The sequence below is a fragment of the Podarcis bocagei genome (genome assembly GCF_964188305.1).
Source record: "Podarcis bocagei genome assembly, chromosome: 13".
NCBI lineage: Eukaryota > Metazoa > Chordata > Lepidosauria > Squamata > Lacertidae > Podarcis > Podarcis bocagei.
Window position 1 is genome coordinate 11,739,678 of NC_138138.1, and position 71,430 is coordinate 11,811,107.

The 71,430-nt window shown below is 47.1% G+C and overlaps 2 protein-coding genes across 2 annotated transcripts in view; both read left to right on the plus strand.

Moving 5' to 3' along the window:
• The first annotated feature begins 9,367 nt into the window (after nt 1-9,367).
• Nucleotides 9,368-29,789, plus strand: EREG (epiregulin). The gene is made up of 5 exons (XM_081166895.1): nt 9,368-9,638; nt 23,061-23,147; nt 23,877-24,000; nt 25,686-25,835; nt 29,310-29,789. The coding sequence occupies exons 1-5, from the start codon at nt 9,383-9,385 to the stop codon at nt 29,401-29,403; spliced, it is 711 nt and encodes a 236-aa protein (XP_081023021.1). The 5' UTR covers nt 9,368-9,382; the 3' UTR covers nt 29,404-29,789.
• Nucleotides 29,790-56,398: 26,609 nt separating this feature from the next.
• LOC308571301 (amphiregulin-like) overlaps nt 56,399-71,430 on the plus strand; it is an 18,161-nt gene continuing 3,129 nt past the window's right edge. The window contains exons 1-5 of the mRNA XM_081166927.1: nt 56,399-56,642; nt 58,955-59,134; nt 64,361-64,538; nt 67,372-67,521; nt 69,909-70,008. Of these exons, the coding sequence (XP_081023053.1) occupies nt 56,597-56,642; nt 58,955-59,134; nt 64,361-64,538; nt 67,372-67,521; nt 69,909-69,996 (642 nt within the window). The 5' untranslated portion in view covers nt 56,399-56,596 and the 3' untranslated portion in view covers nt 69,997-70,008. The remainder of the gene's footprint in view (nt 56,643-58,954; nt 59,135-64,360; nt 64,539-67,371; nt 67,522-69,908; nt 70,009-71,430) is intronic.

The window sequence follows — 71,430 nt, forward strand, 5'->3', positions numbered from 1 at the left end:
GCAACCCATACACCCCGAGCCAGCCGATTGGCTGGCTCAGGGGATGACGCGGCCCGAGGATTCCCCTGATCACGCGGTGGCTGGAAGCCAGCCTCCGCGCATGTGTTGGGGGCGTGAAGCCCACAAGAACACCACCACCTCTTGATGTCGGAAGTGGCTTTGTAGTCAACCACAATCTTTGTGTACATAGTGGTACCTCAGGTTACAGACACTTCAGGTTACAGGCGCTTCAGGTTACAGACTCCGCTAACTCAGAAATATTACCTCGGGTTAAGAACTTTTCTTCAGGATAAGAACAGAAATCTCACGGCGGAGGCGCGGCAGCAGCGGGAGGCCCCATTAGCTAAAGACTTACTTCAGGTTAAGAACAGTTAAGAAATTGTAATTGAGTAGATTGGAAGTCAAACACAAAGGTGGGGTGAGGGGTGGTGGATGGTGATGGGGAAAGCAATTATTTGTGGGATTGAATGTAAATATGTTTGATCACTTTTAAGGATTGTATGAAATGTATGTTTGTATGCTTGTATATGTGTATTAATAATGAACTATTTTAACAATAAAAACTCATTTTTTAAAAAAAGAGAACAGTTTCAGGTTAAGAACGGACCTCTGGAACGAATTAAGTTCTTAACCTGAGGTACCACTGTATTTACTTTCCATATATATGGTATATACATTTCACTGATTTTACAGTCATTTTGACATTTTAAAATTTTACTTCCTTCCCCCTCTTTCTGCGGTTCCTTAAATTTACTTTTAATATCTCCTCCATATCCAAATTAACTTAACTTACTCATTTATTTATCTTCTTTAAATATATACAGTACTCTTACGTAGCTGCAAGTTATTACAGTAATCCTCCCAGTGTTTTTATCTGTTTACAATTTGTCTGTAAATATTCAATAAACCATTTCCGTTCTTTTATAAAAAGTTTGCTATCTTGATTTCTTACTCTTCAGGTAAGTTTCTGCATACATTATTTTAAACATCCTTTTCATTTCATTGTATATCATTTTTCTAATTATTGTTTTTTTCTGTGTTCTTAGCTGTTCTTGTTTTTATCTGTAAGCCACTTTGAGTGCCTGTCAGAAAAAAGGGCAGTGTATGTATGTATGTATGTATGTATGTATGTATGTATGTATGTACAGTGGTACCTTGGTTCTCAAACGTACAGTGGTACCTCGGGTTACATACACTTCAGGTTACATACGCTTCAGGTTACACATTCCACTAACCCAGAAATAGTGCTTCAGGTTAAGAACTTTGCTTCAGGATGAGAACAGAAATCGTGCTGCAGCGGCGCGGCGCCAGCAGGAGGCCCCATTAGCTAATGTGGTGCTTCAGGTTAAGAACATTTTCAGGTTAAGCGCGGACCTCCGGAACGAATTAAGTACTTAACCCGAGGTACCACTGTAATCCATTCTGGATGTCCGTTCAACTTCCGAAGCGTTTGAAAACCAAGGTGCGGCTTCTGATTGGTGCAGGCACCCCAGAAACAACAGCTGACAACTGCATCAGACATTCAGCTTCTGAAAAACATTCAAAAACCGGAACACTTACTTCCAGGTTTTTAGTGTTCGGGAGCCGAAATGTTCGAGTACCAAGGCGTTTGAGAACCAAGGTGCCACTGAATGTAGGTATGTAGGGCTGGATTGAAGTTTGATGAGGCCCTAAGCTCCTGAAGGTAATGGGGCCCTTTATATGTCCAGCTGCCCTTTGTCAACAACAAATTGCCGCTGTTTTTGTGTTGAATATATGCTATATGGTAATTTATGGACCCAGTAGGTATCTAAAGCCATTTGCACATAACAAAATATGTATTTTATCAAAGGTATTGTTGAACTGAAATACAATAAAGAAGAAGTACGGTATATTAATGTTGTTGTTGTTTAGTCGTTTAGTCGTGTCCGACTTCTCGTGACCCCCTGGACCAGAGCACGCCAGGCACGCCTGTCTTCTACTGCCTCCCGCAGTTTGGTCAAACTCATGCTGGTAGCTTCGAGAACACTGTCCAACCATCTCGTCCTCCGTCGTCCCCTTCTCCTTGCGCCCTCCATCTTTCCCAACATCAGGGTCTTTCCCAAGAAATCTTCTCTTCTCATGAGGTATTAGAGCCTCAGCTTTTATTTAATAGTGAAATACAATTAAGAAGAAGTATATTTGGGAGGCAGGCCAAGAGAGTGGGGCCCCAAGCTATAGCTTGTTTAGCTTATACGTAAATCCAGCACTGTACATACATACATACATACATACATACATACATACATACATACAGTGGTACCTCTGGTTACGTACTTAATTCGTTCTGGAGGTCCGTTCTTAACCTGAAACTGTTCTTAACCTGAAGCACCACTTTAGCTAATGGGGCCTCCTGCTGCTGCTGGAGCACGATTTCTGTTCTCATCCTGAAGCAAAGTTCTTAACTCGAGGTACTATTTCTGGGTTAGCGGAGTCTGTAACCTGAAGCATATGTAACCTGAAGCGTATGTAACCTGAGGTACCACTGTACATACATACATAAAGGTAAAGGGACCCCTGACCATTAGGTCCAGTCGTGGCCAACTCTGGGGTTGCGGCGCTCATCTCGCTTTATTGGCCAAGGGAGCCGGCGTACAGCTTCCGGGTCATGTGGCCAGCATGACTAAGCCGCTTCTGGCCAACCAGAGCAGCGCACAGAAATGCCGTTTACCTTCCCGCTGGAGTTGTACCTATTTATCTACTTGCACTGTGTGCTTTCGAACTGCTAGGTTGGCAGGAGCAGGGACCGAGCAACGGGAGCTCACCCCGTAATGGGGATTCGAACCACCGACCTTCTGATCGGCAAGTCCTAGGCTCTGTGGTTTAACCCACACCGCCACCCGCATCCCACATACATACATACATACAGTACATACATACAAGTCCTCTCTCAGGGTCAAAGAAATACTCCTGTCTCAGCCAAGCTACGGTTTGAGCACTCCTGCATCTCTGGAATCCATTTTCTCCCATTCTGTTGCTGCTGCTTAGATAAGAGCAGTACACCTGTCCTTGTGACCTCAGCACAATGCCTGCCGTGAGATACGACCCATTTGGCAACAAACTTGGCATTCTTTTCCGTACATGCAAGGTATTTCGCAGAAGGGTCTTGGAAAGGAACCCGTGTAATGCCACCTCCTACGCCCGGCTCCACGATAGGCCCTTTCAGCTGGGACAGGTGCTCGTGCCGTTCATTTCACAGCGGGTAAATTTAGCACAAATAAAAAGGGAGCCCTTTGCCCAGCCTGCAGTCACCCATCGAGATCTGCGGTTGGCGGAACAGCCCAAAGGCTGTGACCAAATTCCTTCCAACGGATGGCTGGTTTTGTGACCGAGAACAATGTTTGAAATTACTCTTGCCAGAAACTCCTGGCTTTGGGCAGCAGACCAGCCACTACTAAGGGCAGCCAAGCCGCACACAGTCTAGCGAGAAATCTGGCTTCACTGCTGATTTCTAAGGATAAGATGGAAGGATTGCAACTCCTGAGGATATTATTGATAGTAATTTTATTATTTAAACCCCACCCATCTGGCTGGCTTGCCCCAGCCACTCTGGGCAGCTTCCAACACATATAGAAACAGTGCTTTTTTCTTTTAAAAAAATTGTTTGGGGTACAGTGGTACCTCAGGTTAAGTACTTAATTCGTTCCGGAGATCCGTACTTAACCTGAAACTGTTCTTAACCTGAAGCACCACTTTAGCTAATGGGGCCTCCTGCTGCCGCCACACCGCTGGAGCCCGATTTCTGTTCTCATCCTGAAGCAAACTTCATAGAATCATAGAATCATAGAGTTGGAAGAGACCACAAGGGCCATCGAGTCCAACCCCCTGCCAAGCAGGAAACGTTCTTAACCTGAAGCACTATTTCTGGGTTAGCGGAGTCTGTAACCTGAAGCTTTTGTAACCTTAATCGTATGTAACCTGAGGTACCACTGTACTCTCATTTTCCTACTGATATTGAAATACTGCCCCTCAATGAGGCCAAACTTAGATTCACTAAATGTTTAGGGCAGCGATTCTCAACCTGTGGGTCCCCAGATGTTGTTGGACTACAACTCCCATCACCACTAGCTAGCAAGGCCAGAGCTCAGAGATGATGGGAGTTGTAGTCCAACAACATCTGGGCACCCAAAGGTTGAGAACCGCTGGTTTAGGGGTATGCGTACCCCTGCGTCGCCCCCAGAAAAAAACCCTGTATAGAAACATAATCAAACTTTTAAAACTTCCCTGAACAGGACTGTCTTCAGATATCTTCTAAAAGTCAGATAGTTGTTTATTTCTTTGACATCTGATGGGAGGGTGTTCCACAGGGCGGGTGCCACTACTGAGAAGGCCCTTTGCCTGGTTCCCTGTTACCTCACTTCTCGCAGTAAGGGAACCGCTAGAAGGCCCTCAGAGCTGGACCTCAGGGCTGAACGATGGGGGTGGAGACGCTCCTTCAGGTCGTTTCGGGATTTAAAGGTCAGCCCCAACACTTTGAATTGTTGGCTCGGAAACGTACTGGGATGCAGCGTAGATCTTTCAGGACCGGTGCGATATGGTGTTGAATACTCACAGTCACGCTGTGTGCCTCTGGCAGAGCTTGAACTTTAGAGCTTTTCTTCTAGAAAGCAAATGCAATTGCCTGAGCTACAAGCTCTTGGAAAGGGTCAAAGGCCAGTCAGTCTCCTGGAAGGGGAGGTAGTCAAGATCTTCTGCACCTGAAATAGAAGACCAACCAGCAGTGAACGGAATATTCCATGACTGCCTTGTTTCCACTTTACACTACCTGCGAAGCGTCCAGGAAAGGCTCAAAGCTATATGGACCATTCATTGCCTTGACCCAGAAGCATGGCTTTTTTAAGGCACATGACAAAGAGACAGAAACTGCACTGCCTTTTTTCCAATTTTTAAAATTAATTTTCACAAAAATATAAACAAACAAAACAAACAAAAATCATAACCTTATTAAAAATTACACTTATTAACATTGTTAAGTGACTTCCTCGCTTCCCCTTGGTTGAATTTCAATGTATATCCTTTGAACGGTTTTCCAAATCACAGTTCTTATAAAATTTAACTTGAACATTAACATCCTTAAGTCTTTTCATTTTGGAATTAAACATATTAATTCACCACTTAACTTATATATAATCCTTTGCCAATTAAGTATCTACAAGCTGTTTCCAATTAATTTAACTTAACATGTTTAACTAAATAGCCATTAATTTTTTTCCATTCTTCCTGATACTCCTCCTCCTTCTAGTCGCGGACTCTTCCGGTTAGGTCGGCTAGCTCCAAAAAATCCATCATCTTCATCTGCCATTCTTCCAACGTTGGTAATTCTTGCGTTTTCCACTTTTCAGCTAGTAAATTTGAGCAGCAGTTGTGGCATACAAAAATAATTTAACATCTTTCTTGGGCAATTCCAAACCTGTTATTCCAAGAAGAAAGGCCTCTGGTTTCTTTATAAATGTATATTTCAACATTTCTTTCAGTTCATTATAAATCTTTTCCCAGAAGTCTTTCACCTTGGGGCAGGTCCACCACATGTGGTAAAAAGTTCCTTCCTTTTCTTTGCATTTCCAGCATAGATTAACACTATTATGATATATCTTTGCTAATTTAACAGGAGTTAAATACCATCTGTACATCATTTTCCTTATATTTTCCTTTAACACAGTACATGCAGTGAACTTTACCCCTTTCTTCCACAGTCTTTCACAACCCTCAAACATTATATTATGTCCTACATCTCTTGCCCAATCTATCATCACAGATTTAACTTGTTCATCATTTAACTTGTTCACTGCCATTTTTTGCCATCTGATTATTAGGAGACTGCTTTCCCCCCAATATACCTTTTTATTAGTTTTTCATTCCATTTGTACAAATAAAATACAATGATATTTCATATCCATCCGCTACTATCTTTCTTCCCGCTCTCTCTTCAGCAGGTTTTCTTATTTCAGTCTCCATTCCACAGTTCCTTGATAATATCTAGTCCTAAGATTTAGTTCAACCCTGCTAACGTCTTCAAACTTCTACAGTTATCACTTATATAGTCCATAAATTTACTCCATTCTCTCTGGAACTTTGTTTCCTCTTGATTATGGATCCCGTAAGTCAGTTTTGCTAGTTCCGCATAGTCAACCATCTTTGTTTGCCACTCCTCCACGGGTGGTAGTTGCTCTTCGAGGTCCCCAAGCCACACACACCCCCAAATAACTCACAACAGACACATAATTTTTGTTTAAGGTTTTTGGCCACAACTTTATTGAAATACATAAATGTGAGTGGTTGTTTAGGCATTGGTTAAGGCTATCTGTCCCCCCGCCTGGGGACAGAACTGACTTCCGAGCACCACCAAAGGCCAGTAAGGGAAAACAATATCAGGGAGAAATGGAGCTGAGTCACAGGCCCTCACCTCTCCCCACATACTCCCCGAGGCTTGCCGGCCCTAGGCCCATTCCAAGGATTCAGACGAAAAGATGGCAAGCCCCTGGATTCCTTTAACGGAATTCCCTTTCCGCAGCAACCATGGAGGGGCAGACCCAGCCTATCCTAACCCCTCCTCCAACCAATTTATAACCAATGCCTAACCGCAACCTTACAAGTTGTGACGATTTGCTGCGCAGTAGGCAAAAACCAAATGGCCCAGCCAATCAGCCAGATGGACAAAATTCCTACCAGGCCCCCGCTCCAAGGCGGACGACCCCATGACACGCATAGCAAGGTCAGCGCAAAAAAACCCTTAATTTAGGGTGGGTGGGTGGGTGATCCGTTGCATGCAGCAAAGAGAAAGCTCCAGGCTGCGTGCAGAGTATTTAAAACATTTTACCCCTCCCACCCAAATTGCAACATAACTTTTACCCCAGCGACCCAGCCATCCAATCGTTGCCCTAGGCCCGCTTTAGAAACCCTGCCTGGCAACAGAGGGGTGGCTCGGCAGACCCCACCGCAACACGCGCTCTCCATGAGGGAGAACACGCTTTCCTGTATTTTCCATTTTGGGGGCTATCAAAATTCTGGCAGCAGTCATAGCATACATGAATAATCTTTGGTCTGCTTTCTCAATTTCTTCTCCCATCAAGCCTAGCAAAAAAGCGTCTGGCTTTTTCTGAGAAAGTATATTTGAATAGAAGACTGCTCTTTTAAAAGGATGCCCACACGAAAGATGTGGGACATAACATACTAATGACGGATTGGGAAAGGCTTTGGAAGTCAGATATGAAATTTACTGCATGCACTTTGTTGAAAGAGAATTACATGAAAATGATGTATCGGTGGTATTTTACCCCTGTTAAATTAGGAAAATGTATAGAACAAGTTCTAATAAGTGTTGGAAATGTAAAGAAACAGACGGTACTTTTTTCATATGTGGTGGGAACGTAGGAAGGTTAAAAACTTTTGGGAAATGATTTATAATGAAATGAAAAAAATGTTTCGAGTAACCTTTGTTAAAAAACCAGAAGCCCAATAAAAAGGCTTCTGGTTTTTTAACAAAGGTTACTCGAAACATTTTTTTCATTTCATTATAAATCATTTCCTGAAAGGAGTGGAAATTCCAAAAGACCAGGAAAAAATTGTTTATGTATGCTTCGAAGGCCTCCCGGATACTATTAGCCCAAAGATGGAAAGAGGAAGCAGTCACAACCAAAGAAGATTGGCAACTGGAAACTGGAAACAGAGCCTAGGACTTGTTGATCAGAAAGTCGGCAGTTCGAATCCCCGCAATGGGGTGAGCTCCCGTTGCTCGGTCCCAGCTCCTGCCAACCTAGCAGTTCGAAAGCACGTCAGAGTGCAAGTAGATAAATAGGTACCGCTTCGGCCGGAAGGTAAAAGGCGTTTCCGTGCACTGCTCTGATTTGCCAGAAGTGGCTTAGTCATGCTGGCCACATGACCCGGAAGCTGTACGCCGGCTCCTTTGGCCAATAAAGCGAGATGAGTGCCACAATCCCAGAGTCAGTCACGACTGGACCTAATGGACAGGGGTCCCTTTACCTTTAAATTAGCAAAAATGTATAAAACAAGTACAAATATCTGCTGGAAATGTAAAGGAAAAGAAGGTACCTTTTCTTCCCAATGTCTCAATAAATGAAACTCACTTGTAAAAATGTTACAGGGGGGGGGAATACAAGAGAGAGACATTGCACACACTTTTGTAAATCAAGAAAATCTTTAATAAAAAATAAAATAAAATAAACTTTTGTGGAAAAACCCCACCAGAAGCCTTTCTATTGGGACTTATAGGTACCAACATCCCAAATGAACAGAAAAGACTCTTCATGTATCTGGCAACAGCAGCAAGGATGCTACTAGCCCAGAGATGGAAAGAATGAAGAGTTCCCACCAGAGAGGAATGGCAAACTAAGCTGTTAGACAATGCTGAAATGGCAAAACTGACAGGAAAACTCAAGAGACCAAGAAGACAAGAAATTCAAGAAAGAATGGGAAAAGTTTATAATTTATTTAGAAGACCACTGTAAGCAGATGAGAACATTTGTTGTTGTTTAGTCGTTTAGTGGTGTCCGACTTCGTGACCCCATGGACCAGAGCGCGCCAAGCACTTCTGTCTTCCACTGCCTCCTGCAGTTTGGTCAAACTCATGCTGGTAGCTTCGAGAAGACTGTCCCACCATCTCGTCTTCTATTGTCCCCTTCTCCTTGTGCCCTCCATCTGTCCCAACACCTGGGTCTTTTCCAGGGAGTCTTCTCTTCTCATGAGGTGGCCAAAGTATTGGAGCCTCAGCTTCAGGATCTATCCTTCCAGTGAGCACTCAGGGCTGATTTCCTTCAGAATGGAGAGGTTTGATCTTCTTGCAGTCCATGGGACTCTCAAGAGTCTCCTCCAGCACCGTAATTCAAAAGCATCCATTCTTCGGAGATCAGCCTTCTTTATGGTCCAATGAGAACATTAGCAGGATTTTAATCTCACTTGCAATGTAACAAATACTATGGACAATATGGAGAGACATAAAATATAGATTACGAAATAATATGCAGTTGGAAATGTTGACAACAGGACCCATGGAGGAGATGGGAGGAAGTCCCGAGATTCAGAGTAATCTCTCTACATGGATATAATTGGTATGTTTATTAATTCATATTTGTAAAATCAAATTTCTGAGAGGGAAAAAGAAGGGTAGTTCTGCGGAACGGGAGCGACTTCCGTCCAGCAAGCTTTACCGCGGAGGTTCTTGCTTCCTTCTCGCGGCTCCCCGCGCGCCTAAGAACCTCCCTCTGGAAGCAAACGCGCCCTGCGCCGCGCGTAATTCTCTGTCCGCTGCGCCCTGGCAGGTGGCGAGAAAGACGCGGCAGGCAGGTAGGCGACGGAGGCTCCCCCACCTCCGGCCTCCGATTTCATCACCGGGGAAATTTCAGAGGCAATGAGCCTGGGGCCAGCTTCCGCTGCGCGTCCGCACCCACTGGGGAAAGGTATAAAAACCCGAGGGAACGCCTGCCGGGAAGAAAGGAGGCGAGGTCTCTCTTCGGACTGTCGCAGCAGCTCCGCGCCACCTGCCTGTACGACCCAGCCGCCCGCGCATCCTTCACCTTCCGACGGCAACCCGCTACACACAGGCTCCAGCAGGATGGCAAGCAGCTGCAGCTCCCAAACCGTCGAAGGCGCCCTTCTGCTTTTGGGTAAGTCTGTGCGCTCCCGACCTGGTTTGGCTCCAAAACTGCGCCGTCCAGCAGACAGAGAGGGGGAGAATGCGGGGTGGTGGCGCTTTCCTTCCCAAAGGGACGCGCCGTCGAAGGAGATCTGGCTCTGCCGTCGGGCCGTCCGGTTTTCTCCCAGTTTCCCCGACGGGCCCGGCGTGGAAGGGAGCTCAGCCGGAGAGCTGCGCGTCTCTGCTGGCTTTCTCGACGACTTGCAGGAGGAAGCCCTCGCTTTTCCGCGTCGGGGTTTGACAGCTGGGGTGGGGTGAGGGCTGTCATTCCGCAGGTGAAGCTTCCCTTCTCTCATCGCGGCGAAAGAGCGCAGTGGAGGGCGGGCGGGATGGGAGTTGGGGAGAGAGAGAGACGTTTTTGCTGATGAATTTCTACCCGCGCTCCTTTTTTCTCTCGACATGGCTCACAAGTCCCGACAAAAGAAAATTGGCAAGCTGTGTTGCTTCTTGGACCGGAATTATTGGGGTGTGCGTCTGACAGGTTGCTTATCTTACAAATCCAAGAGTGGTTGGCTCAAGGAAAATACAGATACTTCTCAATGGAAATCTGTCTGGCGGCTGTGAAAGCAGGATGCGCCCCCGGCCTGATCCTGCAGGGCTCATGTTTTAATTCTGTAGCAGGTAGCATGGGAAACTCACACCTTGGCATGGGAGCGAACTCCTAGGGGCCAAGGCATAGCTGTCAACGTTTCCCTTTTTTTAAGGGAAATTCCCTTATTCCGAATAGGATTCCTCGCAAGAAAAGGGAAAAGTTGACAGCTATGGGCCAAGGTCCCTTCACACACACCCCTAAAATATTTGAGGGAGTCCCTGCCCTTCCCCTCAGTTGATGGGCATTCCCATTCAAATGGTGTGTGTGTGCGTGCTGTGTCTTGTGATCAATTATGTGGGTTGGAGCTTACCTGGGCGCCTTGAATATTTTATTCAAGTTGGTATCCCTGCAGCCCCAACAGAACGATTGCAATCCGCTGTAGGACTCCCCCCTCCCCCATGGGAATAAAGGGTGAGGTGGATGAGGACACAGTAGAATCTGACAGGTCAGAATTACAAGACAGAATTAACGCGGCCCTCAGTGCCTTTCTGTTTGGCCCTTGAAACTCCCCAGGTCACACACACCCCCTCACTGGCCTCAGCTTCACACCGCCAAACATTTTTGCCTGACTGGAATATGTCCTTGAACTTTGGTGGTGCCTCTAGCTCATCCGGAGAACAGAGAGGATTGTGTGTGTGTCGAAGTTTGCCTACAATTCCCAAGGGGAAACTTACCGTGACTGCTCAACTCGCTTTTGCCCGCCACTGGCGAGTGGCCCTCGGGAGATTGTTCTGAAGGGATTGCCGCCCTCCAGACAGAAAAGGTCTCCCCCTTGTGCTTTATCACGACAGTGGTGTAGCGTGGGGGTGCAGGGGGGCTGGCCGCACCGGGCGCAACACCTGGGGGGGGCGCTCGCATTCGCAGCTCTCTGCCCCTACCTGGCTCACTCACTCTCTCTCACTGCAGTGCTGGCTGTGCGAATCCGATCCAAGCAGCTGGGTCGCCGCCCACTGTGGAGGGGGTGGGTGCCAGGCGTGCGGTGCGGAGAGAGAGCGAGGGATTATCTGGGGGAGGGACAGTGTAGCGACCACGCAGCGCAGCGCTGAGCGCGGGAGAGAATCACACCAGACCAGACCAGGCAGCAGCAAGAAGAAGCTGGCAGCGGCGGCAGGTTAGGGGTTAGGGGGCACAAATTACTTGCCTTGCCCCAGGTGCTGACAACCCACGCTACGCCACTGTATCACGATGACTGTTGTGTTATGGCGCAGCGATTTTCTCCTGCAGCTGCTCTCCGTTTCCATGGGGGGTTTTGAGGGGAATGTTTTCAAAGGCAGCCCCACATACAATGCGCGGCAGGAATCCAACCTGGAGATGGCAGGTTGTGTCAGCCACAGCTCCAAGTGGCAATATGCTTGGGCCAAAGAGCACCTGCTAGCTGCAAACCTCATCCTTGAGTCGTGACACCATCCAAGGTGGGGCGAACATGGCTTAACTGGACAAACAACCCACTCGCTAACAGTACTAAAGACTGTTAAGAGAAATCCCTAACGCTTTAAGTGTGCTTACTCCAAAATCCCACTGCCTTCAACAAGACTAATCTCCCAAAGTGTGGACAGGGATTTCAGCCTGTTGCTAGAATATTCCCAGTGGGTCTGCCCCAGAGGTGAGGAAGAGGTAGCTGGTTTAAAGAGGACGGCAAGGACAGAACCTTGCTGCCAGGCCACCCAGGAGAGAGAAATCCAGGGTGCCAGTTGATCAGGGGTCAAGTCACTGGTTCCTTACAGTTGGACAAAGGTGACATTCCTGTCCCAACAAATGTTCTTTGCTGTACGGCTTCTACTCTAAATATCTCACTTGCTGAGATCGCACCGATTTCATAGGCTCGATCATTTTGGTCCAAAGGTAGAAGACCTTTGGTTGCTTTGTCACGATTGCTGTGGTGTTAATCTTTGACAGCGGCGTTAATCTTTGTGAGCGGAAAGACACAGGTTAGCATGTTTAATTGGTTAGATTTAGTTACAGGTAGGTAGCCATGTTGGTCTGCCTTAGTCGAAACAAAATAAAATAAAATAATTCCTTCCAACTAAGGAGACCAACTAAGTTAGTTATTGGTATGAGCTTTCGTGTGCATGCACACTTTAGGGAAATAGGAGTTTACAGAACGTTAAAACGTACTTTGAAAGCCACGCATTTGCAAAAAGAAGAACAGAAAACCCAAAAGTTCATTTGACAGCAACGTTTGGTCGGTTTGGTTTTTATTATGTATTTTGGTTTGTGTTTTTCCCTTGTATTTTTTATGCTGTGAACAGCTCTGAGATCTTTGGGTGAAGGGCTGCAAATGCATTTAATAGATAAAATAAGAAATAAAACAAAAACCAACTCCACAGATGTAAGGAAAAAAGGCTAAATAACAATGCAAAAGAAAATCAAACTTAAGCACTAATATGCATACACACAGACAACTCCTGTTTTACGGGCGGGCGATATGTGCGCACATGCGCACAGTGAACGCAGAACATGTAAGTGACCTGGAAACAACATAAAGATGTCACTGAAACATCACTACAAGGACAGAACGATGGCTGGGGGTGGACAGAGGTGTCTGCAGGTTTTTTCAATGGGTTTCTGATTTCACACAAGCCTGCAATGACCCAGATCGCAACCCCTGCGCAAACGGGGAGCTGCCTGCATATATGACCCAGTCTTAAATTACACCCAGCAAGTTGTGAGGCTGAACTGACTCCCGAACTTTATTATTCCAGTAATAAATAAAGCAAAGGGGGAGGGCAAAGGGGTGGGGGTTTGGAGTCCGCCTCATATATCTGAATTCTGCAATGCAATTCACGTTCTCTGAAAGTTTGGTGTTCTGCTCTTGGGGAAGTTTGACGGAGTGTAGAAGATCGAATTCTCTCTCGGCTGAATGTTCATGCATTCCAATTCCCAGATCTGTCCTTACTTGCAGGAACCGCTGTATGGCCTACCTGTTTGGCGAAACAGTGATGCACGTGAATTCCTATTAAATACATGCAATTCCTTGGTCGGTGCCCATTCATTTCAAAGGGGTGTGTGCAAGAGAACTTTCTGCCGGATCGTGCCCATAGTCGTTAGCTCTGATTAGCAATGTGCCTGTACTTATGAGGGGTGGTGCAAGCCGGAAAGTGGGACTTATCTGTAGTAAGGACTCATGGGAGATGCAGAAACTGCCTGTGCTCTTGGTTTCTGGACAGGTACCCCTACCTTAGGGGGATTTCTCTAAGCGGGGACCAGTAAGACACATTGCGACCTGCTTATGGCGCTAGGCGGGTTTTCCATCACCGTGGCAAATGGCACTGATCCTCCCTCATTCCCCTTTTCTCCATAGGGGTGAATGTCAACCATTACAGTGGTACCTCGGGTTAAGTACTTAATTCATTCCGGAGGTCCATTCTTAACCTGAAACTGTTCTTAACCTGAAGCACCACTTTAGCTAATGGGGCCTCCTGCTGCTGCCACATCGCCGGAGCATGGTTCCTGTTCTCATCCTGAAGCAAAGTTCTTAACCCGAGGTAATATTTCAGGGTTAGCGGAGTCTGTAACCCGAAGCATATGTAACCCGAGGTACCACTGTATCTCATATGGGAGAAAAGGAAGCGATGCGCTCAGGGTTCCCATCGCGGCGTGGTTCAAACCTGCCTGCTCCCTGCCCTTTAACGTCCATCGATAACCAAGCCAGCCTCAGGAAGACCAAAATGTTAATAAGGAATGGGGGAAATTTATAACTTAGCTTAAAGACCATTGTAAACAGTGAAAACGGTGAGTAGGATTGGAATATCGCTTTAAGAGTGAATTCTGGGTGCAATGGAGATGTAAAAGATTTGGACTATCATAAAAGATGCAGAAGGAAATGATAAATAACAGGACCCACAAAGGGGAAGATGGAAATCCAAGAGACTCCTTGGAACCTTGTTTTTACGATTTATGTTTGATATCTCTCTGTAAAATTGCAATTTGAAAAACCCAATAAAGATATTAAAAATATATAAATAACCGAGCCAGCCTCTCCTTGAGCCTCTCCTCTCTTCTTGGCCGTGCTAGAATGCTGCGAACAAGCCGTGGCATGAAGGTGTTTCTGACATTTGCCGGGAGCACCTGCAAAGCTAACAGATTTATCATGCCCTGGGATTGCGCGGTCTGTCACTAGAGAAGCTCAGAGCCAATTTTGCAACCTGGCTGCAGTTCGGTGTCACCTCAGCCGGGGAAGTTGCGGTTCTGCTGGATGTTGTGGTGATGTGTCAGGAACAGACATTTCATAGGTAGGCCTACACCTCTTCCCTCTTTGGTTTTTTTGTTGTCGTTTTGTTTTTGGCAGGGGATTTGTTAATTGAGTTGTTTCGTGGCTCAGGTGTTGCCCAGAGTTGCACTGCCAGCCACCCTCTGCCTAGTGATTCTGAGCTTTTCTCAAGGAAACTCAGCCACTGGGTTGCGCCTCCTAATTACAGGGCAGGTGTTTCTTCATCTGCCAAGTCCATTTCAACAGGAGCTGCTCAGTTTTTGTTTGTTTTTTCTTCCCTTTTTTGTTTTTTTAAAATGCCAGTTAATTCTCAGCTGCCTTGCGTTTCAGCCATTGCGCAGCAGATCTCTGAGCCGAAATATATACAGGAAGGACGGAAATACAAGGGTGTCCCCATGAAACTTCCCAGGTGACCTCTCTGGGCCAGTCAAGGCCTCTCAGCCTAACCTACCTCATAGGGTTGTTGTGAAGAGAAAATGGGGAGAGGGAGAAGCAAGTATGCCATCTCAAGCTCCTTGAAGGAAAGCCAGGATATAAACAAGTACCGTATTTTTTGCTCTATAAGACTCACTTTTTCCCTCCTAAAAAGTAAAGGGAAATGTGTGTGCATCTTATGGAGCGAATGCAGGCTGCGCAGCTATCACAGACGCCATAACAGCTAGAGGGATTGCTGCTTTTACTGTGCAGCGATCCCTCTTGCTGTTCTGGCTTCTGAGATTCAGAATATATTTTTTCTTGTTTTCCTCCTCCAAAAACTAGGTGCGTCTTATGTCTGGTGCGTCTTATAGAGTGGAAAATATGGTAAATAGATAAAATGTGGGCTGCCACGCTTGGTTATCATTCTCCTCATGCAACAAGCTCTCTTGGCAAAGAGTGGGTGAGCCTCTGGCCTATTAAATCCTATTTCCTGGCGTCTGTTGCCAAACAACTTCAGCTGCCATGCTTTTTCTTAACCCATTCAGAAGCTTCAGCCAAGGAGAGGGATGCGGGGGTCTCCAACCTTTGCGAACTAGAGAAACTCGCTAACACATCCCACAATCACGCACCACAGTCTATTCGATTGGTTATGAGACAATGCTTTCTTCAAGCCTAAAACTTAAAGAAGTGGTGGGGATGCGGATCCAGTGGAAGTCCTCTGTGGGCACCTGTGTGCCCATGGGCACCACATTGGCCAACCCTGGACCAATTCTTTGCAAGTGTAAGCATGACGGCGTCAGTTGTTGGAGACATAGCTGTCAGCTTACAGATTTGAAAATAAGGGACCAGCAGCCTTGAAAATAAGGGATCAGCAGCCAAAATAAGGGATTTTCCAAGCACAGGTATGTTCAACTTCTGAGCCCCTCCGAGCCAAAGGCAGAAAGCCCAGCCAGCAGCCAAACGAAGCCTCAGGCGGTGGTTCCCACAGTGCAGCAACCCAGCAAAGGGGATGCAGCAAGGAAAACCACCGTCACCTCTCCGCTGGGAAGCGCTGAGCAAAGGCTAGTCCCCAGACAACACAGCCAATTTGATCAGCACAAGGCATGCAAGCTCCACCCCCAGTCGTTCTTAGACTCCTTATTGGGTGAGCAGCACAGCCAAGCAACACAGCTGGAGCCTCCCTCTTCCCTGACCAGCAGGGAGGGGGGGAGAGGAGCTGCTTCCTTTGAAACTTGGGAAATTTAAGGGACATCATCAATAAGGAACAGCAGCGGGACACGACGCTGGGATAAGGGACTTTCCCACCAAATAAGGGACGGTTGACAGCTATGTTGGGAGCAGAAAGGAAAGAAGGAGCAATGCACCGCTTACGTTCTTTTCTAAGGCTATGTACACATTTGTGGGTTGAAATGCGGCAAGGTCCGTTTCCCCTGCTGTGCATCGTCACACCACAGAAGGCCACAGGTGTCTTCGCCCAATGCACGTTCCCCTGCGTCAAACTCAAATTCAACAAGGCTGCCATGCGTGCAATGGCTCTCTGAAATGGCCACACTTCAGCTTCCATTTTCGAATTGGATGGAAGTTGGTTTCGGCGTGGATACGCATCGAACAGCAGTATTTCTCAAGACATTATAGGCTACCTAAGGATCATGGCTAATGTCCTGCGTGCTCAGCCTCAAGCGCAGTCTCCGTTGTTTGAAGAACGTCCTCTTTCAACAAGCCTTTTGGGTAGATAATCTTTCCCAGTCTGCACCCCTATTGGAACTGTTTTTCAGGTGTTTTTTTTTTACTGTTTTATTGCTTCCTGAACTGGGCTGCTTTAGGAGGAGGGGAAGGACGTGGATGGAACAAATAAATGGAACGATTATGTGATAGCAGCTACAGTTCGACAGCCACTTGCCCCAGAGTAGTTTTACCAATTTGATTCAAATGTTTATGAGTAAAATTTGCATCACAAATATTGCTCGTGCACACATGACTAAATAGTAATAAGCAGTGCTTTTTTCTGGGGGGTACACAGGGGTACACATACCCCTAAGCATTTTGTGAATCTTTGTACTTTTGTCCATTTACTACATTTATTTCCCCCGATTTGAACTATAAAATGGTGATTTTCTTGAGTCAAAATGAGAGTACCCCTAAACTTCTCCAATTCACCTATCCCCAGTGGTAGTTAATAAGGCTTGGTCATCACCCCTTGTAAACCACTGAAAGCAGTATATAAATGTTGTTAAAATGAAACCGGTCACAGATCCAGCCCATTATGGGCTTCTGTGGTCACAATTACTACTTGAAAACGTACCTGGTGCTTAGTCACAAGGGAACACTCTCTCACGCTGTCCAAAGAAAGTTGTGTATGGGAGGCTGTTAGCATAAGAGTCTCTGTTCTTTCATTAGCCTTGTGACACACTGCAGCCTTGTTTGCTGAGTATTTGAGCTGGTGTGTTGCCCGCAAACACCCCAACTTCTCAACGAACAAAAGCGATTGGAGAGCCGTCGTCTTTGTGCAACTTCACTGAGGGAAGGAAAAGTCATTCGTTGAGATTAAAACCTGACCCAGGTCTCTCAGAAGGAGGAACTTTTTGTGGCAAGTTAAGGAGAGAAATCTGCTTGAGAAGGAGCTCTCAAAAGCTATAATAATAATAATAATAATAATAATAATAATAATAATAATAATAATTTATTTATTATTTATACCCCACCCTTCTGGCTGGGCTTCCTCAGCCACTCTGGACGGCTTCCAACAAAATATTAAAATATTAAAATACATCTAAAAGCTTCCCTAAACAGGGCTGCCTTCAGATGTCTTCTAAAAGTCTGGTAGTTGTTTTTCACTTTGACATCTGGTGGGAGGGCGTTCCACAGGGCGGGCGCCACTACCGAGAAGGCCCTCTGCCTGGTTCCCTGAAACTTGGCTTCTCGCAGTGAGGGAAGCGCCAGAAGGCCCTCAGCGCTGGACCTCAGTGTCTGGGTAGAACGATGGGGGTGGAGACGCTCCTTCAGGTGTAAAGGAATAAAAAACGGAGAGATGAGGGCTGAACAAAAGGGAGAGAGAAAGCAATGGGGTAAGATGAAGCAGACAAAGAGATAGAGTCCCAAGAAAAAAATGGGGGGGGCCTATGAACAAAGGCAACAGAGTGACATTGCACGCCAGGTCTAGATATTGTGAAAGCTCCAGTTTATTTAGGACAGGGGGAGAGAACCAACGTTGCTGGACTCCCATGATCCCTGACTATTGGGGACGCTGGCTAGGGCTGATGGGAATTCAAGAGTCCAACAACAAATGGAGAGCCATATGTTTCCCCATCTCTGATTTAAGAGTAGCGTAGAGAGGTGATTGCTGTCATCTAGCGATCCTGAAGAGAGCAGGCAGTGTGATGGGATGAGGCCCAATTTCACACCATAGCTGTCAACCGTCCCTTATTTGGCGGGAAAGTCCCTTATCCCAGCGCCGTGTCCCGCTGCTGTCCCTTATTGATGATGTCCCTTAAATTTCCCGGGTATCAAAGGAAGCAGTTCCTCCCCCTCCCTCCCTGCCGGCCAGGGAGGAGGGAGGCTCCAACTGTGTTGCTTGGCTGCGTTGCTCACCCAATAAGGAGTCTAAGAACGACTGGGGGGTGGAGTTTGCATACCTTGTGCCGATCAAATCAGCCGCATTGCCTGGGGACTCGCCTTTGCTCAGCGCTTCCCAGTGGAGAGGTGACGGTGGTTTTCCTTGCTGCATCCCCTTTGCCGGGTTGCTGCGCTGTGGGAACCACCGCTTGAGGCTTTGTTTGGCTGCTGGTTGACTGAAATCCCTTATTTTGGCTGCTGATTCCTTATTTTCGAGGCTGCTGGTCCCTTATTTTCAAATCTGTAAGTTGACAGCTATGTCTCACACTGGTTTGAACTAAGCCGGCCAGCGCATAGGCCCTTTCCGTGCAACCTCTGTCCAAAGACTTGGCTTTGAGTGTCACCGGATCTTGACAAGAGTGGAAAATCCATCCCATTTGAGGTGCATATTTTCCCTTTCATCAGGCCACCTGTGAGGAACCAGGCTTGCATTCTGGGGCAGGCGGCTTGCGACGCAGAGCAATGCTAACTTTCCTGTAAAGCAGGAATGTGCATTGCGCACTAACATTCCACCAGCCCGGCAATGACAATAACCATAGCATTCCAGTAAGGCAATATGAACTAGGCAGCATCTCGCCTGTGAAGGAGAAGATAACAGTATTTGTTTAATGACCCAGGCAGCCGTATTAATGCAAACATTGCCCCACCTTCTTCGGTTCTTGGGCTAATCTGTTTGAGAGGCACTCGGGAGCATGTGAAACTCCCCGATGGGTAATTGATTAAAGGAACAGCTTGTCTGCTCTGCAATGAATATAACTTTATCCGTACAGGGGAAGGAGTTGGCAATTAGGAAGATGGCTCTGTTATGGAGGGCACGGCAAAGTCTTGGAGTTGGGCGTTTTTATTTATTGCTTGCTTGCTTGGTTGCAATTGCCCAAGGAAGGAACTTGTCATTCGAGCAGGATGAGCTTCAGTTTCTGTGGCCACATTTGCACCATGCTGTGCGTTTAAAGCACTATGACACCACTTTAGGCCGTCATGGCTTCCCCCCAAAGAATTCTGGGAGTTCTAGTTTGTCAAGGATGCTGAGAAATGTTAGGAGGCCCCTATTCCTCTCTGAAAGCTACAATTCCCAGAGTTCCACATGGAAAGGAATTGATTGTTAAACTACTCTGAGAATTGTAGCAATGTGAGGGAAATAGGAACCCTTGAAATTTAAGCACTCTTAAATGTATGAATGTGTGACTCCTTGGCTTGGTTTCTCTCAGAAGCATTATTAGGCCTTGATTCTTTCTTTCTTTCTTTCTTTCTTTCTTTCTTTCTTTCTTTCTTTCTTTCTTTCTTTTTTAAAAAAAAAATTATTGGGAGGTATGGGGGAGTCCGAGAAGTGAGGGATATGAAAAAAAGGTTATGAAATTATACATGTTTGTATGTCTTTTTATTTGTTTGTATTGTTTTAAAAAAATTGTAAAACCAATCTATCTTTCTTTCTTTCTTTCTTTCTTTCTTTCTTTCTTTCTTTCTTTCTTTTCTCTGAGGTACCACAAGGTGTGGTATCGGTGATACGCCAGCCACCTACCCTGAGGCAAATTATGAAAATGTATGGTTTTATCCTATACATTAGGAGAGCTCCGAGGCAGATTAAGGCCTAAGAACAAATTTAAGCCCTGACAGCAAGAACCAGAATTTGTTTTCCCACCTCTGAAAATCAGCCTAAAAAAAACTTGCATTTTTTTTTAAAAAAATAGAAATTAATGTTTATTACATGTATTTATCATATTTGTTAGTTGCTTTTCTCACAGAGTAGCCCAAAGCTTGAGGGGAGAGGAAAAGGTCTTTATTTATTAATTTATTATTTGGAAATTAGCATATGCAAATCTGCCCCAGGGGACTGTTTTCCACATACGGTACCCAGCAGTGCCCTGGATTTCCCTTCTACCCTAAAACATTTCCACCAGGACATCTGTCTGCAACACCAGCGTCCCTGAACGTCCCTTATGTCCCCTAGGGATTACTCCATGCAGCACTCATTTGTAACCCTGTAATGAATTGCCTCCCACACAAGCCACTGTTGGTATTGTGTGGTGTCTGTATCTCATTCAATTGCAGGGTGGCGGCTCACATTGAGTCAGCAAAAAAGCATTCCAGCTGCTGAGTCACTGTTTCCAGCGATTACACGGATTCCCTCGGAAGATCCCTGTCCATTTAACAGCTGCCTCTGCTTCGCTTTTCAGCCTCCGTGTAATCTCCCTGCTACATCTTGCATGGTTTTTGAACCATGCCAGCGTTGACTCACAGTTTAAAATAATAATTACTGTGCAGCTCATATAATCTTTAAGAATGCAAACAAAACTTTTCTTTCATAAAAGTAAACTGGCAGGTCTTCTTTCACATGGCTAAAGTATCCTGTAGGACATCTATCTATCTATCTATCTATCTATCTATCATCTATCTATCTATCTATCTATCTATCTATCTATCATCTATCTAGGTCCCTAAGTACCTAGGTCCCTCGTACCTATGGGACCGCCTCTTCCGGTATGTCCCACGGAGAGCCTCAAGGTCCATAAATAGCAACACCCTAGTGGTCCCGGGCCCTAAGGAAGTCAGATTAGCCTCAACCAGAGCCAGGGCCTTTTCAACACTGGCTCTGGCCTGGTGGAACGCTCTGTCTCATGAGACCAGGGCCCTGCAGAATCTGATTTCTTTCCGCGGGGCCTGTAAGACAGAGTTGTTCCTCCTAGCCTTTGGCTTGGAGCCAATTTGATTCCCTCCTCCTCCCCCTCTTTCTTTTTTCTTTTTTCTTTCTTTTCTCCTCCTGTGATCCCGTCCATCCACCATCTATATCTATCTATCTATCTATCTATCTATATCTATCTATCTATCTATCCATCATCTATCCATCTATCCATCCATCCATCCAGTTATCAATATACAGTGGTGCCTCGCAAGACGAAATTAATCCGTTCCGCGAGTCTCTTCGTCTTGCGGTTTTTTTGTCTTGCGAAGCACGGCTATTAGCGGCTTAGCGGCTATTAACGGCTTAGCGGCTATTAACGGCTTAGCGGCTTAGTGGCTTTAAGAAAAAGGAAACAAACTCGCAAGAACTCGCAAGACGTTTCGTCTTGCGAAGCAAGCCCATAGGGAAATTCGTCTTGCGGAATGACTCAAAAAACGGAAAACTCTTTCGTCTTGCGCGTTTTTCGTCTTGCGAGGCATTCGTCTTGCGAGGTACCACTGTAAATTATGTGAAAAACAAGAAGTGTATTCCCAACCTAGGAATGATGGCGATCAAAAATATTCTGCTACACAAAGTCCCATTATATAATCAGCATTAATGATGATACATGTCAAGTATGTTTTTCAATGGCGGGTCCCACTTTACGTGACAGGGATGCCCAAGCAACTTGGGTGCAGCAAACAAGTCTGAAATGGAAATGCACGTTTGCAAGCCGCTGGGGAGGTGTAACGGACACACACCAGGTAATCCTGATGGCAGGGTGATAGCTCGGTAATAGCACTTCCACCTTTCACACAGAAGGTCCCAGGCATCTTCAGGTTGGGCTGGAAATGGTCCCCTGCCCATAGCTGTCAACCGTCCCTTATTTGGCGGGAAAATCCCTTATCCCAGCGCCATTTCCCGCTGCTATCCCAGATTGATGATGTCCCTTAAATTTCCCGGGTATCAAAGGAAGCAGCTCCTCTCCCTCCCTCCCTGCCGGCCAGGGAGGAGGGAGGCTCCAACTGTGTTGCTTGGCTGTGTTGCTCACCCAATAGGGAGTCTAAGAACGACTGGGGGGGTGGCGCTTGCATGCCTTGTGCCGATCAAATCGGCTGCGTTGCCTGGGGACTCGCCTTTGCTCAGCGCTTCCCAGCGGAGAGGTGATGGTGGTTTTCCTTGCTGCATCCCCTTTGCCGGGTTGCTGCGCTGTGGGAACCACCGCTTGAGGCTTCGTTTGGCTGCTGGTTGACTGAAATCCCTTGATAAAGCGGGATATCAAATCCAAACTCCTCCTCTTCTTCTTCTTCTTCTTCTTCTTCTTCTTCTTCTTCTTCACCACTGAGCTAGATGGACCAATAGCTTTCTGGGTTCCTGAGTGCTGACTCAAAAAAGATGGAGCCGGCCCTACCATTAGGATGAAACAGTCACCTCGGGCAGCTGATTGGGCAGCAAATAGCTACTTTTGAATTTAGTTTTATGCTATTTTTACTCTTATCTTTAAGCTCTTGTGGCATTTTAACTGGGCCAGCCATGGGTATTTTGCACCATGGGTGGTGGAGCGCATTTGCCGTGCTGCCTCGGGCAGCAAAATGTTTTCAGCCGGACTTGGAACGGGCTGGGGGATGTTTCTGTTTTGCACTTCCACTACACGCACGCCCTGCAAGCAACACAAGGAGTGAATCGGCTCTCAGTCAGGGTTGGGTATAGTGGTGGCATTTTAAAGGCAGGTTGAAGGAAGATCTAGTTACCGTATGCCACCTTTTTCGGCTGAAGCCGGATGGCATAAGCACTTGCAAGGTAAAATGATGGCTGTTGTTGTTCTTGTTTTAATGCGGGGGGACATTCAAGAAACCCCTCTCCTGGTGTCTCTGTTTCAACCCGACACATTCTTTCTCTTCAGGCTTCCACCTATTTCAAGCCGTTCTTGGGACAACTGTGACACCGTTATGCGGGAGGAATGAAACAGGCAACTGCACAACAGTTCTGAGTGAGTTGGATTCTTTGACACTTAATGAAATATCAAACTTTTTCAGAATGCCTGCAGGCTTCTATACCCACTGGGTTGGCTAAAATGAATGTTTGGAATAGGGACATCCTATTCCATACCTTCCAACATTTTCCTGATGGAAATAGGAACGTCCTAGGGAAAGCGAGGGACACGGGTGGCGCTGTGGTCTAATCCACAGAGTCTAGGGCTTGCTGATCAGACGGTCGGCGGTTTGAATCCCCGCAACAGGGTGAGCTCCCATTGCTCGGTCCCTGCTCCTGCCAACCTAGCAGTTCAAAAGCACCTCAAAGTGCAAGTAGATAAATAGGTACCGTTACGGTGGGAAGGTAAACGGCGTGTCCGTGCACTGCTCTGGTTCGCCAGAAGCGGCTTAGTCATGCTGGCCACATGACCCAGAAGCTGTACGCTAGTTCCGTCAGCCAATAAAGCGAGATGAGCACCGCAACCCCAGAGTCGCCCACAACTGGACCTAATGGTCAGGGGTCCCTTTATCTTTACCTTTTAAGGAAAAGCGGGACATTCTGGAATCAAATCAAGAATCAGGATGGCTTCTGTAAATCTGGGACTGTCCCTGGAAAATAGGGACACTTGCAGGGTCTTTGCAATGCAGATGTGTTACCACTGACCCCTCTTCATCAAATAAAATGACACCTTTCTTTCTCTTTCTTTCTTTCTTTCTTTCTTTCTTTCTTTCTTTCTTTCTGATAGTTCGAACAGTACACAGTCCCCGTGTCGCTGAAGTGAAGACCACAGATTGCGGCTCTGACTTGAAAAACTACTGCATTAATGGGCACTGCAAGTACCTCGTGGCTTTGAGTACACCATCGTGCACGTAAGTGGAATGCTGCAGGATAAGACAATAAAACAACACATGATTTTTGCATAGCGCTTGATCCAGAGCAGGGCTGAGAAAGCTGTGACCCTCCAGGTGGTGGGACTATAATTCCCATCATCCCTGACCGACTGGCCATGCTTGGGAGTTGTAATTCTATGGTATCTGGAAAGCCACAGGTTCCCCGTCCCTGAAATAGTGTGGTTTTCTTTCTTTCATTCCTTCTGGCCCCACTCTTGCATCCATAGCAGCAGCTTGGCTCTCAGAAATGAATGAGGCAATGTTTTGCTCATCTCATCCCAAGGGAAAGTTTCACCTGCTTAAGTTTCACGGATCAGGTTGCTGTTCGAAGCACAGGTTGGGTGGGGCATTGGCCTTCCTTTTCGTTGGCTGAAGGCAGACGAACTTCCTATGGGGGGAATATGCCCATTTCACTGATGCAGCAGTACAGATGACTGAAGCTGGCACTGAACTATTTCGTGGTTGCCATCACTCCACCTCAAGTTGCTGACCAGATCTAACTAGATGACTCCTATGTTCTACCTCCACTGTCAGAAGCGAAATCCAGAAGACTCTTCTTGCATTATTATGTTATTAATCCTGCACACATTATTTCAGTGTTTGAGCGCTACTCTCCCCACCTTCATTTAGATCAGTGTTTCCCAAACCTAGATCTCCAGCTGTTTTTGGACTACAGCTCCTATCATCCCTAGCTAGTAAGACCAGTGGTCAGGGATGATGGGAACTGTATTCCAAAAGCAGCTAGAGACCCAAGTTTGGGAAACACTGATTTTGAGGGTCAATCTGTTCTAATTTCTGGCATTTAAAAGAACAAGATTGTGCTGCTTTTAAACCTGTGAAGTTCTATCTTGATTTGTAGGGTGTAAAGCAAACATTACGTTAGATTTTCTTCTAATCTTAGCTTTTCGCATGCACGCATCACAGTGACAAAGCATTTAAGACAGGAGGAAATGTCCACTTGATACCTTAAAATCAGGTTTAATAATATGCTCACATACCCCACCCAATCCTCTCGTATTGTGGTACAGAGATAACCACAACCAGGGCTTTTTTTCAAGTTTGAAATCAGTTCTGGCACCTCTCAGGTGAGCACCATTGCCATTACAGTAGTACCTCGGGTTCCAGACACTTCAGGTTACAGATGCTTCAGGTTACAGACTCCGCTAACCCAGAAATAGTACCTCGGGTTAAGAACTTTGCTTCAGGATGAGAACAGAAATTGCGTGGCGGCAACGGGAGGCCCCATTAGCTAAAGTGGTACCTCAGGTTAAGAACAGACCTCCAGAATGAATTAAGTTCTTAACCCGAGGTACCACTGTATAAGAGAACAAGGCGAGTTCCAGTGAGTTCTGGCACCTCTCTTTCCAGAAAAATGGCACTGACCACAACGTCCCAGTTAGGACTACCATTTCTTGTGAAACAAAACGAAACATGCTCCAAGGCACATCAGTTTCCCTAACACCCTTTCACCCAGAAACCAGCTTCAACTGGATTTGGTGCCAGCAGGTGTAAACATGCACCTGGGTGGCAATTTAAGGAACCGGAGTTCCGGTGGAGCAACCAGGGTAGCGTCTCCTGTTCTGGGGCTTCTCCAGCTTGCAATCTGTGTTTGAGAACCCAAATACACAACAGGTCTCTCTCCTTCTCTTCCCTGCACCCCACAGCTGTGAAGATGGTTATTACGGCGACCGGTGTGGTCATTCCACTTTGACAAGCCAGCAGCCCCTGAGCAATGAATACCTGGCGCTCACTATTCTTCTGGTTCTGTTTTTCGTCATCACCGCTGCAGTGGTTATCTACTACTTCTACAGATGGTAAGCCTCCCTCTGTTTCGCCTGCTCTGTTTTTTCTCGGTTGTAGGCATTCCGGAGCTGTGAGTACAAAAGTACTCGGAGCTAGGCTGTGTTGCAATTGCTAGGCCTTTGGGACATTTGGCAGGAGATCTTTCGAGGATACAATTGCGGTTGTACTTCCCATCATTCCTGACCCTTGGCTGTGCTGGGGAGGGGCTGCTGAGGGTTGTGGTTCACACTACAGTGGCACCTCAGTTTTTGAACGTAATCTGTTCCGGAAGAACATTCGACTTCCGAAACATTCGAAAACCGAGGCACAAAGGGCGGTCCGCAAATAGAGGAAATTGTGAAAAACAACAGATACACGCAGCGGAAGCTGTTTGACTTCTGAGGCGCGTTTGAAAACGGAAGCATTTACTTCCGGGTTTCCGGCGTTCGAAAACCGAAACGTTCAGCAACAGAGACGTCCGAAAACCCGAGGTACCACTGTATCAGGGGAACACTACGTTGGTAAACACCTAATAATAATAATAATAATAATAATAATAATAATAATAATAATTTATTATTTATACCCCACCCATCTGGCTGGGTTTCCCCAGCCACTCTGGGCGGCTTCCAACACAATATTAATATACAGTAATGCATCAAACATTAAAAGCTTCCCTAAACAGGGCCGCCTTCAGATGTCTTCTAAAAGTCTGGTAGTAGTTTTTCTCTTTGACATCTGGTGGGAGGGCGTTCCACAGGGCGGGTGCCACTACCAAGAAGGCCCTCTGCCTGGTTCCCTGTAACTTGGCTTCTCGCAGGGAGGGAACTGCCAGAAGGCCCTCGGCACTGGACCTCAGGGTCCGGGCAAAATGATGGGGGCAGAGATGCTCCTTCAGAGATACTGGACCGAGGCCATTTAGGGCTTTAAAGGTCAGCAACAACACTTTGAATTGTATATCTTTAGTGTGAAGGCAGCAAACATGTATATTGTAATAGGCACACTTGATAGGAGGGGCAGATGAGGCTGGGAAGGCAGCCCATCTAGGAGAAGGAAAACTCTGATCCTAAACCTCCACTGCCTTGTGGGATATCTTCAGAGAAGAAAAGGCTCAAGAGTAAACCCTAAACAATTCCGGAGTGGAGTCTCTGAAACACTTGGATGGCGTCTTGTATGCCTCCTTCCAGCAACTCCTGCAGCCAAGCTGGTGCCAAACGTATTGCTCTGCTTTCCTTTGGAGCACATCGGTGAGGCTGAGAGGGGAGGTCTTGTTCTCTGGGCAGGCCAGGACCTCCATACCACACTGCCCAGGCTTACACCTTGGGGAGATAACTTTGCTGCTGCCAGTGGCGTAGCGTGGGTTGTCAGCACCCGGGGCAAGGCAAGTAATTTGCGTCCCCTAACCCGTGGATTTGCGCCCCCTAACCCTAACCCCCAGATGTTGCACCCGGTGCGGCCGCCCCCCCTGCACCCCCCACGCTACGCCACTGGCTGCTGCCAACACAGCGGTTTGACTTCAGCCCTGGAGCCACCCTCTCTCAAGACAGACAGATGCCGACAACACTTGTTTGGGAGCCGGGAGTTACAGTAGCTTTGTGTGGAGTGTACAAATCACAGCAAACCTGGGTTCGTTGCTCTGTAATATGTGCCGTTACCCTTAGTCAGTGTGGTGTAGTGGTTAAAAGCGGTGGACTCGTAATCTGGTGAACCGGGTTCGCTTCCCCGCTCCTCCACATGCAGCTGCTGGGTGACCTTGGCCTAGTCACACTTCTCTGAAGTCTCTCAGCCCCACTCACCTCACAGAGTGTTTGTTGTGGGGGAGGAAGGGAAAGGAGAATGTTAGCCGCTTTGAGACTCCTTAGGGTAGTGATAAAGTGGGTTATCAAATCCAAATTCTTCTTCTTAGTGGGAAAACAACCAATAGACATGTGCCCATCTCTGTACTTTTGAAACATAACCAGCTGAGCACTTGAACTGATGTTTTCGTCTCAGTCCTGACAGTCAGTCCTGCCTCTTTAACAGCTGGGCAACCTGCAGAAACTAAGGAGGCGAAACCTTTCCTGTTATGTAGATAAGATTATGGGGGAAAGTTCAGCTGCTCCGTCTCTGCATGTCAAGAGGCCTTTAAAGGCACTGGAGCAAAGTCAGTTTAAATAACAAGGGGGGGGGCGGGGAACCAATTACAAGTTGGCACTTTGATACCTAGTGTTTCAACAGCACTCGGCCGTAGTAAAAATTCCCCTGAGGATGTTTATGACATTTCCTCCATTTGAATTCCCCACCCGATTTTGGGAGTCCAAATGATCTTATCTCGCAAGCTGAATGGTGCTCTTAGGTTTGTGGCTGCCCATTACTTAATAGATGACTTCTGGACTTTTTGTGTGTGTGTGTGTTATGTGGGCTGCTGGTTTCCGGCATGCACCTTCATAACCATGGGCGGAAGGGGGGAGCACTGGTGGAGGAAGGGGGTGCTGTAAGTGCGGCCTGCCCTGGGTGTCGTTCCTGAGGAGGGATGACATCGCTGCCCCCCTGGGAGGCTCTTCCTGCTCCCGTGGGTGGCTAGCCCCGCCCCCAGGCACGCCACTCTGCCCTGGGTTGTTGTTTAGTCATTTAGTCGTGTCCGACTCTTTGTGACCCCTGGACCAGAGCACGCCAGGCACTCCTGTCTTCCACTGCCTCCCACAGTTTGGTCAAACTCATGCTGGTAGCTTCGAGAACACTGTCCAACCATCTCGTCCTCTGTCGTCCCCTTCTCCTTGTGCCCTCCATCTTTCCCAACATCAGGGTCTTTTCCAGGGAGTCTTCTCTTCTCATGAGGTCGCCAAAGTATTGGAGCCTCAGCTTCAGGATCTGTCCTTCCAGTGAGCACTCAGGGCTGATTTCCTTAAGAATGGAGAGGTTTGATCTTCTTGCAGTCCATGGGACTCTCAAGAGTCTCCTCCAGCACCAGAATTCAAAAGCGTCCATTCTTCAGCAATCAGCCTTCTTTATGGTCCAGCTCTCACTTCCATACATCACTACGGGAAATCTGCCACGGGGGGAGGGAACTAATCTACACTTCCTGCCACTTTCCCTCAGGAAAACCCTCTGTTTTCTGGATCAGAACAAAGTCAATCAGTTGTTCCAATTCAGCAGTAAGCAGGGGGTTTTCGCCGGGGGAAAGTAGTAGGGCAAACAAAATAACTCTCAACCCCATGCCTCAGAAGCATGAGACAAACAAAAAACCTCTCCGACACTTCCTTTCCACGCACAGAACAAGCAGAAGTGTGAACAAGCCCGTGTGTGTGTGTTTGTGTGTATTTGTGTTAACAATGGCAGCAAATATTGCGTGCTCCAGTTTCTCCAAATTAAGTCAGAATTCCAGTGGACTGGGACACTGGGCAGATGCGCCTTGAAGGAAGATGCCTTGGAAGAACAGTAATTTCAGTGGACTTCATGGTGGAGCCGGTTGCCTGTAGTGTATTTTGACTTTCTAAAGATGTTCCTTTCCCCGTTAATCTTCGCAGGTACCAGAACAAAAGCAGGAGACTTGCTGCAAGCAGTAACTATAAAGAAGTTTCTACAGAGACCGAAAAAGACAATAAGCTGCTTCATGTCTGAATCCGGGGAATCCCAGAAGGCATTTATTTAATATTATTATTAAATATTTTATTAATAATATTTATGTTCCAAAGCAAAATTTCAAAACGATGCGGATCAAAATACACGTGCAGGTCAAAAACTCCGTTTTTTTATATATATGAATAATGTTTTTATTGGTATTGTATTTTTTTATCTTATTTCTGTGCAATGTTTGATAATGTAACGCCATGATGTCTTGCGTTCCTTTGTGTGTAAATACTTATATATAATATATAAAAGAATGTAATCTTCTCACTGCTTGTATGTGACCCACTTTGGAAAGACATAATTTTTTTCATGTCTATCCTGTTCGCTTGAAGAAACTCTACACTCGTTTGAGGATTAAATCTTTCCATTCATTCTAACTGACTCGTGCCGTGGTTCTTACACTCTGGTTCAGGCAACTCTGGGCTTCCTTGAAAGCAGGCCTGGTTTTCTCAACCAATAATGGCAGAGAGGTTTCCTTGGAAGACATCTTGCTCCCCGCGGCCAAGCTTCTTCTTCAATGCACAACTGAAAGAGGGAGGAGGAAGGCCCAGACCTCGATGTTAGAGCATGCGTTCGCATTCCCAGGCGCATGATGCTCGCAGCCTGGTGAGGGGCCAGTCAGGAATAAGACTCAGGTATAGGGTTGAGATAGGCCACAACTTATATTTATATTTAGGGCTTTAAAGGTAAGCACCAACACTTTGAATTGTGCTCGGAAACGTACTGGGAGCCAATGTAGGTCTTTCAAGACCGGTGTTATGTGGTCTCGGCAGCCGCTCCCAGTCACCAGTCTAGCTGCCGCATTCTGGATTAGTTGTAGTTTCCGGGTCACCTTCAAAGGTAGCCCCAGGTAGAGCGCATTGCAGTAGTCCAAGCGGGAGATAACCAGAGCATGCACCACTCTGGCGAGACAGTCTGCGGGCAGATAGGGTCTCAGCCTGCGTACCAGATGGAGCTGATAAACAGCTGCCCTGGACACAGAATTGACCTGCGCCTCCATGGACAGCTGTGAGTCCAGAATGACTCCCAGGCTGCGCACCTGGTCCTTCAGGGGCACAGTTACCCCATTCAGGACCAGGGAGTCCTCCATACCCGCCCGCCTCCTGTCCCCCAAAAACAGTACTTCTGTCTTGTCAGGATTCAACCTCAATCTGTTAGCCACCATCCAAGCAGAAGGACCAGAGGAAGTTCTGGGGCAAACAGGTCAGACTGCATGTGCATATTGCTGGTGCCGAAAGTATTGGGAATTGAAGACGCTCCGTGGGGAGAGTGGGGAGAGATGATACGGTAGAAAAGTTTCCTCCCTATGGAAACACTGAAACAGTGACTGGGTGGGTAGGGAGAGAACCAAATTATGGAGGCCCAGGCATTAAGGGAGTCAGACAAGAGAGACTGTTCCCTATCATCTGGCCCCTTATATTCTTATACGTGACATGGCCTGCAATCCTTTGCCCTGTGCATCTGAGATAAGCCCCACTGAACTGAATCAGGCATAAATCTGCAAATCCTAAACCCACTTAACCTGGGAATAAGCAGCTCTTCACTCAATAGGACTGAGCAGGCAGGGTTGATTGGCGTGTTCCCGCCTCCCACCAGTAGAAATGAAGACACGAGACACGATAATTAAGGTTAATGGGCTAAAATTGGCCACAACTTTATTGGTTATTGGTGATGAGCGGTATTGGCTTAGGCATTGGTCCTAATCAACTATCCGGCTTCAGACTGTCTGCCTGAGAGGATGGGAAGGGTTAACACGAGCAGGGGGAGCCCTGCTGATGCACATCAACTAAGCACTCCCCCGGGGGTCACCACTCAGGGGCGTGCCTTGGGCCCTGGCCTCCATAGGCTTCGGACGGGGCCCCATCCCCTGGAGTCCTTTACCGGACTACCCTTCGCAACCGGGGGAGGTGATGGCGCTCCTCCCCCCCCCCATTCATCTACATAACAATACCCCGGCCAATGCCTAACCGCCAAACAGTGGAAGTTGTGATGATTTGCTACGAGGTAGGCAAAAAACCCAAATGGCTGGTGCCAATTTGCCAAGTGGAAAAATTCCTACCAGGCCCCTTAACAGCGACCAACCGAAGTCCATAGCAAGGTCAAAAGAGGAACCTTAAAGGGTGGGTAGGAAATTCCCCAGCTGATCGGCGGCAAAGAGGAAGATCCTCTGCCGCGCTTGCCTTAAATGCGGCAAGCCACACCCCCTGAGCCAGCCGATTGGCTGGCCAGGGGATGACGCGGCAGAGGATTCCCCTGTTCGCGCGGGGCTGGGAGCTAGCCTCCGCGCGAGTGTTGAGGGCGGGAAGCCCACAACACCACTTCCTCCCGAGGTCAGAAGTGGCTTTAGGCTCACACTCTTACTTCTGTTCTGAGCAGGCATGTAAAGGATTGTGTCGAGTGATTTCCTGCCAGAGGAATGCATACAGCACATAGCTAAGTACTTATCGTCAAAGGTAACACTTGGTCACTTCTGCTGGTGTTTGTTCTGGAGTTCTGGAGACCTACGCGCACCAGTCTAGCATCTAGGCAGCTAGGCCCAGGTCTGAGCTCTATGGAGCAGTTGCAGCAACAGGGGACCACTCCCCCTCCAGTAGTTTATGTAGCTTCCGCTACCGGACTGGGTGCATGCAGCCGGAGACTATGCCTGTGTGTCGACGTCCTCTGCTCCTCCCTTTTCACTCCCCTCCGTGTACTGTGAGACACTGGTACAGGAGAGGGTGGGGAAGCACCTGGCCTTTCCCTTGCCTGACCTACCTTTTCCTCCACCCTCCAGCTCTGCAGCTTCCCTTGCCTCGAACTCTTGCCTCCTGGCCAAAACAGCCCCCCACAAATCTCTGACCCTCTCTCCCAAGTCAAACTCCAGACCTACTTCCCCCAGTGCACACCGTCAGCGCCCTGCCCATCCCCGGAAGATTGCGCTGACATTTAATTTGTGTTGTAGGGGAATTCCTAAGGAAATGTTATATAGAACTCCAACTTACATCTATGCAAGTTATTCTCGACAACCGATGGCTCTTAATACAGTCGTACCTTGGAAGTCGAACAGAATCCGTTCCGGAAGTCCGTTCGACTTCCAAAATGTTCGGAAACCAAAGAGTGGCTTCTGATTGGCTGCAGGAAGCTCCTGCAGCCAATCAGAAGCCACAGAAGCCCCGTCGGACGTTCGGGTTCCAAGGAACGTTTGCAAACCGGAACACTCATTTCTGGGTTTGCGGCATTTGGGAGCCAAAGCGTCCGAGTACCAAGGTATTCGGGAGCCAAGGTACGACTGTACAAACGTGTGCGAATTAAGGGCAGTTCTGGGAAATGGTGCTATATCTTGGCAGCTCAAGACATTTCCCGTTATCAGATCATACCAGAAAAGAGACTGGAAAGAGAAACCAGCCCTCAGTCCTTCCACTAGAGGCTGCTGTGACATCAGAGCAAGAACAGAGAAAACGAACATGAGCTGGAGCAATCTAGCGCAGTTTGAATGAAAGAATTGAATGAAAGAATTCAAGCGCGCGCTCGTACAGATCAAAATGCATCATCCGGTTTGCAACCTAGCCAGACAACGAATATTTCATCACGCTTCCCCCTTCGACATTCCCATTCTGTGAATCATCATATTTAGTAAGAAGAAATCTATAACCTTGGCTTTGTTTGCATTGAAACAGCATGCATATTTCAGCTCTCAAAGGAATGTATCTCAGGTACAAAATAGAAGTGTGTGCAGGTGGGGTTAAATATTTTAAAGAAAGTGAATACAATAGGTTTTGTTCTGGGCAGAAACTCAAAAGGGACAAGGAACCCCCACTGGGGAACAATTCCTAGCGCCGCAGCAAAATTCTTTCGAGCTTGCTGACATCATCAGAGCAACAGCAATATCAGGTGTTCCCAGCAAAGAATAGGATTTCCAAGGAGGCACAGCAAACATGCCAACGACAGTGGCAAGACCAAACAAAAAATTATTAACGGGTTTCTTTGCTGATGCAGTGTTTGCAGGAGGGAAGGGAAGGAACCACCTCTAGGATTCGTGCGGTCATTATGTGTGTCTTCAAGCTTTGTTCCAGTGCGGTTTACAGATTTCAAGAACTGGTACAAAAATCTAGTTCTGGCAAAGGACAGGGCAGAAAGGAATTTGCGTTTGTTCAAGGCTTCCTTAAGTGACAGGTGGTTTCTAAGCACGTTAAATTCAGAAGATTAAGTTTATTTAGATATTACTTTTTTAAAATAAAAATAAAAAAGACGCCTTAACATCTTGCAAGCCTATAATCCAGGTGGCGAGAAAATGGTTCTGCAGGACTAAACCTCCTTTGACTCTCTCACACATAGCGGTGTGATTTCGTGAGAGTAATTTCCCTGAAGTGGGAGAACAAACAGTACTTGCACAACTGGCGCAAATCAGTTTCTCAATGCAAAGCTGTTCTTATTTGTCCCTCAGTGAGCTTAGCAGACTGGTTTACATGGGTTGGTTCCTTGGCCTCTAGTGGCATTCAGCCAGCCTTGAAAATAATGGCCCAAAAACATTTAAAATTATTATTTTAGCAGCCCATTTGCCCATTGTAATCATTTGTGGCCATCATTAAGGAGTTGAGCAATTTTGTAAAGGCGTTCTTCCTACTTACAGTGGTGCCCCGCAAGACGAATGCCTCGCAAGACAGAAAACTCGCTAGACGAAAGAGTTTTCCGTTTTGGAGGTGCTTCGCAAAACGAATCTCCTATGGGCTTGCTTCACAAGACGACAATGTCTTGCGAGTTCCTGCTGGGTTTTTTTCTCCCTCCCCCCCTTTTTCTAAGCCGCTAAGCCGCTTATCAGCTGATCCGATCAGCAGATAAGCCGCTAAAAGCCTCTAAAAGCCGCTAATAGCGCTAATCCGCTAATCCTTCAATGGGCTTGCTTCGCAAGACGAAAAAAACCGCTAGACGAAGAGAATCACAGAATGGATTCTTTTCGTCTTGCGAGGCACCACTGTATCTGGAAGCCAGTTCTTATAAACCAGAATAATCAGGAGAGAAGATGAACATCGGAACGACCATTTACAAGCCTGCAGCAGGCTACATTCACAAGGGTGCCAGGGAACCTGTTTGGGGCTCCAACTCCCACCAGCCACAGCCAGAGGGGTTGGGAGTTGTAGCCCATCAGCTCCTGAAGGGATGCAGGTTCTCCACCCCAGATGTAGGGTCATGCCTTCATTTTCCATTATGGCATTTCTGACTCAGCAGGATGTGGAAGGCGGGGCAGCAAGATAGCACAGATCTCCGGAAAGAAGAATGGGTGGTGAAGGGGGAACCTGGGGCCGTCTGCTTCCAGGCACGCCTACCTTTAGCAGAAGCATTGCAGTTAGAATCATAGAGTTGGAAGGGACCCTGGCGATCATCTAGTCCAACCCCCTGCCAGTGCAGGAAGATGCAGCCCTCCCATAGGGGGATCGAACCTGCAACCTTGCCACTATCAGCACCATGCTCTAACCAACTAGCTGTCCAGACTGCTGCCTAGTGGCACTGCATTCTGCCAGGAGACTCTAAGTTGGTGTTATGTACGGAGTTGAATAGGATCCAAAATGCAGCCGTCTGATTGGTCCTAGAACAATGCAGCAGTATGATTGGTCCGCAGGAGCCACCCAATCCAGCTCCAGGTGGAAGTGAATCCACAACCTGATTGGCCTACAGGAGAATCCTGGAATTAGCCAATCACGTGCAGCCCATTGTGTAAATAATGTATATAAAGCAGATATTGTGGGGAAACTTCCATTCCTCCTCACCACTATGAGCTGAATAAAGAGCATGAAATCGACTCTCGACTCCGAGTATATTTCAGTTGGCAACGCATCAGCGCGAAGGCAGACTGTCTCGCCAGAGTGGTGCATGCTCAAGTTATCTCCCGCTTGGGCTACTGCAACGCGCTCTACGTGGGGCTACCTTTGAAGGTGACCCGGAAACTACAACTAATCCAGAATGCGGCAGCTAGACTGGTGACTGGGAGCGGCCACCAAGACCATATAACACTGGTCCTGAAAGACCTTCATTGGCTCCCAGTACTTTCCGAGCACAATTCAAAGTGTTGGTGCTGACCTTTAAAGCCCTAAACGGCCTCGGTCCTGTATACCTTAAGGAGCGTCTCCACCCCCATCGTTCAGCGCGGACACTGAGGTCCAGCACCGAGGGCCTTCTGGCGGTTCCCTCGCTGCGAGAAGTGAGGTGACAGGGGACCAGGCAGAGGGCCTTCTCGGTAGTGGCACCCACCCTGTGGAACGCCGTCCCATGAGATGTCAAGGAAATAAACAACTATCTGACTTTTAGAAGACATCTGAAGGCAGCCCTGTTTAGGGAAGTTTTTTATGTTTGGTGTTTTTAATATTCTGTTGGGAGCTGCTCAGAGTGATGGGGAAAACCAGCCAGATGGGTGGGGTATAAATAATAAAGTAGTAGTATTAGTATTTGCAGCTCCTTGAGGAAAAGCTGCCATGCAGAAACACCTTTCCAATCACATAGAATCATAGAATTTTGGAGTTTGAAGGGACCACAAGGGCCATCTAGTCTAGCCCCCTACAGCAGGAATCTTTTGCCTGATGTCGGGGTCAAACCCACGACCCTGAAATTAAGAGTCTCATGCTCTACCGACTGAGCTATCCCAGTTGCATAAGCTGGCTTGTCTCTGCATACCGTAGATTTGCATGCTAGACAGTACACAAGGCACATTCCATGTCTCTTGGCTCCGTCTTCCCTGTGCTGATCAACGTGACATCATGCCGTACGCTTCCCCCGCCCCCACTAGCCAATGATGTAAGGCACAACTGCCTCCTCATCACTCAAGTGGGGCAAATATGTCGTTTTTGGCTTTCTCTCCCTTACTCATTTGCCCAGTTGTCAGTTGAGTTCGCCACATTTGCACATCGTGTTTATTTCCTTATTTTTAAATCCCTCGGGGAAATGCACCAGGGTTTTTGGGTGCAAATTTCGCCTGTTTGTACACAAGATTGTATGCAGTTTTGCTCCATATGTGCAAGAGTAGTCTTTGGTAATGTCAAGCCCAGAGCAAGGAACAAATTTGGCGCCCGCCCTACATATTTCTTATCTTCACAGTCTTTCTTTTGGCACAGTTTACCCATACAGTCATACCTCAGGTTAAAGTCGCTTGAGGTTGAGCGTTTTCACGTTGTGCTCCACAGGGACCTGGAAGTAACGGAATGGGTTACTTCCGGGTTGCGCCGCTCGCGCATGCGCAGACACTCAAAATGACATCATGCACATGTGCAGAAGCGGCGAATCGGAACCCGCGCATGCACAGATGCACAAAGTGTTTGTAACCTGAAGCATATGCAACCGGGGTACCACTGTACATATATATATACAGTGGTATCTCGGGTTACAAATGCTTCGGGTTACAAACACTTCGGGTTACAAACTCTGCTAACCCGGAAGTAGTACCCAGGGTTGTGAATTTTGCCCCAGGATGAGAACGGAAACTGCGCGGCGGCAGCAGGAAGCCCCATTAGCGAATGCGCACCTCAGGTTAAGAATGGTTTCGGGTAAAGAACAGAGCTCCAGAACGAATTAAGTTTGCAACCTGAGGTACCACTGTATATGATCATCATTATTTTGCGCCTCTTGGGCCCTGTGTGGGGACAACGCACATGCTGCCCTAAATCTGGCGCTGATATATGCATCTTTGCAAAGCACTCCCCGCTCTAATCTGATGGATTTTTGTGTTTTATTTTCACTAATACATGCATTTATATGCCCCATTCACCCTGGTGTTTGCATTTTTGTGTACCCTACTTGGTTGAGGAACTGCAAAATCAGGAAAAGCTCACCGATTTTTTCAGAAAGAGTGAGTTAGGAAGTGAATCAAATTTCTCCCCATCCCCGCTCATCGCATATGTTAGCAGATCTTACCAGCGCCTGCTCAGTACATTTTGCTGCCTAAAGCAAAGACCAGATAATGCAGAGACAGAATAGAGTGGGTTTTCTCAGGGTATGAGGCTAAGAAAGATGGGAGCTGTCCCAAGTGGGATCTTTGTTTGTGAATTGAAGATTAAGGTAGAAGTTTGAGAGAATATAAAATGTTTATTTTTTTATTTAAAAAATAGGTTTTTTTAAATTTTAATTTATTTCATCATTTTTTCAATAATAACAACAACCACAAAAAACACATACAACAAAAACCGCAATAACCCTAATAACACAATTTAACATTTCAGATTTGAGTACTGATATACCTATGACTACACCTTTTTAACAATATTTCCCCACCTCTCATCCCCCTACTTCCCACCACCGTCCGCCTTATCACTTAAATATTCCTTCCAGAATACAAAATGTTGTGTTTAATGGGTGTGTTTCTTTTTGTAGCTTCTTTGTTTCCCCCCTCCCTTTTCTTTTTCTTTTTTAAATTATTCTCTTTAGATATTAGCTTTGTTTGGTTTTTATTGCGTTATATGTTGGAAACCTTTAATAAAATTGAGTTTAAAAAACCCAAATAATGCCTTGACCTCTTCCCTACTGGGCCCAACTCGCTGCACCCTATAATATTCACACATCAATTCCTGACTTCCTCTTAATTAATACAGGCACCCATGGGGGGGTGCCTGATGTTTAATAGATGTTTAATAGATTATTGTATTTTAATATTCTGTTGGAAGCTGCCCAGAGTGGCTGGGGAAACCCAGCCAGATGTAAAAGGTAAAGGGACCCCTGACCAGACGACTCTTGGGTTGCGGTGCTCATCTCGCTTTACTGGCCGAGGGAGCCGGCGTACAGCTTCTGGGTCATGTGGCCAGCATGACCAAGCTGCTTCTGGTGAACCAGAGCAGCACACGGAAACACTGTTTACCTTCCCGCCGGAGTGGTACCTATTTATCTACTTGCACTTTGATGTGCTTTCGAACTGCTAGGTTGGCAGGACCAGCCAGATGGGCGTGGTATAAATAATAAATTATTATTATTATTATTATTATTATTATTATTATTATTATTATTATTATTATTATTATTTTGGCCACTTGGCCCTGCAGTGTGACAGGGCTGTTCCTCTGCATTAAGAGGAAGACCACGCAAAGTGATAAAGTCTGCAGTGGTACCCTAGGAAGACAGAGTTAGTGCAAACATTGTTTTGAAACGCACTTAGCCTCATTAGACCTAAGGATGTGCAAATAATGAAACAGCGTTTAAAGAGCTTTGTCAAACACCAAGCCACACAGAGAATCAGGTCACAAAATCCTTCCCGGGTGATGCTCCGCTCTGGTAGGCCAGGAAGGCCTTGTCCTTTTTTGTCCCCGCCAGAGCCAGCCCAAGGACACAGGCAGCCAGAAAGGTAAAGGGACCATTAGGTCCAGTCGTGGCCGACTCTGGGGTTGTGGCGCTCATCTCGCTTTATTGGCCGAGGGAGCTGGCATACAACTTCCGGGTCACATGGCCAGCATGACTAACCCGTCCTCCGTCCCTCTAGGTTTTGCTTCTACACCTGACCTTGCTAAGGACTTTGGTTGGTCGCCTTGGTTGTCCAAGGGGCCTGGTAGGAATTTTTTCCATTTGGCAGATTGGCACCAGCCACTTGGTTTTTCACCTAGGTAAAGGGACCCCTGACCATTAGGTCCAGTCGTGACCAACTCTGGGGTTGCGGCGCTCATCTCGCTTTACTGGCCAAGGGAGCCGGCGTACAGCTTCCGGGTCACGTGGCCCGCATGACTAAGCTGCTTCTGGCGAACCAGAGCAGCGCATGGAAACGCCGTTTACCTTCCCACAGGAGCAGTACCTATTTATCTACTTGCACTTTTGACGTGCTTTCGAACTGCTAGGTTGGCAGGAGCAGGGACCGAGCAATGGGAGCTTCACCCCGTCGCGGGGATTCGAACCGCTGACCTTCTGATCGGCAAGTCCTAGGCTCTGTGGTTTAACCCACAGCGCCACCTGTGTCCCTTGAGAAAGGCTTACAAAGCTGCAAAAATATCTAAGAGGCGCGCCACTGCAGGTAGCCCTCACACTGGGCACAGCCAGGTGTAATCTGAGTTTTGGAGGGCTGTCCCAAGACATTTGCTGCCTCCACTGCACCCAAGGCCGGTCAAGTTATTTTGGCACAAAGGTAGAACATCTCACAAGCACCTCTGCCCCTCCATGGTAGCAAAAATGGAGACTGACAGGGGGCAACAGCAAAGGGGGCAAATCTCGCCAACATGGACATCATTGAGCATACTTTAGCTCACCTGAGAGCCTCAAGCTGCTATCACCATCCTAGCATAAGTCTCTTGAAACCTGCCCTGCACTAACATTATATCAGATTGACTGATTCACATCTAAGGCTGCAGTCAAAACCACCACCACCCACCATTTACGTGAGAGCAAGCCCCATTGAATTCAATCAGACATACAGTGGTACCTCGGGTTACAGACACTTCAGGTTACAGACTCCACTAACCCAGAAATAGTACCTCGGGTTAAGAACTTTACTTCAGGATGAGAACAGAAAACGCACGGAGGCAGCGGGAGGCCCAATTAGCTAAAGTGGTACCTCAGTTTAAGAACGGTTTCAGGTTAAGAATGGCCCTCAAAACGAATTAAGTTCGTAACCCGAGGTACCACTGTATTTAGGGTTGTGCTGTAAGCTGCATGATCTCGCCACAAATGGATGCCAAGTTCCCAAACTGGTTCTGCTTACATGCCGTCCCTGATTTCAGAAAGTCTGAAACCTTCTTCCAACTTTCTAGGGGGGAACCAAAGGGAGTGAGACAGGCAAAGGTCACCTTGGAGCCTGTTCCAGATGGACTGTTTCCCTTCCTGTTTGCTTTGTTTATAATGTTTAGGTAAAGGTAAAGGGACCCCTGACCATTAGGTCCAGTCGTGGCCAACTCTGAAGTTGCGGCGCTCATCTCGCTTTACTGGCCGAGGGAGCCGGCGTACAGCTTCCGGGTCATGTGGCCAGCGTGACTAAGCCGCTTCTGGTGAACCAGAGCAGCGCACCGAAACGCCGTTTACCTTCCCACTGGAGCAGTACCTATTTATCTACTTGCACTTTGACGTGCTTTCGAACTGCTAGGTCAGCAGGAGCAGGGACTGAGCAACGGGAGCTCACCCCATCACGGGGATTCGAACCGCCAAAATGCTTTTTAAAAAAAGTTACTTGTAAGCTCCCTTGGAAGCAGTGGCGTAGCGTGGGGGTGCAGGGGGGGCCGGCCGCACCGGGCGCAACATCTGGGGGTTAGGGTTAGGGGGCGCAAATCCATGGATTAGGGGGCACAAATCCACGGGTTAGGGGGCGCAAATTACTTGCCTTGCCCCGGGTGCTGACAACCCACGCTACGCCACTGCTTGGAAGAATTGGAAGGATATAAATAACAGCTGTCAATCAATCCACCATTCAATAAACTTGCCTCCATTTGGTGCAAATCTAGCCTTTCAAGGGAGGTGTGGGGAACCGTTATCTCACCAGATATTGCTGTAGTACTACATCTCCCATCAGCCCCAGCAAGCATGGCCACTCACCAGGAATGATGGGAGTTGTAGTTCAGCAACATCTGGAAGGGCCCCACCCTCCCCAAGCCACAGACATTTCTGAACATTTTACTCCTCTGCTACAGTCTATCTCACTGTTATATAAATGCTCGAGTTTCACTGAGCTCAGCAGATCTGAAGCGCATGCAACGGTGTGGTTCTGGATTATGGTTTTGGTGCCCAGAAAAAGACATCAACAGCCGTTCTCCAAATGCCAGCAGAAAGCCTTGGATGAAAATGACAGATTAAATTATCATCAGGAAGGAGTGGGAGATGACTGGCACACCATTTCATGATTAATATCTTAGGAATGGCAGGTTAGCGCAGAGGTAGCTGCAAAGTTAACCCTTCGGAAGCTTATCTGGTAATGCTTTACAAAATGTGGAAAACTCATTTCTTGGAAGGTGGGAAGCCCTTTTCTGAACTAAAGGAGAGAAATGTCTTATTTTCAGGACCGAACCTTATTTGGGTGCAGCTTCTGTGTATATACTAGGGCTATGAATTTATGCTGTCCTGCACAGAAGCTATTGTGGCAACAGAATAAAATTATAACCCGATCAATGGCAGCAAAGAAAAGATAGACACTTAGACCTAGTTCTCACTAATAGCAGGCAAGGTGCCTAAACAGATGCACAAACTCAAAATTACTGTTTTGTCCTGTTGGGGAAAGACAAAATAGTTGCAATGGCGTTGACATTTTAAGTCTCCCCGCCCCCATAAATTGAAGCAGGGAACTGTGAATTTTTCATAAAGATTACCGTATTTTTCACTCTATAGGACGCACTTTTTCCCCTTCAAAAATGAAGGGGAAATGTGTGTGCGTCCTATGGAGAGAAGAAGCCATAGCCCCGTGACCCTCTCCCGGCTGGAGAGGTGGCGCGTGGCTATGGCAGGAGCCTCTTTAGCCGCACACCACTTCTCCAGCTGGGAGAGGGTCGCGGGGGGCTGTTTTAGCCGCGCGCACGCTCTCCCAGCTGGAGAGGTGACGCGCGACTATGGCAGAAGTCTCTTTAGCCGTGCACCACCTCTCCAGCCGGGAGAGCACGCGCGCGGCTAAAGCAGCCCCCCCGCGACCCTCTCCCAGCTGGAGAGGTGACGCGCGACTACGGCAGGAGCCTCTATAGCTGCGTGTCACCTCTCCAGCCTGGGGAGCGCGCGGGGGGCTATGGCAGGAGCCTCTCTGCTGCACGCCTTTCCCCACTCCCCGACCTGCTCTTTGGGGCTGGTGGTGGGCTTCCTCCTGCCAGCCCCAAAGAGCAGGTCGAAAGGAACCTGAAGCCTGGAGAGCGAGAGGGGTCAGAGCGGCTGCCTGAATGCACCTTAAACGGCACCTTGTTTTAGAGGGGGAAAACAAGAGGGGGGAAATTCTCCCCCTCTCTGCGCAGCGCCTCCTGCCGCTTCGCTGAAGGGGTGCTGGGCAGAGAGGGGGATAATTTTTTTTTCTTGTTTTCCCCCCTCTAAAACAAGGTGCGTCCTATTGTCCGGTGTGTCCTATAGAGCGAAAAATACGGTATATTTCTGTGTTTCCTTGGGGGGTTATCCTTTCCACCCAGTGGTTGCCATGCATGCACCCAGGGGTCGCACGCAGGGCTGGATTTAGGTTTGATGAAGGTAATGGGGCCCTTTATATGTCTAGCTGCTCTTTGCCAACAATAAATTGTCTCTGCTTTTTTGTGTTGAATATATGCTGTGTGGTAATTTACGGACCTAATAGGTCCATACGCAACACAAAACACTGTTGCTGTATGTAGGTTTTATTTTATTTGCTTTTTATCTTATATTTTGGAAATGTACATCCAGGTTGTTTTCCCTTTGAATTTTTTTCGGGCCCCCAAGGGAGTGGGGCCCTAAGCTATAGCTTGTTTAGCTTACAGTGGGACCTCGGGTTGCAGACGTAATCCGTGACGGAGGCAAGTCCGCAACCCGCAGTGTTCGCATCCTGCGCCGGCACAATATGGTGCTTCTGCGCATGCGCAAAGTGCAATTTAGCACTCCTGCGCATGCGCGAGCAGCGAAACCCGGAAGTAAACCGTTCCAGTACTTCAAGGTTTCTTGCAGTCCGCAACCCGAAAACATGTAACCTGAAACGTCCGTAACATGAGGTATGACTGTACAGTGGTACCTCGGGTTACATACGCTTCGGGTTACATACGCTTCAGGTTACAGACTCCGTTAACCCAGAAATAGTGCTTCAGGTTAAGAACTTTGCTTCAGGATAAGAACAGAAATCGTGCTCCGGCGGCGTGGCGGCAGCAGGAGGCCCCATTAGCTAAAGTGGTGCTTCAGGTTAAGAACAGTTTCAGGTTAAGAACAGACCTCCAGAACGAATTAAGTACTTAACCCGAGGTACCACTGTATACCGTATTTTTCGCTCTATAAGACGCACCTAGTTTTTGGAGGAGGAAAACAATAAAAAAAATATTCTGAATCTCAGAAGCCAGAACAACAAGTGGGATCGCTGCGCAGCAATAGCAGCGATCCCTCTTGCTGTTCTGGCTTCTGGGATAGCTGCACAGCCTGCATTCGCTCCATAAGACGCACACACATTTCCCCCTACTTTTTAGGAGGGAAAAAGTGAGTCTTATAAAGCAAAAAATACGGTATGTAAATCCAGGACTGGGTCACATGGAAGGCAACTCATAGACTTTCCTCTCTGGGTAGGGCTGTCATAGCAGGCTTCTAGTGCGAATTCTGTGCAATACCTTATCTATCCTGCACCTGCTAAGAAATAGAGGAAAGGGCACGGTTTGCAATTGTTCTCATGCATTCCAAGAGAGACCATCTATGGTATATGGGTGGAAGGCTAATGCAGGTCAGATCTTGAACTCAGTTATGCAGCTGAGTCAATACAGGAAATTGCACACACACACCCCCGAAAGCAGCCTTGATGCTGAACAACGTTGTAAAAGGTTTCTATTTTACAAACAGCAGAACTTAAACTCGACCAGCTTTCAGTTCGACAATTCAATTTAGCCAATTTTTTAAAAAATCTAATCGAATGCTTTCGTTTTACCCTAAAATGTCAAAACCAGTTTCATTCCAGTCAGCTTGTTTGAGTTTTCATTAAAAAATACGAGCCGACACACAGGCTTTAAACAAACAAACAGAAACTGAGACTGAGACTTTTTTTTTAAGATGCACATGCTTTAACAATTTATCTGGAGAAAAAGAATGAAACAAAGGGAACATGCTGGGTGTGTGAAAAATTACTGGATTGATATTTCCAGCAATTAGGAAATCATTTTCCAAAAATGTTTTATTAAAAGGGGGGCATCAATATACAGTGGTACCTCGGGTTACATATGCTTCAGGTTACATACGCTTCAGGTTACAGACTCCGCTAACCCAGAAATAGTGCTTCAGGTTAAGAACTTTGCTTCAGGATGAGAACAGAAATCACGCAGCAGCAGCAGGAGGCCCCATTAGCTAAAGTGATGCTTCAGGTTAAGAACAGTTTCAGGTTAAGTACGGACCTCCGGAACAAATTAAGTACTTAACCCGAGATACCACTGTAATTTCATCTGTATTTGTAAGCCATTGATTAATATGCAGCAGTCTGATTTTCTCATCCACTACAATGGCATGGGTACTAAATTTCTATATTAATCCTCAATATTTGTCCTGTTCAGAACCAGTCCCTGCAGCTGCACCCTTCAGCGGAGAGCAGGATTGAGCCCCGGGAGCTAACATGTCCACCCCCAGGGTGCTTCCAGGTGCTGTGAGTTACCAATCGGCCTCACCTGTTCAACTGTGCCTTGCCTCTTCAGAATAAACTTAGGAAAGTCCCAGTCCTGCGAAGCCCTACCAGTCACAGGGCCTGGCTCCTGCAAGCACTCCTGACAAGTTGGTTCAGTTGCTGGACCGAGAATGTCCCATTCCTGGAACTCTGGAGAGCTGATGTGAGTCATTGTAGTCAATGCCAATCTAGACGCCCGATCTTCAGTAATAAGCTTCCTATGTTCCAATGACTAGCGAAAGGGCTGTGGACCAATATATTTCCCGGAAAGGAGAGTCTGTTCATTAGCTGGAGACGCTGATTACTCTTTATTGAATGTCTGTGTGTCCCTGGTTGTTACGTTCCTTGACATAGCTGTCAACTTACAGATTTGAAAATAAGGGGCCAGCAGCCTCGAAAATAAGGGATCAGCAGCCAAAATAAGGGATTTTCCAAGCACAGGTATGTTCAACCTCTGAGCCCCTCCAAGCCAAAGGCAGAAAGCCCAGCCAGCAGCCAAACAAAGCCTCAAGCGGTGGTTCACACAGCGCAGCAACCCGGCAAAGGGGATGCAGCAAGGAAAACCACCGTCACCTCTCCGCTGGGAAGCGCTGAGCAATGGCGAGTCCCCAGACAACGCGGCCGATTTGATCGGCACAAGGCATGCAAGCTCCACCCCCCAGTCATTCTTAGACTCCTTATTGGGTGAGCAACGCAGCCAAGCAACACAGTTGGAGCCTCCCTCCTCCCTGGCCGGCAGGGAGGGAGGGAGAGGAGCTGCTTCCTTTGAAACCTGGGAAATTTAAGGGACATCATCAATAAGGGACAGCAGCGGGACACAGCGCTGGGATAAGGGACTTTCCCGCCAAATAAGGGACGGTTGACAGCTATGTTCCTTGAGGAAGTATGACAGTTGGTTCAAATACTTGCTGCACTCAGGTCTGCTGGGCTTCCAGGGTAATGAGTCTCGCCCCATGTTCTTGCCTTTATCTGCACAGTCAAGCATGTTTAAGGAGAGTCCTACTGTTCCACAGCTCAGTAAATGGTGTTGACAGTGGCTTGCTTCAGATAGGTTTGTGTTTAGACCCAGTGGACTCATTGGGCTACTAGATTTCTAGTTACTCTGGTTACTCATTGGCTCCCAGTATGTTTCCGAGCACAATTCAAAGTGTTGGTGTTGACCTCTCTCTCTCTCTCTCTCTCTCTCTCTCTCTCTCTCTCTCTCTCTCTTCTTCCCTCTCAGTCTCAACACCCAGCCCCAATGAAGCACAGTGGAACAACACCAGCTGATGACATGGCTCCCCAAATCAACACAGACTGTGGAAACTTCACACTGGACTTCAAGCATCTGGCATTGTGTGCCTCCCCATTCTTCCTCCGGACTCTGGATCCTTGGTTTCCAAATGAGATGCAAAAGCTGCTCTCACCAGAAAAGAGATTTGGGGAACCATGTCATCAGCTGGTGTTGGTCCACTGTGCTTCATTAAGTTCAGGGTCAATGTAGCCGTCTACCAGTAGATTTTGGAGCACTTCATGCTTCCTTCCACAGACGAGCTTTATGGGGATGCTGACTTCATTTTCCAACAGTACTTTGGTACCTGCCCACACTGCCAAAAGTACCAAAACCTGGTTCAATGCCCATGGGATTACTGTGCTTGATTAGCCAGCAAACTTGCCTGCCTGAACTCCATAGAGAATCTATGGGGCATTGCCAAGAGAAAGATGAGAGACATGAGACCAAGCAATGCAGAAGAGCTGAAGGCTGCTATTGAAGCATCCTGGTCTTCCATAACACCTCAGCGGTGCCACAGGCTGATAGCATCCATGCCACGCCGCATTGAGGCAGTAATTGATGCAATAGGGGCCCAAACCAAGTACTGAGTACATATGTATGCTTCTACTTCTCAGAGGTCCAATATTGCTCTATTTGCAGTCGTTGTTTTGCTGATTTCATTTAATATTCTAATTTTCTGACAAATAAAGGCTTGACATATCTCGCTTTGCATCTTATGAGTCTATCTCATATATTAGTTTCACCTTTTAAGTTGAATTACTGAAATAAATGAACTTTTCCACGATATTCTAATTTTCTGAGTTTCACCTGTATGAGTACAGTGGTACCTCAGGTTGCAGACGCTTCAGGTTACAGACTCCGCTAACCCAGAAATAGTACCTCGGGTTAAGAACTTTGCTTCAGGATGAGAACAGAAATCGTGTAGCAGCAGCGCGGAGGCAGCGGGAGGCCCCATTAGCTAAAGTGATGCTTCAGGTTAAGAACAGTTTCAGGTTAAGAACGGACCTCCAGAACGAATTAAGTTCTTAACCCGAGGTACCACTGTACTGCTAAATAAACTAGCTTTAGAAGTTAGGAGAAGCACAACATAGTATTTACCATCAATATTATGAGCGCGTATAGCATAGTGCCTAAAACTTAGCACAATTTGCACACTGCTAAGAATTGTAACCGCAAGAAGTGTAGGAGGTGGGGCTTCCACAATCGAGTGTTCACGATGAAGGATGCGTTTCAGGTTCAGGAAGTCATGACCTCCCCAGTCTGAAATTCTGTGTAGGTGAAAACCAGGAGCCCAAGCTGCTTTTCCCTAAGTTGTGATGAAAGCAATGGAAAACGAAGTGAAAGTTTCAGAGACACCCAGACAAGCTGTAACTCTGAGTCACCCATTCTAGCTGGTTTCTTCTGTGTCATGTGCGCGTAACTGGAATTGAGAGGAAGGATAACTCATGTTTGAATACCCAGGTCAGTGGTGTGGTGTGTGGCAGACACACCCTCAGGAACTCCAGCTTTCATGTGTACGGCTAGAGTAATTTATCCGTATGCCCTTGTTTCACCTCCTTTCAGCTTGTACATTTTTTGCATTCCAAGAGGAAACCGAGTGATTAACAAGATTTTAATTTTCGATGCAGAACATTAGAAAGCTTTGACAGCAAAGCTGTACCAGCCTTAAAACGCTAGTATCGTAGCATAGATTATCTATAAAAACAGAAAAATGAAATGTACAGTGGTGCCTCGCAAGACGAAAAGAATTCGTTCCGCGAGTCTTTTCGTCTTGCGATGTTTTTCGTCTTGCGAAGCACGGTCCGTCACAACTGCGCCTGTTCAAGCGGCTTTAAAAAAAAAGCGCAAGACGTTTTCGTCTTGCGAAGCAAGCCCATAGGGAAATTCGTCTAGCGAAGCAACGCAAAAACGGAAAACCCTTTCGTCTAGCGAGTTTTTCGTCTTGCGAGGCATTCGTCTTGCGGGGGTACCACTGTATTTTTTTACAATCTTTTAAAATCAGTTTTACACCATATACAGTGGTACCTCGGGTTACATATGCTTCAGGTTACATACGCTTCAGGTTACAGACTCCGCTAACCCAGAAATAGTGCTTCAGGTTAAGAACTTTGCTTCAGGATAAGAAAAGAAATTGTGCTCCAGCGGCATGGCGGCAGCAGGAGGCCCCATTAGCTAAAGTGGTGCTTCAGGTTAAGAACAGTTTCAGGTTAAGAACGGACCTCCGGAACGAATTAAGTACTTAACCCGAGGTACCACTGTATTTGAATTCAAAAATTAATCATAATCATCAACATTTAGGATTTCCTGAATCCTTAGACTTCCCCCCCCCCCCAAGGTTTCCTGTCAGGGAACTGCCATCGGAGCTAGAGGCGGAGGGAAGGCTCCAAAGGGATGCAGGAGAGGGTCCCAGTAGGGAGAGAGGCAGCCCATCTGCTGGGGAAGGAAATCAGCGTAACACCAGTGGAGAAGGGGGGCAGATGGGGGAATCGGAGCGGAATCTCCAAGACTCTTCACCGGAGACCAGCGGAGAGAGTACAGGTACTCCGCTGCCCACACCCTCCCTGCGCAGAAGACTTCCGCGCAGGGAGAGTAGGAGGAGACTTGGCGTCAAACAACTTTTATGCTGGAAAAGGTTTAAGAAACACCCACTGGCGGATTCTGCCAGCGACTGAGACAGTCACGATGCTGGAGGCTGTTCAGTCAGAAAGGGTTAACCAGGTAACCTAGCCAGGAGTGGCGGCAACTTACGCACGAGCAACCCCTAAAACCTTTACATTTCCATTATCAAACTTTTTCTACCACGTCATATATTTTCTCTATTTTCTTAAAATAATCCATTTTCACCTTAGTTTTTATTACAAGCATTATTCAAATCCTGCCAAAGTTTTTAGTTGTTTACAGTGTTCTCTTAAGTAAATTGTAATTTTATCCATACCTTATTAAAGTTCCTATCTTCCTGGTTTCTGATTTCCCCAGTCATTTTCACCATTTTGGCGTAGTCCGTCATCTTCATCAAGCATTTGTCTCTGGTTGGGATTTTATCTTCTTCCCATCTCTGGTCCAGTAGTATCCACGCTGCTGTCGCCGCATACATATATAATCATTTCTGCTCCTGAAAAATGAAAGAGGAGAGTGCAAAAAATGGTCTGAAGCTCAACATCAAAAAAACTAAGATCATGGCCACTATCATGGCAGATAGAAGGGGAAGAAATGGAGGCACTGAAGGATTTTACTTTCTTGGGCTCCATGATCACTGCAGGTGGTGACAGCAGCCACAAAATTAAAAGACGCCTGCTTCTTGGGAGAAAAGCAATGACAAACCTTAAAAAGCAGAAACATCACCTTGCCAACAAAGGTCTGTATAGTTAAAGCTATGGTTTTTCCTGTAGTGATGTATGGAAGTGAGAGCTGGACCATAAAGAAGGCTGATCCCCGAAGAATTGATGCTTTTGAATTATGGTGTTGGAGGAGACTCTTGAGAGTCCCATGGACTGCAAGAAGATCAAACCAATCCATTCTTAAGGAAATCAGCCCTGAGTGCTCACTAGAAAGACAGATCCTGAAGCTGAGGCTCCAAGACTCTGGCCACCTCATGAGAAGAGAAGACTCCCTGGAAAAGACCTTGATGTTGGGAAAGATGGAGGCCACAAGGAGAAGGGGACGACAGAGGGCGAGATGGTTGGAGAGTGTTCTCGAAGCTATCAGCATGAGTTTGACCAAACTGCAGGAGGCAGCGGAAGACAGTAGTGCCTGGCGTGCTCTGGTCCATGGGATCATGAAAAGTCCGACACGACTAAACGACTAAACAACAACAACAAATCCTGAGCACCCGTAGCTAACACAAACCTCACCGATTCCATTCCCCCATCCTTAAAAATTAAGTGTATTTTTGACAATTGTTTTTATGTCTCCAGCCATCATGTCTGTCATCCCTTGCTGTCCACTGGTCTGAGTTCACCTGAGCATCTTTCATCCATTCTTCCTGTTGCCTCTTTGGACGTCTCTGTAAGCTGCGACAATCAATTCACCTTACTTGCTACTCTCTGTTGCAAAAGTCTTCTCATACATCTTTGTGCTTGCTTCGTGCTTCCGCATTTTGTCCGGATTTGTGACACTAAGGTTGCCAAGAGTGCTTTAAATGCACGTTAACTGCATGAGACTAAAGTTATGGTGTCCGTCTGGATCCCTCCTGCAAAATAGCGACAGTCTGGAGGTGCTGTGGTTGGTTCAGCTGCAACCTAATCCAAGCAGGTTTGTGAAACCAAGGCCTTGCCTGCACATTGTACCAAGCAGCCTTGTTTTTATGACAAACCTTATTCTTGTGGATAATTTGTTCTAAGCTGCTTTTAAAATTGTGTTTTAAATTGTTGCAGCCTGCCTTGGGGTCCTTAAAGTGAAGGGTGGGCAAAGAATTGAAACAACAATAATAAATGCCTAGGAAAGGTAAAGGGACCCCTGACCATTAGGTCCAGTCGTGGCCGATTCTGGGGTTGCGGGTGCCCCATGATATTCTTGTAAAGAAGCTGGTAAAATGCGGTCTTGACTATGCTACCACTCAGAGGATTTGTAACTGGCTGACTGACCGAACCCAAAGGGTGCTCATCAATGGTTCCTCTTCATCCTGGAGAAGAGTGACTAGTGGGGTGCCACAGGGTTCTGTCTTGGGCCCGGTCTTATTCAACATCTTTATCAACGACTTGGATGATGGACTCAAGGGCATCCTGATCAAATTTGAAGATGACACCAAACTGGGAGGGGTGGCTAACACCCCAGAGGACAGGATCACACTTCAAAACGACCTTGACAGATTAGAGAACTGGGCCAAAACAAACAAGATGAACTTTAACAGGGAGAAATGTAAAGTATTGCACTTGGGCAAAAAAAAATGAGAGGCACAAATACAAGATGGGTGACACCTGGCTTGAGAGCAGTAGATGTGAAAAGGATCTAGGAGTCTTGGTTGACCACAAACTTGACATGAGCCAACAGTGTGACGCGGCAGCTAAAAAAGCCAATGCAATTCTGGGCTGCATCAATAGGAGTATGGCATCTAGATCAAGGGAAGTAATAGTGCCATTGTATTCTGCTCTGGTCAGACCTCACCTGGAGTACTGTGTCCAGTTCTGGGCACCACAATTCAAGAAGGACACTGACAAACTGGAACGTGTCCAGAGGAGGGCAAGCAAAATGGTCAAAGGCCTGGAAACGATGCCTTATGAGGAACGGCTAAGGGAGCTGGGCATGTTTAGCCTGGAGAAGAGGAGGTTAAGGGGTGATATGATAGCCATGTTCAAATATATAAAAGGATGTCACATAGAGGAGGGAGAAAGGTTGCTTTCTGCTGCTCCAGAGAAGCAGACACGGAGCAATGGATCCAAACTACAAGAAAGAAGATTCCACCTAAACATTAGGAAGAACTTCCTGACAGGAAGAGCTGTTCGACAGTGGAATTTGCTGCCAAGGAGTGTGGTGGAGTCTCCTTCTTTGGAGGTCTTTAAAGAGAGGCTTGACAACCATATGTCAGGAGTGCTCTGATGGTGTTTCCTGCTTGGCAGGGGGTTGGACTCGATGGCCCTTGTGGTCTATTCCAACTCTATGATTCTATGATTCTATGATTTTGCTTTATTGGCCGAGGGAGCTGATATACAGCATCCGGGTCATGTGGCCAGCATGACTAAGCCGCTTCTGGCGAACCAGAGCAGCGCACGGAAACGCCGTTTACCTTCCCGCCGGAGCGCTACCTATTTATCTACTTGCACTTTGACATGCTTTCGAACTGCTAGGTTGGCAGGAGCAGGGACTGAGCAATGGGAGCTCACCCCGTCGTGGGGATTCGAACCGCCGACCTTCTGATCGGCAAGCCCTAGCCTCTGTGGTTTAACCCACAGCGCCACCCACGTCCCATAATAAATGCCTAGGTTATGTAAAAATACAAATCTTTATTTTACATCTAAACCGGAGCCCGCATTCCATCTCCATTTCCCTCCTGGAGTAGATGAGCAAGGTGACATCCCTGTTGCACACACTCTAGGGCCATAATCTTGGAATTCTCTCCTCTGTTGATGGTACACTTCCATGTATGGGAGCTTGTGTGAACAAGGATGTAGGTTAACAATGTAGAATGGTGCTATTGCTAAAGATGAGCTTTGGGCCATTTCCCCTCACTTGAGAACAAGTTACTCTATGCCAGGGGTAGGCAAACTAAGGCCTGGGGGATGGATCTACATTGGCTCCCAGTACGTTTCCGAGCACAATTCAAAGTGCTGGTGTTGACCTTTAAAGCCCTAAACGGCCTCGGCCCAGTATACCTGAAGGAGCGTCTCCACCCCCATCGTTCAGCCCAGACACTGAGGTCCAGCGCCGAGGGCCTTCTGGCGGTTCCCTCATTGCGAGAAGCAAAGCTACAGGGAACCAGGCAGAGGGCCTTCTCGGTAGTGGCACCCGCCCTGTGGAACGCCCTCCCATCAGATGTCAAAGCAATGAATAACTACCTGGCATTTAGAAGACATCTTAAGGTAGCCCATAAGGGAAGCTTTTAATCTGTGATATTTTACTGTATTTTTTGTTTCTATGGAAGCCGCCCAGAGTGGCTGGGGAAACCCAGCCAGATGGGCGGGGTACAAATAATAAATTATTATTATTATTATTATTATTATTATTATTATTATTATTATTATTATCTGGCCCAATCACCTTCTAAATCTGGCCCGTGGACGGTCCGGGAATCAGCCTGTTTTTACATGAGTAGAATGCGTGCTTTTATTTAAAATGCATTTCTGGGTTATTTGTGGGACATAGGAATTCGTTCATTTTTCCCAAAAAAATATAATCCACCCCCCCACAAGGTCTGAGGGACAGTGGACAGGCCCCCTGCTGAAAACATTTGCTGACCCCTGCTCTATGCTTTATGGTGATGGTTAATAATCAGCAGTTTCTACTGTTCAATTTCTGAAGGGGAATAAGGCAGGGAGTCACTTCCCAGCCAAAGGAATGCACATGGCAGAGAGTTAATGCTTTATTGTCGAAGATAATGCTTACAATTGCTTCTCCACACCAATCTAACAGCTAGGCAGCTGTTCCCAGCTCCGTACTCTATGGAGTAGTTGAAGCAACAAGAGACACTCCCCTTCCACCAGTTTATGTACCTTCTTCTGCCGGGCTGCGTGCATGCAGCCAAAGACTAGGTAAAAGGTAAAGGTAAAGGACCCCTGGACGGTTAGGTCCAGTTAAAGGCGACTATGGGGTGCAGCGCTCATCTTGCTTTCAGGCCGAGGGAGCCGGCGTTTGTCCACAGACAGCTTTCCGGGTCATGTGGCTAGCAGGACTAAACCACTTCTGGGGCAACAGAACACTGTGATGAAAACCAGACTGCACAGAAATGCTATCTACCTTCCCGCCAGAGCAGTACCTATTTATCTACTTGCACTAGTGTGTTTTCGAACTGCTAGGTTGGCAGGAGCTGGGACAGAGAAACAGGATTTCACCCTGTCGCGGGGATTCAAACTGCCGACCTTCCGATCGGCAAGTCCAAGGGGCTCAGTGGTTTAGACCACAGTGCCACCTGTGTCCTGCCTGCGTGGTAACGTCCTCTGCTCCTCCCTTTTCACTCCCCTCCTGGTACTACAAGATAGTGATGCAGGAGAGAGTGGAAACCCCTGGCCCTTCCCCTGCCTGACCTGCCTCTTCCTCCTCTTCTTCCGACCCATCCTGTACTCCACCCTCCAGCTCTGAAGCTTACCCTGCCTCCGATTCTTGCCTCCTGGCTGGCATAGGTCCCCACAAACCACTGCCCCCCTATCCCGAGTCATGTTCCAGCGTGCTGCCACTCCATCCTTGTTGTTTGCCCTGGCAACTGCCTTTGACGATAGCGCCTGGAAATAACGCTGACATCAAAGGATTCCTGCTCCTGCCAACCTAGCAGTTCGAAAGCACGCCAAAGTGCAAGTAGATAAATAGGTGCCGCTCCGGCGGGAAGGCAAACGGCGTTTCTGTGTGCTGCTCTGGTTTGCCAGAAGCGGCTTAGTCATGCTGGCCTCATGACCCGGAAAAACTGTCTGCGGAGAAACGCCGGCTCCCTCAGCCTGTAAAGCAAGATGAGCGCCGCAACCCCAGAGTCGTTTGCGACTGGACTTAACTATCAGGGGTCGTCTACCTTTACCTTGTCCAAAGACAAATAATAATATTAAACAAAAATAAAACCTAACAGCCTTGAACTTCGCCATCGACATTGCACACTGAGCAGACACACAGGTCACCTGCTCACTATAGTAAGATGTGATATCAGTAAGGCAGCTACGGCAATGACTCGCCTCTCCAAAAGGAAATGGGAGATGCTAACAACCGTTGGTTTTCCACTGGCTATGGTTTTCCCAGTAGTGATGTATGGAAGTGAGAGCTGGACCATAAAGAAGGCTGATCGCCAAAGAATTGATGCTTTTGAATTATGGTGCTGGAGGAGACTCTTGAGAGTCCCATGGACTGCAAGAAGATCAAACCTCTCCATTCTGAAGGAAATCAGCCCTGAGTGCTCACTGGAAGGACAGATCCTGAAGCTGAGGCTCCAATACTTTGGCCACCTCATGAGAAGAGAAGACTCCCTGGAAAAGACCCTGATCTTGGGAAAGATGGAGGGCACAAGGAGAAGGGGACGGCAGAGGACGAGATGGTTGGACAGTGTTCTCAAAGCTGCCAGCATGAGTTTGACCAAACTGCGGGAGGCAGTGGAAGACAGGAGTGCCTGGCGTGCTCTGGTCCAGGCGGTCAGAGTCGGACATGACTAAATGACTAAATAACAACAACAAACAACCATTACCAAGACGAAGGTCTACCAGGCTTGCATGTCGATGATGCTGCCTTATGGTAGCGAGTCATGGGCAACTTACACCCACCAGGAGCAATGCCATATGTGCTGTGTCAGAAAGATTTTGGGCATCACATGGCAGGACACAATTCCAAAGACGCGGTCTCCCAAGCCTACATTCTCAGCATGCTTGCACTCCTGTCTCAGTGACGGTCTACGCTTCCTTGGTCGTCTCAACAGAATGGAAGGTGGCCGGATCCCCAACGGAGCTGGCATCAGGCACCAGGCCAGTTGGCAGACCAACTCCGCGTTGCAAAGATGCCTGCAGACGTGACATGAAGGCAGGGGCGCCGACGTATAAAAAATATTGGGGGAGCCCGCAAAAGCTCATGAATAATAAATAAGCTCATGAATATGCAGATAAAGTGGCGCCGCCTCCTCGTGAGCGAATAGGGGAGAGCATGCTGCGCCTATTAATCAGCTCCGAAGGAAATTGGGTGGAGCTTTTGCTCGGGAGGGAGGGCAGGAGGCATGCAGCCCGACCCTGTGCATTTTGGGCTGGGGGAGGGGCGGTGGTGGCGCTCTGCTGGAGGGGCGCCCGAGATTATTGGGGGGGCAGAGCCCCCCCAAACAAATTTTTGAGGGGGCTCGGGCCCCCTCAGGCCCCATGGAGTCGGCGCCTATGCATGAAGGCTGGCAACATTAACCACGCCCTGTGGAACTCCCTAGCGGATGACCACAGTGCCTGGAGACTGTCAGGTCGTGTGTCCACAGTAGTGACCAGTGGGGGAATGGCCGCTGGGACAAAAGCAGAGAGAAGGAACACCACAGCGCACCTGCAGCAGCACAACCAGATGCCCCACCTGCAATAAAACATATCTCTCCCTTATCGGTCTCTACAGCCACAGCAGGCGCTCTAACTCTCCAGCAGTCTGACGTCGTCTCCAATGGCACACTCTTCCATTGCGTCTCAAGACAGACAGACGCCAACAACCAGGAGCGGACTTGGGTCTTTCAAATTTCAGTGGCACCCCATGCAAGGCCAAAATTTAGCACCCTTGCCAAAATTTGCCACCTTCTGTCCTGCCTGTGCACTACGTCATAGTTGCAACACCCTGTGGCAACCGCCTCTGCCAACAACAGAATATATTTTCTGTTATGATTATTATTTTTCAAAATTAGCGATACAGTAGTACCTAATATTTCCGTATGCCACTTTAAGACGTCGAAATATTGAACAGTTTGGGAATGGATGTCATTTTGTGGAAGTGCTGGGAGATTCTCACTTCTTTTCTTTGGCAATGTAGCGGCCCACCTGGCGCATTATTTAATTGTGGCTTGCAGACCCTCCCTTGACATGCTCCAAAGTCTTGGGAAGGACTGAGGAGAAGCTGAGCAGGTGTATAGCACTTTCGCTGGCGCTTGGGCCTGAGCGCAACACGGAGTTTCTGAATGCCGCAGCAGGCGCGCAGGAGAGTGTCCCCGGGGGGACCCCGCGCCCTTCATTCTGCCCCCCCCCCCGGGATCCGGCCGGAGCTCCCTCTCTCCGGGCTCGTGGGGAAGCCGGTAGCAGCTCGTGAGCCGCGGCTGAATCACCTCTTGGCCCGCCTCGCCGCCTCTCCGCGCCCGCTCCGCCTCCGCGCCCTGCTCGCTCTTTGCGCCGCGCGCACCTGGGTGGCGTCTCCGGAGGCGCTCTTGTACCTTTTCCCCACCCGCCTGACGTCGAGCTGCGTCCGACCGGCCTGCCTGCCTGCCTCCACCGCATATATATCTCTCGGCAGGGATGGAGCAGGGTTGCCGTACGGCGCTCGCAGCTCGCCAGGCGCCCGTCGAGTCCCTCTGAGCCGGAGCCGCCTTTGCGCGCCTGCCTAGCCGTCCGCCCCCCGACGACGCGCCCGTGCCCTCCATGCGCGCCACGCTCGCCCTCCTCCGGCTGCTGCTCTGGAGCTTAGGTGAGCGGCGGGGCGGGAAGAGGGGCAGGTGGGTGGGCGGGCAATGAGACCCTGGGCTGGGGGGTGTCGGGGTTAACTTCGGGTGACAGACCCAAGACGGTGCGCTTTGGAGAGAGACGCACAGAGAGAGGCGTTTCTGGTACAGCGATGGGAACTTGCTACATTTTCTCTCGCTTCTCACGGCTTGGCTCCAAGACCCGACGGCTTCCTGATTCCAGGAGGTTGGGTTGGAACAGCACCATTGTTTTGAAACAGGAGGCACCTGAAAGGCTGCGGGGGGGGGGTTCCTCTCCTTTTCCCACGCCCTACACTTTTGATCTGGCCTCGCTAACCCTACTAGATACTTGTTCTTCCCTGTTTTTGTGACATCCTAATTAAAGCTTCCTTTATTTTTAATTTTATTTTTAAACTGCTGTTCCCTCCATGCATCTCTCGTGCATTTATGTGTCCTTCGTAGATCATAGAAAGGTGATGCTGGAAGAAAGTACCACCCAGGGTCATCTAAGTCCAACCTCTCAACACACAAGGTCCCCCATCCAATTTGAAACCAGACCAGACCCTGCTTAGCTTTGCAAATGTGATGGCAGTTTTATTGTTGCACCATTCGGAGGATGACTAGGATGAGCTCACCTGTTGGTCTCCAAATGTTGTTGGACGCCAGCTCCCATCAGGCCCAACCAGGGTGGTTTGGTGGTCAGGGATGGCAGGGGTTGGGGCCTGACAATGTCTGGAAGACCGCAGGTTGCCCATCTCACCCACAGGTGGGACAGTTGGTCCAAAGGTCACCCAGTCTACTGACCTTCTTGGCAGAAGCTGCCTCCAGACTGCCACTGTTTTGTCGGCAGAAACTGGAACACATGCCGGAAATTTAGGTTTCTGTAATTTAGGTGGATTAAGGTGCTCTGTTGCCCTAGTGCTACAATTCACTTTGTAAAAACACTTTTAGGAAAGTGACGGGGAATCTTTTAGGAAAGTGTGGAATGAACGAACAATTAATGGAAAGACGTGTATCTCCCCGCAAGTGAATCTGGGAGAACGCTTATTGTCATATAAGCACCCCATAAACAATTTGGAATGAATGCTCCGAAAAAACTGGGCATAGTCGTAACCCCTGTGTGAACTTTGTGCAAGCAGATCAGGATGAATGCTGAATTGAACTGGTTGTCTGAAGAAGCTCGGAGTGGGGAATTTGAACCCAGCTCTTTCCAGTCCAAGTCAGGGGCTAACCATTGCACCTTGAGCTTAGAATTCATATAGCACCTCTTATATCAACAACTCTGCAAGATAGACCAGTATTCCTGTTTCTGTATTGTAGATGGGGGGTGGTTCGAATAACAAAGGGGTTAAAGAATTATGTGGCTTATGGTCTTTATAACATACTTACAACGGAGTAAGTCCCACTATGTTCGGCTGGGCTTCCTATGAGGAAAGTGCTTATAGGCTTGCAGCCACAATGCACAGTTACCCCCCTTCTAGAAAGGTGCATTCCCTCTCAACTGTAATTTCTGTCTGACCTGGAAGCAGGGGGCAACCAACTTCGTATACTCCAGATGTTGTGGACTACAGCTTCCATCAGCCCCAATGACGAAGTCAGGAACGATGGGGTTGCAGTCCAGCAAAATCTGGAGGGTCCCGTGTTGGTTATCACTGAAAGGGATAATGAGTAGGTAATATGGGATTAGGCTGATTGGGAGTTCCTCCTATAGTAATTGCCTGCGCAGGCGTTTTGGTCCAAACCCCTGTGTTAGTCTAAGATGTGGCTAATGTCAGCAACTGTCACTGCTCTGCGCAATGGCGGCTTGTTTGTCTTGGTCGCCGGATCCCCGAAAATCTTCATCTCAGGACGCACTGGATAGCTCAGTTGCTTAGAGCATGGTACTGATAGGGCTGAGGTTGCAGGTTTGATTCCCTATATGGGACACCTCCACCCCCCGAACCAGATATTCTCAGAAGTAAGTCGTTTTGAATTGAGTAAGTCCTTTTAATAGGAGTGGGGTTTCCCTCCAAATTCAGAGTCATTGTAGCCATGGACTTGTGCCTATAGTGGAGAATCTGTTTCTCGTAAGCGGCGCACTGATTTTGTCAAACAGAGCATAGCAACCCAAAACTTGGGAGGCATTTTTAAAATACCGGGGAAGTATAAATGCATTCGCTCATTAGAAAAGCCGAGAGCTGCTTCTCGGGTGACTCACGGCTGCATAAGACTACATAAGTAATAGCTGCCTAATGTAACTTTCAGGTAAACACCTCTCTGCTGGTTTTGGCTGACTAGTAAGAATGGCATCCTGATTTGTCTCATTTCTCTCTTGCAGTGTGCCAGCATGCCGCTGGATCAGGGCTAAATGTGACGGAACAAGAGCAAAACATGCCCGTCCTGAGGACGCTTAATACACCTGCAACTGGGGTGTTTTCCTCGGGAGTTGACTACGAAGAGACTGAAGAGGAAGAGGTGGCGATGGCACCTCAATTCCTTGTAGGTGATTCAGCTACAGGTATGTCAAAGTTGAGCTTTTGCCTGTGGAGAGCTCTTTCGTCCTTGGCTGTGGGCCATGTGGAGACGAGCCTGCTGCTGGGATGTGGTGGGTTTTGTGCAAAAAAGCTGCTGGCGTGTGTCTTCTGCAAGGAAATATAGGAGAGAGTTTTTAGTTGGCCAACTTTGATTACAAGAGCATGCAAGCTTTAAAGGGTAAAGGGACCCCTGACCATTAGGTCCAGTCGTGGCTGACTCTGGGGTTGCGGCGCTCATCTTGCTTTATTGGCCGAGGGAGCCGGCGTACAGCTTCCAGGTCATGTGGCCAGCATGACTAAGCCGCTTCTGGCGAACCAGAACAGCGCACGGAAACACCGTTTACCTTCCCGCCGGAGTGGTACCTATTTATCTACTTGCACTTTGATGTGCTTTCGAACTGCTAGGTTGGCAGGAGCAGGGACCGAGCAACAGGAGCTCACCCTGTCGCGGGGATTCGAACCACCGTCCTTCTGATCAGCAAGTCCCAGGCTCTGTGGTTTAACCCACAGCACCACCCGCGTCCCTGCATGCAAGCTTTAGGGTCCCACAAATGCTCTGCATTTTTGTTGGTTCTACTTCCTATGATCCAAGCACTTGCAGCTGGGCTCAACTATATATTAGCGAGATGTTGGGAGAGGTCCTAGGGATGCGGGTGGCGCTGTGGTCTAAACCACTGAGCCTCTTGGGCTTGCCGATCGGAAGGTCGGCGGTTCGAATCCCCGCAATGGAGTAAGCTCCCATTGCTCGGTCCCAGTTCCCACCAACCTAGCAGCTCAAAAGCACAGTGCAAGTAGATAAATAGGTACCACTCCAGCGGGAAGATAAACGGCGTTTCCATGTGCTCTGGTTTCCGTCACGGTGTCCTGTTGAGCAAAAATAGGTTTAGTCCTGCAGGCCACATGACCTGGAAAACTGTCTGTGGACAAACGCCGGCTCCTTCGGCCTGAAAGCGAGATGAGCGCTGCAACCCCATAGTTGCCTTTGACTGGACCTAACCATCCAGGGGTCCTTTACCTTAATTGCAAGGGGTTCCTACATTTTGTCAGGTATCCCATTGTGTAAAAGAAAAGAGAGAAATGTTATTATTATTAACCCAAATTTTCAGGACAGGAAGAAATGAATGGATTTCAGTTTCTCCCTTCTTCAAATTCAAGTTTTCATCGTCTCCACAGAATAATATAATACTCAAATTCCAGTGCTTTTTAAAAAAAAGTGTTTAGGGGTACTCTTATTTTGACTCAAGAAAATCCCCATTTTATAGTTCAAATTGGGGAAAATAAAGACAGTAAATGGACCAAAGTACAAAGATTCACAAAACGTTTAGGGGTATCCATACCCCTGCATCCCCCCCAGAAAAAAGCACTGTCAAACTCAATAATTCGCTTTTCACTCACCAGTTAGCATTAATTTACACTGCTGTAAGTTAATTACCCTATAACGTAGCAACAATGGACCTTAGACATATTTTCCCATAAGTCACACCAAGTGAATATGAGGCTAAGTAGAAACTTGCCCTGCACTACCACAGCCCAGTAGGATTTCCTTCCTTTAATATTACTAAACCTTTTAAATTTGAGGTTTTCAAAATCTGAACAATGTGATCGTATCTTGGGTTGCAGTTCTCCTGCAACCGCTGTGGGCGAGAGTTATTTTGAATATTATTTAATTAGTGAAACCTGGGTATCAATCTGATAAGCTTTCCCAGTGCATAGTTGCAATTAAGTTTTGGGATGGCAGCAGAATGTGTTGTTTGTAAATAGAGCTTTAAATTTCTGGCAAACTCAAAGCATAAGCTATTTCTGCTGCTATATGGTAGGTGATCTGGGCTGCTTCTGGTTCATACTACTTTTGCATCTGCTTGGCCATAAGTCCATTTAAATAGTAATCTCTGAAACTTGTATTTAAATATATATTTCAAAACACATTTCCTAGCCAAGTACATACTCTTCAAATGTATTTTTATTCTTTTTGGAGCCAAGATCTGGGCTGTAACACTCAAGAACTTCAGCAGATAGTAGATAACAAAATTCCCATCTGTACATTATTCTGGGAAGTGCAGATGTTTGAACTGGAATTCACCAAGAGTGAATTTTTCTGCAGTACACTGCCCCCAATGTGTTCGCATTCTGCTGCTGAGACAATGCATTTAAACCAGGCATCCCCAAACTCGGGCCCTCCAGATGTTTTAGGACTACAATTCCCATCATCCCTGACCACTGGTCCTGTTAGCTAGGGATGATGGGAGTTGTAGTCCCAAAACTGCCTGAATTAAGCCCTTCAGCCTTTGGTTCAGAAGCAGTCTCATTCTTTGGCTCACAATTGAGCCTTTAACCCTGAGAGCTGACAGCGTTGTTGCGTTTGAGTTTTAAGGAAATGTTGATTTAGGAGAAATATTTTGCCTTCCTAACGCTCATGCCATTTCTAAGACTCTTGAGGTAACTCTGTTGGCACTTTTTCGAAATGGACTGTTGTTGGTTCCAGAAAATAAAGGAGCATAGCTACGCTGCAAACTTATAGTGGTTGCACAAGTCTTGGCTGCCTCCAAAGAATCCTGGGAATTGCTGGCTCCATTGTGGAGTCAAGGGGCAGGACAAAACCATTTAAGCAAGAGACACTTGGAGGGCTGTTGAGAATTTTCCAAGCCATCGTAGGAACATCTGAAGCTGCCTAGTACTGAATCAGTCCATTGGCCCATCTAGCTTAGTTTCTTGACCAACCTGAAAGCCTTTGGCCCCTTCGTGGCAGAATAAAGGTACCATAGGAGCCAGTCCTCAGGGCTGAGGTCTCTTCGGCCATCCCTCAAAAATATTTGAAGGGGCCAAGCCCGAATGGTGTGCACGCACAGCATCACATGATCGAATATGTGGGGTGGGGCTTACCTCCCCCCACAAAAAATATCTTATTGAAGTTGGCACCCCTGAAAGGTACAGTCAACAAACTAAGTTCTTACTCTGGAATGTGTCCATGAATAGCAGCTTGAGGAGGATACAGACTACAAATTTCCATAGTCTCCAAAGGAAACCATAAAGTGGGCCATCAACGCTCTCAGCAATTCTCAAGTATCCGTATTTTTTGCTCTATAAGACGCACCAGACCACAAGATGCACCTAGTTTTTGGAGGAGGAAAACAAAAACAAAAATATTCTGAATCTCAGAAGCCAGAACAGCAAGAGGGATCGCTGCGCAGTGAAAGCAGCAATCCCTCTTGCTGTTCCGGCTTCTGGGATAGCTGCGCAGCCTGCATTTGCTCCATAAGATGCACACACATTTCCCCTTACTTTTTAGGAGGGGGAAAGTAAGTCTTATAGAGCAAAAAATACGGTAATCCAGGTTGGGGGTGAAGAACCACCAAGGTAGAACATACAAGGTTTGGTATCATGGAGCCTAGCTGGTCTTTTGTCTTTTGACAGCCACCTGCCATGGCTCAAAGTGTTATTCGTAATGCTAATTGCAATGTAGCCGTCATGTGCTGAGCAATGTGCACCGAAAGGATGCTACGGTGTCAGTTTGTGTGCCTGACAGGGAGTTGTACTCAGTCCTGTTTCTCTGATGAGTGTCTCTGTATGATGTCTTCTAAACAAGTTTGTCATTCGTATTGTAGGTTTTTAGAGGTACACCTAGGTGGTGTGTTTTTTTTTACCTTAGGCTGAGAGAAAATGACTGACCCAACGTACTTCAGAGTTGCTGTTGGGGGGGAGGGGAGAGCTATGCGCATTGCTTAAGTTTCTTGGAGGAACAGCATGATTAAAATGCAATAAACACACCTACAACATGAAGTCTAGCAAGTCTTGCCGATCATGACCTAAAAAAACAAAAAAGGTCGTCTAGTTATGTTTTGTGTTCTTAGTACAGTGGTACCTCGGGTTACAGATGCTTCAGGTTACATATGCTTCAGGTTACAGAGTCTGCTAACCCAGAAATAGTACCTCGGGTTAAGAACTTTGCTTCGGGATGAGAACAGAAATTGTGCGATGGCAGCGGGAGGCCCCGTTAGCTAAAGTGGTACCTCAGGTTAAGAACAGTTTCAGGTTAAGAACGGACCTCCAGAACGAATTAAGTTCTTAACCTGAGGTACCACTGTACCAGCAAAATGGAAAATTCAGGAGGCGATCCTGAAACTCAGTTGTGTGTTAACTGATGCTTTTGCACAGGCATGTATCGGAGGGTTGGGTGGGAATGATTTAAGAATGTCTTTCCGTCCATTAATGGCACATGTTCATTAGCACACCGCAGCAGAATCCCACAAGCATGCATTTTTAAACTGGGAGATGGCTGTGAAATCCTCTTTAACAATTCCTCCTTGGCTGTCTGCTCAGTCCTTTGAACCCCTCTGAAATGCAAATATCTTTGGGGTTAACCATATTACCACACTTCATTAGACTTGCTAAGCATAATTAGTCGGCACTACTTAATTTGCCCTTCATGCTGAGCAGTAATGTTTATGATAAAATTAGTCAACAACAGTTATTACTAGCTGGGACTTTATTGCATTTGGGAATCAAACTCGAAGCTATATTAAAAGGGCTTTTGCACATTGACTTTCTAAAATGTGTGTCACATCAACATAAAAAGCAGAGGCAAAAATTGTTTCCCATCTGTGTCAGCTTCTTTCCTGGTCATATGTTACTTCTGGAGTGTGAGGTATGTACTAGGTCTAAAAATAGAAAGGGAAGCGCTTCCTGAAACCAAGAGTTTAATATCTGGATCAGGCACCTTGGCCTTAGTGTATAAAAATAAATAAATCACGGTTTCCTAGACTCTGTTCCTTGAGTTTCTGCTGGCACAAAGTTGTCTCCTCTAAAGACATAAGCATCTTTTGTTCATCTTCTGTTGTTGTTATTGTTGGTGCAGCTGTTTTTTAAAAATGCACCTAAAACCTCTTCCACACAAGAATATTTTCAGGGCCATCTTCAATTTATAGCAGGATGCCCAATTGCTATCTTGTTAGAATCTTGTGTATTCTAGGCAGCTCTCTAGCATGAAAGCCCTTTGTTGATCTTTGGACTTGCAGCCAAAGTGGTGTACTAGTTTGAATGGGAAACTGAGATTGAAATGCTACTGTTCTTGGCTACATCTCCCTCCCTCTTCCCCCATTTCCCTCTCAGTATGATCTAATCTGCAGTTAAAATACCACCCTGAGCTCATGGAAGCAAGGGCAGATAACTCCTCAATGCAAATAAACACTTTTTTTCCCCTTTCCCCTTTCCAGTTCCATTTGAACTTAAAAAGCCAGCAAAATCAGAGAGCGGGAAAAAGAAGCCAAAAAGAAAGGGAAACAACAAGGGGAAGAAAAACAAGAAGAAAACTCCGTGTGAAGCAGAGTTTAAAAACTTCTGTGTACATGGGGACTGCAAATATTATGAACACCTTCGAAAAGCCACATGCAAGTAAGTTGACCTACTGCCTTGGAGGGCTATCCTTCTGAATCCTGGACTTTTGCACAGAATTGATTGATTGATTGATTGATTGATTGATTGATTGATTGATTGATTTATATACTGCCCACCATCATAAGACATCATAAACAGAAGGCGTTTAAAGCCACAGCCCTGAGCGCAGGGCTATTAAATGGGCAGCAAAACATAGAAAACACAGATCTGTTGATAAATAGTTTACCGTTTTTTAAACAAAAAAGTGGGTGGGAGAATTATTGAGAAAGTTTGAGAACAAAGCTCTTATCAACCCACAGTCAACCTGCTAGGCTGAATTAACCATGAAGCAAAATAAGTCCATCAAGGGAAGAGGGGTCACTACGGAAATTTCCCATTGCTGTTTTTTTTTAACATTAATGGTCACAAATTTCTCAGCTGAGCATTTGTTTTCTCAGCTGAAGTATATTAAAATTCCCAACAGAAAACCATGCCACAAGGCAGGCTGGACGCCTTATCTCTGCTAAGCATAGAAGGAGATGTGTTGCGTTAAGATGACTTTTGAGGATCCGATCAAAGGCTTTGCAATTAGAAAAAAGCAGGAGAAAATAGTGATGTGGGTGGCGCTGTGGGTTAAACCACAGAGCCTAGGACTTGCTGATCAGAAGGTCAGCGGTTTGAATCCCCACGACGGGGTGAGCTCTCGTTGCTCAGTCCCTGCTCCTGCCAACCTAGCAGTTCAAAAGCACCTCAAAGTGCAAGTAGATAAATAGGTACCGCTCCAGTGGGAAGGTAAACGGCGTTTCTGTGCACTGCTCTGGTTTGCCAGAAGCGGCTTAGTCCTGCTGGCCACATGACCTGGAAGCTGTACGCCGGCTCCCTCGGCCAATAGAGCGAGATGAGCGCAGCAATCCTGGAGTCGGCCAAGACTGGACCTAATGGTCAGGGGTCCCTTTACCTTTATACAAAAATAAACATTATCTCCCATCTTACTGCAGGTTTTGTTTCATTTTGAAAAATGAAATGGTATTTCACAATTTATCATTGTTAATAATAATAATAATAATAATAATAATAATAATAATAATAATAATTTATTATTTTTACCCCACCCATCTGGCTGGGCTTCCCCAGCCACTCTGGGCGGCTTCCAAAAGAATATTAAAATACTATAATACATCAAACATTAAAAGCTTCCCTAAACAGGGCTGCCTTCAGATGTCTTCTAAAAGCCTGGTAGTTGTTGTTCTCTTTGACATCTGGTGGGAGGGTGTTCCACAGGGAAGGTACCACTACCGAGAAGGCCCTCTGCCTGGTTCCCTGTAACTTGGCTTCTCGCAGTGAGGGAACTGCCAGAAGGCCCTCGGTGCTGGACCTCAGTGTCCGGGTAGAACGATGGGGGTGGAGACGCTCCTATAATTTGAATTGGATATATATGTGGGCACCGAAATCTTTTAAGTGCTTGGGGCTTCTAAAAGTCTTAATCTGACCTTACGTTCCTAGACAAAGGTGTCACAGAAACCTGGATATGGGTGCTGCTGGCTGGTCTCTGCATTGATTGGAACGAGCCCAATGCCATTGTTAGAATAACTGTGGTTTTTATACATATATTCTAAATGAAGAATAGGAACGGATGGGTTCCTTTCTGAGCAACCTTTTGAGGGCCAAAGGTTGGGGGGGGAGGCAGAACCAGTGGCCAAAATGGGTGGGGCAAAAATTGTACAGAAATCTAGTTTCTGCATACGGTAACAGCCGCCTCTCGTATCTTCCATTCAGCAGGCGAAAGGTATTGCTGGAATTTGAGAGCACATAACTAGCCGAAGCAAATACGTCTGGGGTGCAAAGTCAGGCCGGTGAGGGGTGTGTCCTTGGGAAAATTCCAGAACATCTAGAGTTATGTAATGGCAGGAGAGGGTTCCTGGGGACAAAGGTACCCAAACTTTGGTGGGTTTTGCTCGCTGTCTTGTTAGCACTTCTTATTACCATATTTTTCGCTCTGTAGGATGCACCGGACCATAGGAGGGGGAGAACAGGGGGGAAAAAATCTCCCCCTCTCTGCTCAGCTCCCCTTCAGAGAAGCGGCAGGAGAAACGGAGCCCCTTCCATTTCTCCTCCCGCTTCGCTGAAGGGGCGCTGCGCAGAGAGGGAAAACTGTGCAGCGCCTCTCCAGTGATGCGAAGCCTGGAGAGCAAGAGGGATCGGTGTGCACTGACCCCTCTCGCTTTCCAGGCTTCAGGCGGCTATCCGCAAGCCTTCGGAGCGCAGCGGGAACTCCTGCTGCGCTCCGGGGGCTTCAGGTGGCTTTAGCGAAAGCAACGCGAAGCCTCCGGAGCACGGGGGGACCTCTCCCTCTGCGCTTCGGAGGCTTCGCATTGCTATCACTGAAGCCAAGGAACCTGCATTCGCTCCATGAGACGCACACACATTTCCCCTTCATTTTTGAAAAGGAAAAAGTGCGTCTTATAAAGCAAAATATACGGTAATTCACTGTGTCACCAGCAAGTCCTCTTTGCCATGTACGTTTTAAACGATTGTGGCATTCGTAAGCTGCACAATGGGCCGCCGAACTCGTAATTTGCTCATGTGTTAAAAGAAAGAATGAAGTACGCTTTTCCTGGAACGTCCCAGCCAAACTCATTGCAGCTTAGCCTACAGCTGGCAAACTCCTCACTGGCGCTGTTGGATCTGACAACATTACATGGTGAGATCCTGCTCCTCGGGCTCCAGCATCTTACAGTGTGGTGCTGATGAGCTGCAGGAGGTCATATCCGAATGGCTTGCCTTGGTGTAAACTCTGAAGCGAGCGCTCAAAAAACTGTGCGGCTAAATTTTGTGTGTGGTCAATTTTCAGGTGCCACTCGGATTACTTTGGCGAACGTTGCGTCGAGCAGTTCTTGAAGACGCACATTACCGCTGGCAACGAAAGTTTCACATCCACAGTACTTGCGTCGACGGCTGGTTTGCTCACCTTTGCTGCCATTGTGATCGTTGTAACATTGCTGTAAGTAGTACAATTTCGGTCCTCCGGTTTGTTGAAGAAACCTAGTAAATTGGTGGCAGAAGCACACACAATGTTTCACCTACATCCACATTCTCCTCTAGTCCTTTTTTGAGTGCGTTATAGGAATAGGGTGTTGGTTTGCACTACAAGTTTGTCCTAAAGTATCCCATATGAATATCATCTGAATCAATGATCTAAGCAAACAATCTGGTGAACGCTCTTGTAAGTTCAACATTTCAGAAACTTTTCAATTGAAAAGCAGTCTGCAGATGGTGTCCTTCAGGTCTCCAGGAACTGGTCAAAGGTTACACCCTCCTAACCTTTAAGATGTAAAGCTCTGGAACAAGCTTAATTTAAACAAATGATGGGTACATTGTTGTTGTTGTTTAGTCGTTTAGTCGTGTCCGACTCTTCGTGACCCCATGGACCAGAGCACGCCAGGCACTTCTGTCTTCCACTGCCTCCCGCAATTTGGTCAAACTCATGCTGGTAGCTTCGAGAACACTGTCCAACCATCTCGTCCTCTGCCGTCCCCTTCTCCTTGTGCCCTCCATCTTTCCCAACATCAGGGTCTTTTCCAGGGAGTCTTCTCTTCTCATGAGGTGGCCAAAATATTGGAGCCTCAGCTTCAGGATCTGTCCTTCCAGTGAGCACTCAGGGCTGATTTCCTTGAGAATGGAGAGGTTTGATCTTCTTGCAGTCCATGGGACTCTCAAGAGTCTCCTCCAGCACCATAATTCAAAAGCATCAATTCTTTGGCGATCAGCCTTCTTTATGGTCCAGCTCTCACTTCCATACATCACTACTGGGAAAATCATAGCTTTTACTATACGGACCTTTGTTGGCAAGGTGATGTCTCTACTTTTGGATGGGTACATGGTGGTCACCAAATAGTTGGGGGCGGATAATGGGTTCAATGTGGGATGGTGTCATGAGCTAGTGTTGCATTTGTAAACCATGGACCCTTGTGATTTCATGAGGAGCGGCCCACACTCCTGTGCCACACAATTTGAGGGGGCCCCGGTAGGAGGATGGATGGGATTCAGGCAATATCCCTCAATCACACCATGCCAGCCAATGCCTGGCTAAGTGTGCCATCTGCATAGGTTTACTGCATGTGATAGCATAAAGCAATGTCCCACTCATGGGGAAAAGGGGGTTTAGTGGCAATCGCACTGCTGCACTTTATATTGTTCATAGTAAGAATTCACCTTAGATGCTGCCTCACCCAGTTTAATCTACAAAGAGTAAGGCAGGGCATTCCGGCTCATTCGAATCCCTAAAAATGCACAGCTCAGTGCTAATAATTTAGGATAAATTAACAGTTTATAGCCAGTTTCCATAGAGGCCTGCAAATGATACCATTTGCAGGTACCCATCAATGCTTTTTTACTAGGCAAACAAAGCATGCACAAATGGATCTGTCCATGGTATCTGTTGCTGGCAGCGATGTTGCAAACTAGCCGAATGTTCTTGAACTAAGAACAGAAATGCAAAGCCAATTCACTGCCTTCTGAAGTCTCGCTTCTGTATATATCATATTCCTCCAAGGGACTCAAGATGGCCGAGATGATTCTCTGCCTCCCCTTTTTACCTTCATGAGGGCCTCGTGAGGGTAAACTGAGAACAGCTGGCCGGGCTGCCGGAAGCTACACCTGTTTGTGAAGGGGCCTTGAAGTGTCAGCCTGGATGGTGGATAAATGGATGGTGGATAAATGGATCAGGAACTCATCGTTGACACGTAGTGAAACCTCAGAGGCCCAGTCCACCTTCTCAGTACACCTACTCTGAAGGGCCCTCACATTCTTTTCCCACCCCTTGCAGCAGATTTGGCCCAAGCAGTAGGACATTTTGCAGGAATTAATGCTTGGACTCTGTTAGTCCCTTCTCCACCCCTATCCTGAGTTCCTTAAAAGGGTTTGTATACAGTGGTACCTTAGTTTACAGCCGTAATCCATTCTGGAAGTCCGTTCGTAAATCAAAACAGGTTGTAACCCAAGGCGCGCTTTCGCCAATGGGGCCTCAAAAAAAAAATATTGTTTGTAATCCAAAAAAAATGGGTTGTAATCCAAAAAAAGTTCGCAAACCGGGACACGCACTTCCGGGTTTGACGTGTTTGTAATCCAAAACGTATGCAAACCAGACTGTTCGCAAACCAAGGTACCACTGTATTTTAATGCACAGTAAACTGAAAGAACACACTCTGTTTCCTACTGGCCTTCTCAGAATTATACCATGCACGAGGCAAGTTGCTTTGCCTCCAGATATAATAGGCAATGCTACGCTTGGATTTCAGATCACCAGAGTTTGTGAAAGGGGTGTTTTGTATACTTTTGGAGGGGGCAATCTCGGTTTTCATGACGGATTCCAATGTTGTTGCTTCACAGGGTAAGGAAAAAGTGTTCTGTGTGCGATGAAAAGGAAGAAAGGAGGAGGCTCCGGCAAGAAAACGGAAGTTCCAGCAATGATGTTTAAAGGGAACTGAAGGTAAGCATTGCCACTCAATATGCTTTCTTCTCCAAAGGTTTTAATTCTCCAAGAAACAGTCAAAAATCCCTCTTCGTAGAACTGACTGGGGATAGCATCGCTTTGGGATAATAGTGCCTTTCAGGAGAAGAGGAACCACACCCCAAATATATTGCAAATCTGGCTATGCATCATATTTGGAAAAGGGCCTTAGCTTGGTAGTAGAGCATTTGCCCAGTATGTCCCCTGAACCAGATGGGCCAATGGCTTTCTATATATCCCTATCATCTGTATCAGAACTTCTACGGCGTAGTGACTAAGCACCATCTTGCGGCATCTATATGTTCACTAGGTGGATTAAAGGAAAACACTGCATCTTTGCCCATTTCCACCCATACCCTATTACCAACCTCACAGGGCGGCTGTTATAAGAATGACAACAAAGTATAGTATGCCAACAAAATTCTGAAATTCTGTATTTCCGAAATGATCACAGGGGCAGCATTTTGTCTGTTTTCAAACTTTGGGCAAGTGCTAAATTGTGTGTGGTGCATTAATTGGCTCTGTAGGTGTGAACCGATGATGCTTCCATTTCGAGCCATCCTGTTCCCCCTCTTTGGCTGCCATCCTGTTCACATCTACCGGGGAGTAGCCCACAGTAAACACAGTGGGACTCGCTTCCAAAGCAAAATGTATGAGGTTGCACTGTTTGGTTTGGGGGAAGTGAGTAGAGACAGACTATTTTCCAGTTCCACTGTCTGTCATTCCAGAGTTAAATGCAGTAGGTAGCATTTCCTTGAAAGTATGGACCCTGCAAGAGATCAGAATCGGGTTCTACGGCTGCAGGCATTCTTTAGGAAGCTGTCAGGTGCAAAGCCGTTATTGTCAGGTCAATATGAAGGCTCTGTCTAATTACGCAATCCATCTAGGAGCTGTCTTCCACTGGCTTTAAATAAGTTACAGTTCTTGTTATTAAATATACCAAGAACTCAGGCCAATGTAAGTTTCAGTAGTGGGAGTGGTCCACTACTGAAAATCTTTGTAACGAATTATTGTGTTATACATATCTTTATGAGTTAGAGTTTGTAATCTCTGTTAGAATTTGTAATCTCTATTTGAGTTTGTAATTCTTGTCAGAATACATACTTTTGAATGGATTAGTTTTTGTTATTATTGACTATTGACTTGTGAGTAGGGACCACTCCCACTACTGAAACTTACATTGGCCTGAGTTCTTGGTGTGCTTTTTTCTTGTCTTACACTGGCTGGCATTGGACATAGTCCTCTCTTGACTGGAGATTGATTCTGGGACCTTTTTGCACCCAAAGCACGGGCCCCATCACTGAGCCGCAGCACCCCTCTGAATACCAGTTTCTGGGGCATGGTGCTGTTGTGCTCATGTCATTTGCAGGCTTCCTTCATGGCCTAGGACCCTCATACCTA

Coding starts and splice junctions, on each gene's coding strand:
- EREG (XM_081166895.1), top strand. CDS start 9,383: ATGAGCCTGGGGCCAGCTTCCGCTGCGCGTCCGCACCCACTGGGGAAA. Junction 9,639..23,060: donor AGGCGCCCTTCTGCTTTTGG/GTAAGTCTGTGC, acceptor CTTTCTCTTCAG/GCTTCCACCTATTTCAAGCC. Junction 23,148..23,876: donor CAACTGCACAACAGTTCTGA/GTGAGTTGGATT, acceptor TCTTTCTGATAG/TTCGAACAGTACACAGTCCC.